The sequence below is a fragment of the Mirounga leonina genome, unplaced genomic scaffold (assembly GCF_011800145.1).
Source record: "Mirounga leonina isolate KUSES-001 unplaced genomic scaffold, KU_Mleo_1.0 Mir_128, whole genome shotgun sequence".
Lineage (NCBI taxonomy): Eukaryota > Metazoa > Chordata > Mammalia > Carnivora > Phocidae > Mirounga > Mirounga leonina.
The window spans coordinates 39,552,440-39,624,528 of NW_023270320.1; positions in this window are offsets into that span (position 1 = coordinate 39,552,440).

Here is a 72,089-nt window from a genome sequence, read left to right on the forward strand (position 1 = left end):
ATTAGTGAGTTTGGGCGCCATTTGGCCTTGCTGTGCAAAAGTCACAGAGTCCTCCCAGGTACCACACACCCCAACCTTGACTGTTTCACCTCTGCATCTCCAGATTTTCTCAGTGCTTATCCTTTTCCAGTATTAGCCATCCATCTGCTCTGATCTGCAGGGAAGCAGACACTCATCTCCTTCCATCCCCACACATTCTAGTCCATCATCCAAACGCCTGGTACCGTGTCCAGCGCACAACTCAGACACCGGCTTCTCACCCTGCATCCTGCCGCCTCTGAACCAGCCGTCGCATCCCCCACCGGGATGCACAAACACGTCTGGAAACGCTGTTCCCCACCCCAGTACTCTTCTCCTCGAGAACGTTCTGAAGGTCGCAGACGGTATGACTATTTAAAAGAAAGTAATGAAAGGAGTGTGCAATGATTCGTGCCCTTCATCTAAAATCAGTCAGTGACTCCCCATTAAACATGGAGCAATTTCACACCCCTTCCCCATGCCTAGTGCTAACATTAACTCTGTCCCTCCGCCGGGCACCCAAGAATGAGCCAGACCTCCATCCCGGCTCCTGCCATGCCTCTGCCCTCTAGAAAATCCTGTTTCCTCTGCCTACGGGTTCTTGATTACTCCTAACGTTACTCGTGTTGCTTTCTTGCTCATGTTTTCCTCTTCAGAGTGAACACATTATTTTTTTTTAATATTTTACTTCAATCCTATTTTGTTGACAATTCCAATATGACTTCAAAAATACCCCATATCTCTGCTTTTCCTTATCCTTTCCCTCCAGGTATGCAGGATTCCTCAACACTACCTTCCAGCCCCTCCCGTGAATATTCCCTCCAGCCACGGCATCTCCCATTTCCATGAGTTTGCTTGTATTCTCTGTTTGCTTTTTGCCCTTGGTTCTTGGTTCATGGATGTAGTACCTTCCCTTAATTCTCTGGGAAGAATTACAGTTCTTGGTGTCTTCGTTGTGTGTCCTCGGAGTTCCAGGTTTGGGGTTGTTTGCTAGTTAAGTCACTGTCTTTTGTGTCCCGAACGGCTGTCCACCCTCAGTGCTCTGTTCATTCCCATTATGACACACTGGCTCTGCAGACCCAGGTGAGCCCTCCTGGCTGCTGGGGCTCACTCTTCAGTAAGCCCGGCTCTCACCAGGGACGCCCCGTGTCCATGCTGTGTAGTGATTTCTCCCCATCACCACCCACTGCCTCCACAGAAGAATCTTGCCACATCTCTCCTGGGTGCCTGTGTCTCACTGAGGATATTCTGGTAGAGAGGTTCCAGGAGGGTTATTCCCACTGTGTGTTTGCAGACATCTGACCATCCCCCGTCCATCAGCCTCGGGACCCACTCCTCCCTCCACTGTGGCTGACCTTGAGAGTCCGTCTGCTTTAATCTTTCTCGGAAGACAAACTGCTGTCTCTTCCATGCGCTTCAGATGAAGAGGAACATGAGAGAGAGTCAGCTGGCCGTGTAAAATGGTGAGTGGTCGGGTTCTTACTTCTCGGGGCTAACCCTGGGGACCATCTGATGGCGTGATTAGGAGTCTGGGTCTGGCTACATCAGCTAACCACCCTCCATCTATTCTTGATCTTTTGGAAATGCACTTCCTTTGTCTGATGTTGGGCTTTTCCCATGCGGACAAAATCGATGCTGCAGTCTTGTGTCTGGGATCTTCAGGGAAGCAGGAGAAACTCAGGCAATATTTCTACTTTGTGTTCTGGAGGCAGAATTCCTTCTTCAGGAAACCTTGGGTTTTTGTTCTTAAGAACCTCAGCTGATTGGGTGAGGCCCACCCATATATGGAAGGTCATCTGCTTTACTCAACACCTCCTGCTTTAAATGTTAGCTGTTCTATTAAAAAAAAAAAAAAATCATCACAGCCACATCTAGACTAGCATTTGACCAAACCACTGGGTGTCAGAGGCTAGGCAATCTGACACACAAAATTGGCCATCACAGTTCTAAAAAGATTCTTGTATCTGCTCCCATGTGAGGTGATTTTTGTTGGGCTCTCCCTTCCTCTGGAAGATGCAGAATTTTACTTGTCATGACCCCATGGAGACTTAAATCAAATGAATTCTGCAATGTCTTCAAATCTCACACTTGTTAAGGGAAACATGCTCCAAATCATTTTGTAGCAAGGTAGAGTTCTTACTTTAATTTGATTCATGTGTCTACATTAGAGTAGATAAACTTATATTAAGTTATCAGTCTCTGAGGACACACAAAGAAAGAAACAATGAAGGATAAATCACATACTTAGATAACAAAAGAATGGGAGGGCTTCTGCTTCCAGGAGAACTTTTCTGGCTTAAAATCCCTACAGACAACCAAGCTTTTAGAGAGGTTTTGAAACTCACTTTCTGCATGGTCAGATCACATAATTTGTTCATCTCTCAGATCCCCAAGCATAGAAAATAGCTTTCTTTTCTTGCCGAACTCCCAAGAATACATAGAGAAATCCTCTAACAACTTCAAAGACCCTGGAGCAAGATAGAAAGGATAAAAATGAGATGGTAAGTCCTTTTGGAAATTCACATCTGAAATGCTGATTGTCATCATATACATAGAGGAAAGAATTATGTCCTTATTATGAAGCAGCTTATTTTATGGTTCCTTGTCCAGTGTAAAAGAATTATATCCTGACTTGTCTTTATATTGCCTATCAGTGAAATACATTAAAAAAAAAAAACTCTTTACTTAACCATATTTAGGAATGAATAGGATTTAGTTCCTTTGAAATTATATTTTGATTTTTAAAATTTATGTATCTTCATTTGCACATTTTAAAATGTTGCTCTTTCTGTTATATTTCATAGGTTGGTTGTTTCATGGTGGGAAAAGGATTATAGCTATCAGCCCTAAAAGGAAAAATATCCACTTGCATTATGTTTGAAGGGAATGCTATCGAGTTGAAATTTCTAGTTCATTTTATTAAAATAAATTGTTATTTATCATCTGAGATTTCAAATTTACATTAACAGTTCATATTATTTATGATACTTTGGGAAATCCATCTGGAGTGTGATACAGTGCATGCTTTTCACTAATATACTGGTAATTGCTTCTCCCTCAAAACCATATTTTGGTAAATTGATGGTTAATTTTTCATTTAGAAAATAAGTAGACTTCAAAGAAAAAAACGGCAGAAGAATATTTGTAGTTGTAGCCATTTTTGCCTTCAGTTTATCTCAACAACATTCTGTTCTTAAAAGATTAATAAATCATTTTAACACAGGTTTTGAAAAGACCTCACACATGGTATTTCAACAAAAAGATTGCCATTTCCTAATATTTATTTACATAATCTTATAGTAAAAATGTTGCTTTCTCCTAAATTTCATGGACATAAGATTTCATACTAAACATTTAAATATAAAAAACATGAATTATTCTGAGCATGTGACTTTTAATAGCAAGCACCATCTTCTATTTTTCTCATATGCAGAACAAAAAGCGTTCATGGCTACATGATGAGGTTTTATATTATATCAAATGAAAGTGAAGGCTCTGTTGTTAAAATACCGCAGGAAGGCTTCTTATAATTTGGTTGGAAGTCATGTTAAGATCTTCTCAGTGACCTCCACCACCACCACCGTCATTCAGACTAATGGAAGCTCCACCGTCTTATGACACCAGTCGGGCTCCATGTTCTCCCATCTTCTGCAATCGGGAAAAGAAGACAAAGAGTCCGGAAGCACCCATCAAATGCTTCAGCCCAGACGTGACTTGCCTGTTTCCACTCGCGTGATGGTGGCCATAACGAGTCATGAGGCCATGCCTACAGTCAAGGAAGTAGGAATCATACTTGCATCTAGAAGCAGAGAAGAACCGGATATTGTGAGTCTCAGCCCAACCATCCCCATCATACCATGTAGACGGGGCAGAGGCGGGATAAGGTGGCAGTTCAGTGCACACCTTCTAGGGGCAGGCAGTCAGGGTTGGAATCCTGACACTATCCTCTACTGGCTGTATGATCACAGGTGAAGTTACTCAAGCTCTCCCCCCCTCAGTTTCCTTGTCTGTAAAACTAAGATAATAAAAAATCTACTTCTGACGTTCTGGTGAGAATTGAGTTAGTAGATGTTAAGCACTTAGAACAGAGCCTGGGATCCATTAAGCACTAAACATTGGCTAGTGTTGCCGTGGGGGTCATGCAAGGCCCAATCTCAGCGTAGTGAGACCAAATTTCTTTTTTTTTTTTTTTTAAGATTTTATTTATTTATTTGAGAGAGAGAGAATGAAAGACAGAGAGCATGAGAGGGAGGAGGGTCAGAGGGAGAAGCAGACTCCCCGCTGAGCAGGGAGCCCGATGCGGGACTCGATCCCGGGACTCCAGGATCGTGACCTGAGCCGAAGGCAGTCGCTTAACCAACTGAGCCACCCAGGTGCCCCGAGACCAAATTTCTTAATTTCAAGTATAATATATAGGAAAGCCTACACCTATAAAGACTCTGGCCAAGCTTCTTCTGGGGTTTAGCCTCAAGTATAGGGTGTGAAGAAACCCCTGGCCACAATCCCCTCAGTCTCCTTTCTAAGGAAGAGCTAATGGAAATTCTTCTGGATGATGTCCCCAGACAGGCTCTGCTCAGAAGAGACACAGAAGCTGTTGGTTTTGCAGGAGAAATGTGTGCATACAAGAGATAGAAGTCTGCTGCAAATAATTCAGATTTTTGCACTGAAGAAATTAAGAAAAAAACAAAACATTATACGACTCTGGTACCAAGTAAAAGATCTCTTTTCCTTTTCTTCTTGGGATTTTACCCTTGTGTCTATAAAGGAAAATTATTTCGCTACTATCATGAGCATATGGTAGAGTTAGCAAATGCATATGTTGTTCAGTAATCTGTATTCATGGATACATGCATTAAAATATTGTATTTATTTCCATGCAGCTGATTTTAAAAAAAAAAAATGAATGACAAGGCTCTCCCTCAGTACTGCAAAAAGGGAAAAAAATTGCTCAAAACTTTTATACTTTGGTGTATAATTCACCTAGAGAAAATGTATTTATATGTAACCTGAATATTAAAAGATATAGTCATAGAAAACCCATCACTTTTTGTCAAAAGATAAATGAATTTTTAAGTATTATATCACTTATTATTTAAATAATATCACCATTAAATGATTTATATTCTGCCTTAAGTTATTTTCACAGTACACAAAGAATACATTAAGAGATAGTTAAAAATAAATGGAATCCTATTTAATATGAGTATGTATAGTTTCATAAGCGAACATTATCACTTCTATACAAAGTGATTTTTTAATAGAAAAAACAGCTGCCAAAATAGCTTATTAGTAGATATATTTTTCTGGTAAAAAAAAGTCTTAATCTATTTTTAATAATTTGACAAACCTAAAAAATGTTGTCCCTTCTAATTACTTGTTAGTAATGCACTGTTTAACTACTCTTTTGGTTATTTCCCTAGAAACTGCAGTATGCACCCTTCACTTATTAGAGTCCCACATAAATTATATTTAGTTCTATTACTCAATAAAGCTGGAAACTTAGAGCACCTTACCTCTCCCTACCCTCCCCATCTGCATTTTTGTAGTCATGCATTTTTATTCTACATATGATTTTAACTAGCATAAGAAATCATTATTATTGTTTTTCCAGTTGGTTTTCATTTAAACAGTTTAACCAACAAATTTCTTTTTCAATTGTCCTTCATTATTTTCTGAACGTTCATGTTCCATCTGGGATCATTTTCTTCCTTTTTTTATTGAATATATTTGACAGATAACACTGTGTAAATTGAAGGTGTACAACGTGCTACTTTGATATATTCCTTCAATGTAATATGATTCCCACTGTAGCGATATTTATCACATTACATAATTATAGTACAATATTGTGTCTATATTCATTATATTGTGCATTAGATCACTACGGCTTATTTACTACTCATTGGGAAGTTATGCCCTTATGCATCAATCTTATTTTCTTTATGCCAGAACTCTCTCTGGTAATTCTATAACTGCAGTTCTGCTGATGAATGTCTTTAGCTTTCTTTTTGTTTCCTTTTTTTTTTTTTTTTTTGCCTGAACACTCTTTGTTTTGCTTTCATTTCAGAGATTTCATGGGTATACAGAAGTCTATGTTAATATTTGTCTTCTTTCAACACTATGAAGCCGTCATTCTTATTGTTCTTGCTTCTGTCATCCCTGTTGAAAAGTTAGCTGGATATATTAATGTTCTTGTTTGTTTGTTGGCTTGTTTGTTTGGTGTTTTTCAAGGTCTGCCCCTTTTCCTCTGGCAGCATGGGAGGTTTTCTCTGTCTCTGAGTTTCGGCAATTTGATTGCAGTGTATCTCTAGGGACAGCCCTGTGCCTACCTGATGGGTTTGTAGAGTTTGTGCATTGCTCTGCATCAAAATCTGGAAATTTTTCTTAGTGGAAAATTGTCAGAACCTTAAGCTCAGTTTTCTTACCTTTCCTCCTCACCAGTTTCCAGCCCTTAGATCTTCAACTGTTAATTCTCCAACCCAGCAGGGGTGACAAAAATTCTTTGTGTTCCTCTGACCAGAGCAGACATACTGTGCAAGGTATTTTTCCTGGTCTCTCCAGACTTCGTCCCAAGATGAGAAGTAGCATCTTCCTGCATTGGCTGGCGTTTGGGGTTCCCCTTCTGTGAAACCTTGGCCACATAAGCCCTGTTTGCTCAGAAGTTCTCTGATGTCTTCAAACTTTTTTTTTATTATTATTTACCTTGCTTTGGGGCACCTGGGTGGCTCAGTTGGTTTAGCGTCTGCCTTCGGCTCAGGTCCTGATCTCAGGATCCTGGGATCAAGCCTCAAGTCCAGCTCCCTGCTCATCGGGGAGCCTGCTTCTCTCTCTGCCCCTCCCCACCACTTATGCTCACTCTCTCTCTCAAATAAATAAATAAAATCTTTTAAAAAATTTATCTTGCTTTTTAATTAGTCTCAGTAAGATTGTCGGTCTGCCTCAAACAATCCATCACAGCAAGAAGTGTAATTTCTAAATCACCTAATTGTAACAACCAAAAAAGTTTCACTTATTGTCTTTGCCTTTAAAATAATAAAATACAATATTGTGCTATTTTAATACCCTTATTTTAGCACCCGACACATGGGTTTAAATGTGAGGACTAATTCATACTGATCTGGAAAATCATGAAGAGAGATAACATTTATTAAACTACTTGAATGTGTTTACAAAGCTCCCTTCCTTTGAACATTTTCCATTTTTGCCAAAAAAGTAAATTAGGCTTTTAAATCATTGTTTCTTTTCCATATCATCATTCAAGGAAAAAGCCTTGCATGAACAAATAAAGTTCTCTATCCAAAATATAAAAGATATTTGCCATTATTCCTGAACTTCTAGTGGGATAAATACCATATTTTATAAGATTCACCTGTCTCTAAAAGTATCTATATAATAAAAGGCTGTGAAAAATTGAAGGCTAATCAAACACAGTCTATAAAGAAATACTTTCCAATTTACTCTAGTTATACATGATTATCAAAATTTATGTCTTGGGGGATTTGAAGTGATTCATCCTATCTATATTGAAAGAAGTCAGGCTGAAAATACCCCCAAATCCAATAAAGTATTGCAAAGGTAAAAGGCTATGGCCAAAGAAGAGAATAAATCTTGAAACTTCATCAGGTTATAGATTTCTTTTTAAATTAAAAAAATTTAGGAATTATAACTGCAAGTAAATAACACACACAATCACTAAAATAGTTTTTTTTTTTTTTTTTTAAAGATTATATTAAGGTTTGGCAAGAATTTGGAACAACCAGAATTTTCCACATTTATGGTGGGAATGACAAATAGTACAGCTACTTTGTTAAATAGTTTGGCAATATCTTACAAATGTATAAACATAAGACTTACCATACGGTCCAACAATTATGTGCCCAAGAGACCAGGAAGACTCATCTACAAGTATTTATAGTGGCATTGTTCATAATAGCCAAAAACTTGAAAATCTAAATATCCACCAACGGGAGACTATATACACAAATTATCATATATTTGTACAACAGAATATTATTCGGCAATAATAAAAGAATAAAGTAGGGAGACCTGAAGTGACATGAATGAATCAAAGAGGCATTTTGCTGAGGAAAGATGCTGGAGAAAAGGCCACATTCTGCACGACTGCCTTTGTAGGACACTTAGAAAAGGCAAACCTGATCAGTGGTTACCGGGAGTTGTTGGGTGAGGTCAGGTGTGGAAACACACAGGGGACCTGCTGAGGTGACAGGAATATTCTGTATCTTGATTATGGTGCTGGTAACACAATGGTCAACACTTGTCAAAACTACTCCCTTTAGAAAGTGCATCTTAATACATGAAAATTACACTTACTAAAAAAAAAGGACTAGAGCACTTTCATAAGCATTTGAATCATGGTTTTTGGAAGCATTTAAGAGTGTGTTGAGTAGACAAGACGAGAACTGAGCACAGGAAATTAAGTACAAAATAAAGGACGGTAAAATAAGTATCATAATAGAGAAAAGCAGACTAAATGTTACGGTAGGTTAGAAATGCAGCGCTTTTTTCTAGTGGGTGCTTTCCACAAGAGCACAAACTAAGAAATGATAACACAGATCTGTGACATAAAAGGAGGAGCCATTTCGGAAGTTTTGGAGAGCATGACGAAGAAGTAAAATGTGCCAGCACCAGGGAGGGGACAACCCAGTGGTTCCTGGCTGGGCAGCAAGGAGAAGGAGCATGGTGCGCAATAAGGGAGCACAAGGTTTCAAAGACACAACCATTTAGGGTGGCTGGATGGACAAGAAGAGGGTTAAGGTTAAGAACAAACCAGTCACAACTTGTAAGTGTCCCCTGGTAGAGCCAAGTGTCTAATACAGCAAGTGTGAAACAGAAAATGCAGGGAAGCGGATGAGGATGTAGTGAAATTCTCTGACGATGGTCCAAGTGAAAGGACTTAAGATGTGCAAGTGTGGGCTTTGGAAGCAACAGAAAATGGAGAAGAGAGTGTGTAAAGTTCGCTGCTATAAGAACGATATGCAAACGTCAGCAGCAAATCCAAATGCCCAGCACTTGTATACCACTTGCTATGTTCTAAGACCTTATACTTTCTTTTTTTAAAAAAAGATTTTATTTATTTATTTGACAGAGAGAACGAGAGAGCACAAGCAGGGGGATCAGTAGAAGGAGAGGGAGAAGCAGGCTCCCCACTGAGCAGGGAGCCCGATGTGGGGCTCAATCCCAGGACCCTGAGATCATGACCTGAGCCGAAGGTAGATGCTTAACCATCTGAGCCACCCAGGCACCCCTAAGACCTTATACTTTCACATTTAATCCTCCAAGCAACACTTTGAGTATGCAGGTGCTATTTTAACCACCATTTGTTTCATGATATAACTAAACCACAAAACAGCAAAGCGCAAATCAAAAGCTACTGGATCGCACTTAAACCCAGGCATTCTGAATGCAGAATCCGTGACCTGGACTTCTAAATGGTGCTTCCTGTATCAGGCAGGATACCAGGTAAATAGAGGATTGATCAAGAAAAAGTTCAGCCCTAAGGAGTTTATAGTTCATTAAGGGATGCCCATAATGCGCAAGAAACACAATGCAGAGGTGAAGACAAGCTGTGTAAGAGATCGCTGGAGACTTTCCAACACTGAACAGAGGCAGATCAGTAGCCCTGGACATGGATGAGGATGCACTTTTATCCTAGCCTGTAACGGGAGCAGGTGTTTGGTCCAGTGCTAAGAGGAAAGCTGCACAGAATATTTTCTGGACAATTAATACATTCGGATATTTGGTTTTCCTTGGCACTCACTAATAATAATTTTGCTTAAGGACTTTTTTTTCTCATTTGATCTACAAATATAAGAATCTGTTACCAATAAAGTTCTGTGTATGATGGCTAACTTTAACGTGTCAACATGGCCCCTGGCTAACTCAGGAAACATTACTTCTGTGCAGTCAGTGAGGGTGTCTCTGCCAGAGACTAGCATTTGAATGACTAGATTGCCCTCAGCGCTACAGGTGGCCTCTTCCAATCCCTTAAGGTCCGAAGAGAACAAAGAAGCAGAGGAAGGGCATGTTCTCTCTGCTTGAGCTGATCCACCCACCTACCCCTGCCCTCCATTCCCGTGGTTCCCAGACTTCAAGACTTGGACTGAGTCACACCACTGGCCTTCCTTGTTCTCCAGCCCCACACATCCTGGGACTTCTTCACCTATATAATCAATCACATGAGCCAATTCCTATAATAAATCTCCTCATGTCTATCAGTCTATCTATCATCTATCTATCTATCTATCTATCTATCTATCATCTATCTATCATCTATCTATCTATCATCTATCTCCTATTGGTTCTGTTTCTCTGGAGAACCCTAACTAAAAGTGTTGATCTTGGGGTTGTGAATTCAAGCCCCATGTTGGGTGTAGAGATTACTTTAAAGATAAATAAATAAAATGTTTTAAAAAAGGAAGAAAATCACCCCATATAGTCCAAACTTTTAAAAATAGCACTAGAATGTTATTTCTACATGATGAGTTAATGAGAAGATAGGATTTGGTGTCAAGAAAGTTATTTTTCAGATATTTAACCTTGCAAATTGATCCGTACCACTTGGTGGGATATGAGAGGCATGTTTATTTTTAAATTGTCATAACATACTCAATAAATCAGAAGATTTATGGAAAGCACAGTTATTATACACTTAGCACCAGAATATACCATATCATCTTATGCTGAAGCATTATTATAATAAGAACATGGCACTATGACGATTTTTTATCAGTACAAAATTGGATTATATTCAAACTTCTCCACATGTAATTTCGCATTAAGTTCCTTCTATTTCTTTGGATGGTTACGAATTCTAGCATTGGGTGGTCTAAATTTTACCCGGAAATTAGTGTAGGCAGGAGAATAAGATGTATTACTTTCCAGGAGCTATTAAATATTCTGTAGAGTTATTATTCTTTAAAGTAGCTAAATTTTGAGAATGATATAACAGCATATTTTATTCTGAATAGAAGAGAAGCTGTAACTGAAAATTAGACAATTATAAATTATACTGACAACAGACTTTGGAAATTTCATATAATTCCGGCAGCCTGGTTTCCTACTTATCAAGGTTCTTTGAAGAGATTTCTTATTTGAACCCCCCAAAATAACTCTGGGGGCATGTTTTCATGGACAGCTAAAGATTCTCTGTTTTGATGAAGACTTCTTTAAAAATTTAAGACCACAAATATCTCTTTCCCCCCTGAAATGATTCTTCTCAGGTAGGTAATCTTCCTTTGACCTCTTCTTGTGAATAATGAGAAACATTAATTGAGAAACAATTTACACTTAATACAATCTACCCATTTAAAGTGTACAATTGAATGTGTTTATATATTCATGGAGTTATTAATTCATCACCACAATCAGCTTTAAGACATTTCCATCACCCCCGTAGGAAGCCCTGTGCCCCTGAGCTTTCACTCCCCAATCTCTCCATCTCCCCAAGCCCTAGACAAGCATGAATTTACTTTCTGCCTCAATGGATTTGCCTATTCTGGATATTTGATATAAAAGGAAATCATACAAGATGCGGTCCTTTGTGACTGGTTTCTTCCACTTTGCATAATGTTTTCAAGGTTTATCCATATTGGAGCCTGTATTTCTTTTTATCACCAAATAATATTGCACTGCATGGATAGACAACATCTTTTTTTTTTTTTTTTTTTTTTTTATCTATTCAGCAGCTGATGAGTAGTTGGGTTGTTTCCACCGTTTGGATATTAGAAATAATGCTGTTTATCGACATTTATGTATGAGCTTTGTGTGGACATATAGTCTCACTCTTTCTGGCAATGTACTCAGGAATAATTCTTTTTTAACCATTTGTATTTTATTAAGAGCTGTACCATCCTACATTCCCACCAACAGTGGATGAGGGTTCCAGTTACTCCACATTCTTGTCAACACTTACTATTATCTTTTTTTTTTTTTCATTTTAGTGTTCTTAGTGGGTGGAAAGTGTTATCTCATTGTGGTTCTGATTTGCAATTTTCTGATGGCTGATGCTGTTGACCATCTTTCCATGTGCTCATTAGCCATTTGTATATCTTCTTTAAAGGAACGTCTATTCAGATCCCATTATAATCTTCTAAAATATAATTTTGATGCTTAAAACATATACAACATATATAAAGCATAACAGTTTAATGAATGCTGTAAAGAGCATCCACCTAACCAAAAATATATTACCAACAACAATTTGCATATACCTTTGTTGCCCAGCCCCCTTCTGTCTCCCACCCTCTTCCCTCTTCAAGATAACTACTCTCCAGAATTTCATATTTACCATTACATTACTTTTAAAAAATTACCTTCATCATATTTTATATATGCCTAAAATGTATTAATTTTACTGAGTATGAACTTTATAAGAACTGGATCATAATGTAAGACAATTTCCAGGGCTTGCTTTTCTTACTTGATGTTATTTTTCTAAGATTTATTCACATTTTGGTATTTTGTTATGTAGCATTTTTTCATTGCTGTATTCTATGAGTGCATTATAACTTATTTATCCATTTTTCCATTAACTGGCACTTGAGTTATTTCTGTATTTTTGGCTTTTTCCAATAGCAGCTTTACAACATAAAGTCTAATTATTTCCCAGAGTCGTTATAGAAATTACCCTCCTAACAGCAGGGCATATGATTTCTCATTGACCTAGCAAGGTTAGTAATGATATGTGATGGTTGTAGCATAAGACCATTTTTTAAAGATATGTGCTTCAGTTTTCTATCTATTCTGTCCTGGAAGATGTCACATTCTTTGTAAAGAGCATGAGTACACTATGAAGTGTGACTCATACACAGCTCTCTCCCTTCCTGTCTGCCCTAATGATGCATGTGGCTTGAAAGTCCATCTTGTATAAAATTAGTATAACTAGCCCAACTTTCTTTTGGTTAGTCCAACTTCTACTCATGTTATTATAATTCTATTCTATAAATGATTGCCTCACAATCTTTCCAAGATAAAATGTAAGCATAAAATTAAAAACATCTACTACACCACTCTAACAACAAAAGAATCTAAGAACACCTTAGCTTAGCTTGTCTACCTCCCTACTTAGATGCTTTGCTGTCCAACATATTATTTCATCATTTTTTGGCATAACCCATAAATTAGTCAAGATATTAGTATTATATTTTACAAAGCTTGGATTTCCACAGAGGATGGCCACTCTACTTGTTATTTTTCTTGAATCTCACTCAGAACTTCTGGAATCATTTTTCTTCTGTTTGTTAAAGTAGGTCCTTCAGAAATTCCTTGAAATCTCTTGGTTTTTATTTTTCTCCAAATATGCCAACCCTAGAATCCAGATGTGCTCTGCACATTTACCATGATGACATTTCACCCCTCTTGTCTGGCACTTCCCAGATCCCCAGCATTGGTCCAGATATCCAGATATACTTATTTATTCATTCTCTCTCTCTCTTTCAAAATTAGAATCCTTTGAAACCTCTCCTATTTGTCATAAAACCAGCAATTTCTCAGAGTGTTTTTTATCCAGAATTTAAGTGTTCTATCCCGGGAGTGCCCCCCCCCCCCGGGGTTCTTAACTCATTGAAATGAGGGATATACAAATCATTTTTTTGGCTCTTAGCCCCATCATTCCTTATTCTTGCTTTGTTACATTTCTATTTATATTTTGTGTATGTTTTATCTCCTTGAAGAAACAAAATCCTTGAAATTGAGCACTTTAACCTCTATTTCTTCCAGTCCTGTTTTTATATATATGGTAAGTGGTGAGGGGTACAAGAGATCTTTATTTTACTCTTATAACTTCCTGGGGGCAAGCATTGGATAGGTAGTTTGTAGATACTCACTTTATTGTATTCTCACACAAACATGAAAGTTAAGAAAAAAGAGGCATTGTGGTAAGTCTTTCATAACTTGTCAAGTTGTGTGACTAATAATCAACTGAGCTCAGGGGTTGAAGCAGAACTTATCTTTACTCTTTGCAATACTTCCCTTTAGGCTTACTGTATAGATTCTCTCTTTTTTCAACCTGCCCTTCTTCCCTCAGGGAAGGAACTTGAGAAGAATTCATACTTTTCCAGATCACCTTCTGGTAGCAAAGTGTCCAGTTCAAAATAATCTCAAAATTCCAATCTTTCATCCCAACTAAAAATGTCTGACCTCCCTCAAATCAGCCCAACCTTAGATCTTCCCATCATGTTTTTGCTCTACCTTTTCAACTTACTCACTGGAGGAAGGCACATCAAGGGGAAAAGAACATTACGAAGAAAATGTCTTGTCTCACTAGCACATTTGCACTATAGTTTTGGGGTCTTCTCCCATGGTGCGGGGGCATGGGTTTTTCGGAGGGCCTCCTGAGAAGGTCACGTGTAGGGGCCATGAGGTGAGTTTTGCATTCTTACCTGCCATATACAATGATACACTTGTAGCCTCTTTGTACTTACATCCTTCAACCCCAGTAGGAGGCTCTGTGAGGGAGAGTATTTCAAGAGGTTGCACTTGACATTGGGAAGGCAGCATGCATCCTTGTCCCCCTGCTGATGGCAGATGGTAGTGCTGCTGCCTCCCTCTCTAGACACCCCTCCTCATTCTGCTTCAGGAACTAGTTGGCTAGGGCCAAAAACATCTCCAGTCACAAATCTGAAGCAATCCCCAAATGCCAGAAGGAAGATGGTTTCTAAGAGATTCCGATGAAGTGTGCTCCATCTGGTAGAGGTGATGGGTCTTCCTCATTGAAAACTGACTACTTTCTCCAAATAAATACTAATTTTAGCCCCTTCAACTCCAGTCTCTTCTGTTCTCCCAAAACAGTGATGATGAGAGCACAAACGCAGTTTCATGCTATCTTAGCATGTGTCACTTCTGCTGTCTTATGATTACTGTATAAACTCTGCTTTTGAAAATCAGCTAAAATGCAATCACTACACTCTTTTCAATTTCATCCTACAGTTGGAAAAGCCAGCTTTCAAACTAAGCTTGCCTAACTCTGAATTCCCAGCTTCGGCCTCTAAATCCTGTGGAACACAGAAAACACAGGGAGTTAATTTCCAGGGATGAGAGAAAAAGTGCCAGAAGGCCAGAGGTGCAGATTCCATTCCTCTTTCTATAATGGCTCCTATGTGGTCTGGAATAAGTTACCAATCTCTTTTGCTCTTAATTCATCCTTTGCACCATAAACAAACTAGCATAAATAAACCCAAGGGATCCCAGAATAGATCATTTTAGGTGTAACATTCTACATTCCTGTGAAATATCTTCCCAGTTCGATCGCCAGAATTGTCAGCTGATGGCAATTGTTCCTTAGAAAGATCAAAAGATCCTGGCTGCTTTTAAGAATATGTCTGCACTTCCCTCATTATATGCAGAGACACAAAAAGAATTTTATTGATTCTCTCAAACTCTAACACACACGGAGTTATTTTTAAGAGAGCAAAAACTATCTAGTGGCCTAACACAGTGAATGATTGGTCATTATGTCATAGAACAACTATTAGAGGTGAAAACAAAATAAATCCATCTAGTTTAAAGAGTTTACTATCCATACGCTATTATATGTCCCTGGGTCACAGCACTCACTTCTAACTTCTTCAGAGTGTCATGTTCTTGTTGTTATGTGACACTCTATGATAAACACTTTTAGAACAAGGTAATGAGAATGTGATGATCTACTAATTACTCCTCTAAGTTCCCATTCTTTCCTTAACTGTTGTATGGAAAATTTGGTCTAAATGTCTGTCTCTCCAAACAGGAATGTGTATTTCTTGAGGGCAGGATTGCATTTCTCAGATTTGGATTCACAGATTCTCATGGATTTGTATCTGTGCTGTGTATTTCTACTGTGGCTCATAGGAGACACCCTGGAAATGTTGGTGGGATCTCTGCTTGTATGTGAAATGTGTTGCACAAACTATGCACGCATGCAGGAGAAATGAGACAGATTCGTTTGGTTGTGGAGATACAGAAATATATAAAAATCACTGAGAAATTTGGATTTCTCCTTTTTATTTTAGAAAGGTGTACTCACGGCAGCATCCGCTGGGATGCATGAAAATTATACCAGCATTTAAATTCAATCATCAAACCAGTTCTTCTCACAGCAGAGTCAAAGTTCAGCACATAATGGTCGAGCATTATAATGTTATCAAGAGGAGCAAGGTGGGCCCCTCCTAGGGATGTTGTCAGAATTAGCTAACTGATGACTGTAAAGGCTTTGGTGATGCGAAGCTCGGCATAACTGATAATTACCGTTATTATCACCTGGAGTAGGACGTTCTTCATCGCTCTTTGAACAAAGGGCCAAAAGATGAATTTGCTATCAGATATAATGTAGCTAACAAAGAGAGGTGTGAAAGTAAAGAATAATACATCTCCAGTAGCTGGATTTTGTTTAGAAAGTTGCTTCTACATTGTGCAGCTGATAATGGCATCAGAAGAGTCAAAATAATGGGCACTTTTGAGATCCAGAAAAGCATCACAAAAGACTGTTTATTTTCTTTATGTTAAAGATAGACAACTTTGCACACAGAGCAGGGTCTTCAATATTGTTGCAGACTGAGTGTTAGGCACTGGAAGTTTAGACAATGTAGGGATGTTTGAGAAGACGTATGTGACAAGACACAGAGAAAAATATCTATCCTATTTCAGAAGCACATTATCCAATGTATGTATTTTTTTTTCTGGATCCAAATTTAAAGAAAAATAAAAAGAGCAAACAGATAGATTGTTATCTTTAATAAATAGGGTGTCTTCCTTTCTGTTATCCTGCTGTAGAGAGAGGGTTGGTTTGTTTGTTTCTAGGTTGTAAGATGGGGAAAGGCAGGTAGGAGACTTAAGTCTGAATGTGTAGACTCCAATCTCCACTTGGGAGACTCCCCTTCCTAAATTGTATTCATTTGAATTTATATGCATTGATCACCATCCTCACTTACCTGTCGTGATTATCATTCTAACCTGCCAGGGAGAGACAAGCTAGAACATCTACCCCATGGGTTTCAGGTAATGTCAAGTTTGAGGCCAGAGGGAAGGGTGTTAAAGGGGATGAGGAGGGAGAGCGAAGTGGGGAGTCGGAGAAGCAGAATTAAAGACAGCAACAAGATGCTGGAGACCCAAGGAGCAGGAATGGGGGTCAGAGAGCTGAGCCAGAGCAGGGAGATAAATTTCTACATGGCTTTGTGTCCACAGGCTGAGCGCACCCCTGAGAAGCCTGACTGCCTCCATGTTGTGGTGACAGAGATGGGGTGCTGCCTCATGCCCTGACCCTTCTTCCCCTCCTAACATGAAGATAGCGTTTGCAAGATTTTCTCCTGCACTACTTTTGAGAATCCTTTCCATTTTTCACACACTAATAGGAATGAGGGTGGAAGGAGGGAAAGAGAATCCATGACAAGGCTCTCATTTAAATTCTCTAATTAAAGAGATTTTCAAGACTTTCAGAAATATTACTGTTTAGGGGGCAATGGCTGATTCTGAGAGTTCAGTCCGAAGCTCGTTCGATAGAAGCATTCACAACAAAAGTATTTATCTGATTTGTTGGAGAAAAGACAAATGAAAGAGCGAACAGTTCATTATTCCAACCATTAATTGTGAGGTTATTAGGGTAGCTTCCCACACTCCAAAAATGCTGGGCTTCTCTCTCTCTGCAGAGCCAATTAGCAGCCCTAATGACATCAGACTCAGACTGGGGGGCTACACAGCCCACCCACCAATGCATCCCACATGTGCCCAGCATTCCACTCATCAAGCACTTCTCAAGAACTTTGAAGGAAATCATAAAATGAATCAATCAAATGCATCTCATGCCCTTCCTCTACCTCTTTCATTTCTGGTTGGATGGTGAAGGCGCAGCAAAACAGCCAATGTCCCGCAGTCACACAGAATCAAGGAAGGCTTGTGGATAATGGCTGTGGATAATGGGCAAATGTGAGAGTCAGATTCTGAGTGATTAGTTAGGCTGCACTTACAGTCCCAGATAATGTACACCAGGATGGGGCTTCTCAAACTGCAATGTGGCCGTGCATGGCCTGGGGATCTTATGAAAATCTGGATTCTAAGTCAATCCATCTGGAGCTAGGGTGCCAGGCTGTGCACTTCTACGCTCTTTTGGCTACTACATGAACAGAAGGAAAATCCCATGAGAGCCCAGTCCATCTGTAGGCCCTCCATTTCTCAGAATCTCTGTGTAGTGGTACATCTGTGAACGGATCACTGGGACAGCAAATCACTATTAGAGCTGTACACAGCCTTCCCTGTGTCACCCAAACCCGAGTCTATGAAGAGGTCCATGAGGAGAAGGAGTGACTATCTGCCCGGTCGCTGCTGAGCTTGCAATGAGGTCCCCACCCAGCGTGATGGGTGCGCGCTGACACCTCTCTCCTAGAGACCCACTCACTCTATGCTTATGGAGAAGGTCACTCAGAATTCCCAAAATGGATCTGGATCCAAATGGGGCTTTTTGGTTTAACCTATTCCTAACTTGTACCCTGGGTTCATATTACCTCGGTGTATGTTCACTGGGATCTGGGGAACCCTACCTCATGTCCAACACAGTCTGAAAGGAATGAACACAGAGGCGGCCATGGGTGACCCTGAGCATCCTTGTGGTTTCATGGTCCAGAGAGATCAGCGCTCTCCAAAGGGCACCAAATACAGTAAAAATGATACTTGAGCTTTCAGGTGACAGTGGCTAGGAGGAACGCGAGATTATTCATAGTATTTGTATCTACTAGAGACTTAAACTCTATTCTTTTTATGTTTTTTTTTTCAGACCTGAACACTATCATAAACTATTTTAATAAGTTTCCTACTATAAAACATTATATTTAACCATATGTTTAAGATAATTTCAATAAGTGCCAAAGAGACATCTAATCAAAAATCGTTTCATATGCACAAAAATGGGAACCATTCTTAAAAATACACTTCAGCCATTTGAGGCTTTTATGGGTAGTATTTATGATGATCTGAAATCCAAGTTTTTATCTTTAATTTGGCCATTTTTATAAATTTACATCTATCACCAAAATAACACTTTTTCTATACCTAAAATCATATATAACAGAGTATATTAATCATGTTCTTACCAATATTCCAAGGCATAACAAGCCAAAGCTGATGCTCTATTATTTTCTTAAATGATTTCCAACTTTACTGAGGTTTGATTGACAAAAATTGTACATTTATTTTGGTTTAACGTCATGTATTGGTTTGTTTTTGTAATGTGTGCAACAAGATGATGATTTAATATACATATTCAACATGAAATGATCACCACAATCAAGTTAATTAACACATCTACCACCTGCCAGAGTCACGCTGTGTTTGTGTGGTGAGAACACCTATGTTTTTGAGATGTGTTATCTGCGTAGTCAATTACCGTGTGCTTCTGTGTGAAGGTGTGTCCCTAATGATCTCAAACTCTTTGACCAGCTGTTCTTTCATTTTTGCCACACGAGACACTTTGGAGGGAAGGAGGTTCCCAGCCCTGCCTGGATGTGTCCTGATACAAACACGTGCCCCAACGGCACCCAGACAAAGAGGCTGGGTCTGTCTGTCTGTCTTTCTGCAGATACACCATTCACACTGCCCTGAGCATCCCATCTTGACTGGCCAGCAAAGGTTGTTCAGGGATGCTGCAGTCCGTTCACTGCAACGTGTCCCAACCGGCAGACCAAACCTTCAGTGAGACAGCAGGTGCATCTGCCAGTGCGTATTCTAGAAAACAAAGCCCTCCATCCTCCCCCAGGACTCCAGTAAAGCTCTGTTTCCTGTCTGACCGCCTTCTTTTGTGTGCTCCCTATGGGAATATCTTTTCCAGAGCAGAGTCTGAACGTCTCAGACTTGCGGAGGCAACGCGGACCTGGCACAGTCCATTCCCACTGCTTCTGTGATTCTTGACCTTTGGATCATGAGCCTCAGACTGAAGACTGACATCTACTTCTGTGGCACCTCTAGCTGTATAATGACTGAAATCCCTTATATAACAGGGGTTTGAAAGCTAGTGAAATAAAGTCAGAATTACAAAAGCAATTAGCGGAGGGGGGAAAGATGGCAGAGGAGTAGGGGACCCTATTTCAACTGGTCCCCGGAATTGAGCTGGATATCTACCAGACCACTCTGAGCACCCACGAAACCAGCCTGAGATGTAAGAAGGTCTGGATCTCTACAAACAGAATATCGCAGGCAGTTGGTTTTGAGGTACGAAGTGGGGAGCCCTGATTCTGCGGACAGATATCGGAGGATAAACGGCAGCGGAGGGTGCCTGGCCGTGGGGATCCTACACCGCTGATGAGTGACAGCCTTGCGCGCTGCGGACGGGCACAGACTCGCAGACCAGTAGCGGCGGGGAAAGGACTTTTGGGCAGCCCCCGGGGCGGAAACCCAGACCGGCGGGTCACACGTGTGAACTGGGAGCGGCTGGCGGTTTTAGAAGCACAAAGGGCAGAGATGTGCCCCGACCTGGAGGCAGGACTGGGGGCGCTGCAGAGGGGCGCACAACCCAGGACGCTGCAGTTTATAGCAGCACGGACAGAAACAGAGATGGTGTGGCCTGGAGAGCTCATTGAAGAACAGACTGCGGTCTCTCTGCTCTGAGGCAGAGGGTTGGAAACGGTCTCTTCTGCTCTGACTCGCGGAAGAGACGCGGAAAGCCGCCAGGGAAAGGCGCCAGAGAGCAAAAGCCCCAAAGACTGATTCCCACTGAGCCCATCCCCCGCCACAGGGGTGCAGGGCAACTCCGCCCAAACAGGGTTGCCTGAGTAACAGCGCAGCAGGCCCCTCCCGCAGAAGACAGGCTGGGAAACAAGAGGCCAGCAACCCTAAGGTCCCAAGAAAACAGGTGCATCTTGCTTGGGTTCTGGTCAGTAATTTGGACTCTATACATTCCCTCAAACACCCATCAACAGAATGACTAGGAGGATAAGCCCCCAAAACAGAAAAGACTCAGAGATTATGACTTACGCTGCAGATTTACAAATGGATGCAGATATAACCAAGATGTCAGAGATGTAATTCAGGCTAGCAATTGTGAAGACAATGGCTAGAATGGAGAAATCAATTAATGGCAACATAGAGTCTCTAAGGGCAGAAATAAAAGGGGAATTGGCAGAACTTAAAAATGCTATCAATGAGATCCAATCCAATCTAGATAATCTAACAGCTAGTGTAACTGAGACAGAAGAGAGAATAAGCAATCTGGAAGACAGTATAATAGATAAAAAGGGAAAAGAGGAAGCCAGGGAAAAACAACTCAGAATCCATGAAAATAGAATCAGAGAAATAAGTGACACCATGAGGCATTCCAATGTCAGAATCATTGGAATCCCGGAGGGAGTGGAGAGAGAGGGCTAGAAGGTGTATTTGAGCAAATCGTAGCTGAGAACTTCCCTAATCTGGGGAATGAAACAAACATTCGAGTCCTAGAGGCAGAGAGGACCCCTCCTAAGATCAAGGAAAACAGGCCAACACCCCAGCATGTAATAGTAAAACTTGCAAATCTTAGAACCAAGGAAACCATCTTAAGGACAGTTAGGGGGAAGAGATTCCTTACGTACAGAGGGAGGAACATCAGAATAATGTCAGACCTATCCACAGAGACCTGGCAAGCCAGAAAGGCCTGGCAAGACATATTCAGGGTACTAAGTGAGAAGAACATGCAGCCAAGAATACTTTATCTGGCAAGGCTTTCATTTAGAATGGATGAAGAGATGCAGAGCTTCCACGACCGGCAGAAGTTGAAAGAATATGTGACCACTAAGCCGGCCCAGCAAGAAATATTAAGGGGGGTTCTATAAAAGGAGAAAGACCCTAAGAGTGATCTACAACAGAAATTTACAGGGACAATCTATAAAAACAACGTCTTCACAGGCAACATGATGACAATTAATTCCTATCTTTCAATAATCACTCTCAACATGAATGGCCTAAACGCTCCCATAAAACGGCACAGGGTTGCAGAATGGATAAAATGACAGGACCCATCCATATGCTGTCTACAAGAGACTCATTTTGAACCTAAAGATACATCCAGACTGAAAGTGAAGGGATGGAGATCTATCTTCCATGCCAGCAGACCTCAAAAGAAAGCTGGGGTAGCAATTCTTATATCAGACAAATTAGATTTTAAACTGAAGTCTATAATAAGAGACACAGAAGGACACTATATCATTCTTTTTTTTTTAAGATTTTATTTATTTATTTGAGACAGAGAGAATGAGAGAGAGAGAGAGCACATGAGAGGGGGGAGGGTCAGAGGGAGAAGCAGGCACCCCGCCGAGCAGGGAGCCTGATGCGGGACTCGATCCAGGGACTCCAGGATCATGACCTGAGCTGAAGGCAGTCACTTAACCAACTGAGCCACCCAGGTGCCCCACACTATATCATTCTTAAAGGGTCTATCCAACAAGAAGATCTAACAATTGTAAATATCTACGCCCCCAACATGGGAGCAGCCATCTACATAAGCCAACTGTTAACCAAAATAAAGAGTCATATTGATAACAATATGTTAATTGTAGGAGACCTCAATACTCCACTTTCAGCAATGGACAGATCATCTAAGCAGAAAATCAACAAGGAAACAAGAGCTTTGAATGATACATTGGACCAGATGGACCTCATAGATATTAACAGAACATTCCACCTTAAAACAACAGAATACTCATTCTTCTCGAGCGCACATGGAACTTTCTCCAGAATAGACCATATACTGGGTCACAAATCAGGTCTCAACCGATACCAAAAGATTGAGATTATTCCCTGCATATTCTCAGACCACAATGCTCTAAAACTGGAACTCAATCACAAGAAAAAATTTGGCAGAACTTCAAACACTTGGAAGCTAAAGACCACTCTGCTCAAGAATGTTTGGGTCAACCAGGAAATCAAAGAAGAACTTAAACAATTCATGGAAATCAATGAGAACGAAAACACATTGGTCCAAAACCTATGGGATACTGCAAAGGCGGTCCTAAGGGGGAAATACATAGCCATCCAAGCCTCACTCAAAAAAATAGAAAAATCCCGAATTCACCAACTAACTCTACACCTTAAAGAACCAGAGAAAAAGCAACAAACGATGCCTAAGCCATGCATTAGAAGAGAAATAATTAAAATTAGAGCAGAAATCAATGAATTAGAAACCAGAAACACGGGCACCTGGGTGGCTCAGTTGGTTAAGCGACTGCCTTCGGCTCAGGTCATGATCCTGGAGTCCCGGGATCGAGTCCCGCACTGGGCTCCCTGCTCGGCAGGGAGCCTGCTTCTCCCTCTGACCCTCCCCCCTCTCATGTGCTCTCTGTTTCTGTCATTCTCTCTGTCTCAAATAAATAAATAAAATCTTTAAAAAAAAAAAAAAGAAACCAGAAACACAGTAGATCATATCAATGAAACTAGAAGTTGGTTCTTTGAAAGAATTAATAAGATTGATAAACCACTGGCCAGACTTATCCAAAAGAAGACAGAAAGGACCCAAATTAATAAAATTATGAATGAAAGGGGAGAGATCATGACTAACACCAAGGAAATAGAAACAATTATTAGAAATTATTATCAACAACTATATGCCAATAAACTGAGTAGTCTGGATAAAATGGATGCCTTCCTGGAAACCTATAAGCTGCCAAGACTGAAACAGGAAGAAATTGACAACCTGAATTGGCCAATAACCAGTAACGAGATTGAAGCAGTGATCAAAAACCTCCCAAAAAACAAGAGTCCAGGGCCTGATGGACTCCCTGGGGAATTCTATCAAACATTCAAAGAAGAAATAATACCTATTCTACTGAAGCTGTTTCAAAAATAGAAACAGAAGGAAAACTTCCAAACTCATTCTATGAGGCCAGCATTACCTTAATCCCCAAACCAGGCAAAGACCCCATCAAAAAGGAGAATTTCAGACTGATATCCCTGATGAATATGGATTCCAAAATCCTCAACAAAATCCTAGCTAATAGGATCCAACAATACATTAAAAGGATCAACCCCCATGACCAAGTGGGATTTATCCCCGGGATGCAAGGGTGGTTCAACAGTCACAAATCAATCAATGTGATAGAACACAGTAATAAGAGGAGAGAGAAGAACCATATGGTCCTCTCAATTGATGCAGAGAAAGCATTTGACAAAATACAGCATCCTTTCCTGATTAAAACTCTCGAGAGTATAGGGATAGAGGGAACATTCCTCAAGCTCATAAAATCCATCTATGAAAAACCCACAGTGAATATCATCCTCAATGGGGAAAAGCTGAGAGCCTTTCCCTTAAGATCAGGAACACGTCAAGGGTGCCCACTCTCACCACTGTTGTTCAACATAGTACTAGAAGTCCTAGCAACAGCAATCAGACAACAAAAAGAAATAAAAGGTAATCAAATTGGCAAAGAAGAAGTCAAACTCTCTCTTTTTGCAGATGACATGGTACTTTATGTGGAAAACCCAAAAGACTCCACCCCCAAATTACTAGAACTCATACAGCAATTCAGTAATGTGCAGGATACAAAATCAATGCACAGAAATGTTGCTTTCTTATACACTAACAATGCAACTGTAGAAAGAGAAATTAAAAAAACGATTCCATTTACAATAGCACCAAAAACCATAAGATACCTCGGAATAAACCTAACCAAAGAGGTAAAGGATCTATACTCTAGGAACTACAAAACACTCATGAAAGAAATTGAAGAAGACACAAAAAGATGGAAAAATATTCCATGCTCATGGATGGGAAGAATAAATATTGTTAAAATGTCTATGCTACCCAGAGCAATCTATACCTTCAATGCCATCCCGATCAAAATTCCAATGCATTTTTCAAAGTGCTGGAACAAACAATCCTAAAATTTGTATGGAATCAGAAAAGACCCCGAATCGCCAAGGAAATGTTGAAAAAGAAAAACAAAGCTGGGGGCATCACGTTGCCCGATTTCAAGCTATATTACAAAGCAGTGATCACCAAGACAGCATGGGTACTGGCACAAAAACAGACATACAGACCAATGGAACAGAATAGAGAACCCAGATATGGACCTTCAACTCTATGGTCAAATAATCTTCGACAAAGCAGGAAAAAACATGCAATGGAAAAAAGACAGTCTCTTCAATAAATGGTGCTGGGAAAATTGGACAGCCACATGCAGAAGAATGAAACTCGACCATTCTCTAACACCACTCACAAAGATAAACTCAAAGTGGATGAAAGACCTCAATGTGAGACAGGAATCCATCAAAATCCTAGAGGAGAACATAGGCAGTAACCTCTTTGACATAGGCCACAGCAACTTCTTTCAAGATACATCTCCAAAAGCTAGTGAAACAAAAGCAAAAATGAACTTTTGGGACTTCATCAAGATAAAAAGCTCTGCACAGCAAAGGAAACAGTCAACAAAACAAAGAGGCAACCCACAGAACGGGAGAAGATATTTGCAAATGACACTACAGATAAAGGGCTGGTATCCAAAATATATAAAAAACTTCTCAAACTCAACACCCAAAAAACAAATAATCAAGTCAAAAAGTGGGCAGAAGAGATGAACAGACACTTCTCTGAAGAAGACATACAAATGGCTAACAGACACATGAAAAAATGTTCATCATCATTAGCCATCAGGGAAATCCAAATCAAAACCACACTGAGATACCAACTTACACCAGTTAGAATGGCAAAAATGGACAGGGAAAGAAACAACAAATGTTGGAGAGGTTGTGGAGAAAGGGGAACCTTCTTACACTGTTGGTGAGAATGCAAGTTGGTACAACCACTTTGGAAAACAGTGTGGAGTTTCCTCAAAAATTTAAAAATAGAGCTCCCCTATGACCCAGCAATTGCACTCCTGGGTATTTACCCCAAAGACATAGATATAGTGAAAAGAAGGGCCATATGCACCCCAATGTTCATAGCAGCAATGTCCGCAATAGCCAAACTGTGGAAAGAGCCAAGATGCCCTTCAACAGATGGATAAAGAAGATGTGGTCCATATAGACAATGGAATATTTCTCAGCCATCAGAAAGGATGAATACCCCAGTTTTACATCAACATGGATGGGACTGGAGGAGATTATGCTAAGTGAAATAAATCAAGCAGAGAAAGTCAATTATCATATGGTTTCACTTATTTGTGGAACATAAGGAATAACATGGAGGACATTAAGAGAAGGAAGGGAAAAATGGGCGGGGGGAATTGGAGGGAGAGATGAACCATGAGAGACTATGGACCTGAGAAACAAACAGGGTTTTAGAGGGGAGGGGGGAGGGGGGATTGGTTAGCCGGGTGATGGGTATTAAGGAGGGCACGTACTGCATGGAGCACTGGGTGTTATATGCAAACAATGAATAATGGAACACTACATCAAAAACTAATGATGTATTGTATGGTGACTAACATAACATAATAAAATTAAAAGAAAAACAAAAGCAATTTGCATTTGCTATGAAAGAAAGGATTTCTCCCTCCATCAATATCGTCACAGTGCCACCTAATGGAAACATGAAATAAATATATACTTGAAAATTAAGAAAACAGAGTTTAAGATAATGAGATATTCTATCAAGTTATCAGATGGCATTTTTTTCTCCATATTTGTGATTTTTTTCCCCACACAAATTATGGTGTATATATTCTTCTTTTAAATCACCATGAAAATAAAGATACTTGAAATTTTTATTTTTGCTCTCTTCCAAAATACATAAACATAGAACCTAAAATTTTCTTCATATTTTAAGACCAGAAATGGGACACTTGAGTGTTTTGAAAACTTTGCTTTAGGGAATATCACAATTTAATGTAGGGTAAAATAGCATTATCATACACAGTCTTAACTTTCATAAAAAGTAGATTTTCAAAGACATTGCAACAGATTTGGAATGAATTTAGGAAGATCCTTCTTTGTGGGTTTGTTATGTAGGTGACGTTTTTCAGATGAATGTTGCGAAGGTCATCTGTGCACATATTTTTATGAAGTCTGACATAACGCCTCTGCATTTTAATCTCTTCTGAACCTGCATGTGGTCTGCATGACTTCGAATAAAATATATAACATTCAGTTGTGTTATCTGTTATTTTATGTCATTTTCTTTTCAATTCCAAGGGACATTTCCTGATTGCTTTTGATGTTGAAGTAAGTGTGTTAATATAATTATTTGTTCCAATATTACTCTGTCACCCTTTCAGGACAAGGACTCTGTGTCGACTCTCTCTGTATGCCTCGATTTCTCACAAGAGTAAGACACTCTGTAAATCACTGGAATGGGGTTTCTCTACCAAATGCATGACACTCTGACATTCAGTTCATAAACAAGGCACATTTACAATGGACGTAAACACATAAACTCTGGACACAGCTGAATCCTAAGGTGAAATTCTATTATTCTTGCTGCTCTTTCATTAGAGTGTCCCAATATTACACTTTCTATTGCTATATTTAAAAAAAAAAAAAAAAAACCCAAATCCTACCTTGGTATCTAAACTTGGTCCTCATTAGCTCACTTGACAAATACATTCATCATTGTGATGTGCAGATAAAGCAAATAAGTTAATGTGTTTTCAAGGAGTTCAGAAGTGAATGGTAGAAACATTGAAACTGAGGAAGAAAAAAAGGTAATTATTTAAATTGTATCATTACAAAAAAACAAACAAACAAACAAAAACCTTTGTGTGACAACACATGTTAAGGCTTCCTAGACCAAGATAATCCGCCCAAATAGTGGGAAGATCATAGTGAACTGAAGGAATTAGTACTGCTGAGACATGTTGAAACTCGTCGTATTAGCTAAGTTCCTCAGATAATGTCAAAACTTAAAAATGAGATACTCAACTTTGGTGAGTGTTACTGGCCTCGCTACCTCTACCAGCCTTCAAGATGGTTTAAGTGTATCTTTAATCTTCTTGTGACATTAAGATCTTCCCATTTCATAAAAAAAAGTTGAGGAAGATCCTGAGGGCAAAATATAAAATTTGTTGACATACTATCACAAATAAGTAGTTACTAATACGTTTCTGTAGAATACACTGTTCATGTTCTGATAATGTGTCCTTGAATCTCAGTGAAGCTGGCTCTACCAGGAAGGAAAGATCATCTTAAGAATTTTAAAGAAACTGAGGAATTTGGGAAACCAAATAAAAACATGAACATTAAGCATAGGAAGAGTTTTGTGTCTAGGCAAAATGCAAGGGAGTTCTATGGTTTTTAGTAATATAGCAATGTTTTAAAATGTGCTTTGAGTTCCACATCTTAGAACGATCATTGTATTGAATAAACTGACAAGAAAGAGATTCTAAGGTTTATTTCATAGAAATAAAATTTTATTTTTTTAAAGATTTATTTATTTATTTTAGGGAGAGAGAGAGAGAGCAGGGGGAGAGAGAGAATCTCAAGCAGACTCCCTGCTGTGCATGGAGCCCAACACAGGGCTCAATCCCAGGACCCTGAGATCATGACCTGAGCCAAAACCAAGAGTCAAATGCTTAATGCTTAACCAACTAAGCCACCCAGGTGCTCCCATAGAAATAAAATTTTAAATCACAAAATTCAAAATAAAAGCTTCAAAAGAGATGTTAACTTTGGATGGGATGGTACATGGGTAGGAAGAGGAACATTTCCCATTGACCTTCCCAATGACCTTCTCAGTGACCCGGGACTTCAGAAACTTTTAAGAACATCTGGTCAGGTTAAACCTTACGATGCAATATTCTTCAAAGAACCAGAGAGGCCACCTCTAAACTAATTTCATAAGCTAAGTGTCTCCTTCTTGAAGAAGTCACTTGAAATTCTTATAAAATAGTCCTGATTTTCCAGGCAATGCTTTGGAAGAGAAGGTGGTGACTGACACCCCTGTGGTCCTTCAGGACACACCTATGGAAGATGGGCTCTAAAGAAAGCACGACATCCGATGGCACAAAGGATTAAAGTTACATATAGAAGAGGCTTATGGAAAATCTCTAGAAATTAATGTTTTGGTTTTTCAGAAATATTTCTAATAAAAATTTCCCAATTATATCACTTAATGTCACTAACATTTCTATTTTGTAATAATTGAGCATGTCAATCAATGCTTTACACCTCAGATCATTCAATTCTGTGTTTCCTTTAAAATGAAACCCAAGGGAGCACATTGAATGGAATTTGCATTCTGTCTGCTTAATACTTGCAGGCTGACTTCATTTGTTAAACTGCACAAGGAATATCTATTGATTTTTATCTTTCTTCTCAGCACTAATGTATCTCTTTTGTCAGATTCCTTACGAAATATAACTCAGTTCCACTCTAATCTCCTAAACCCAACACATGGTCCCATTACTCCTGGAGTAAAATGTGTTCCTTTCAATTTATTTCAAGTTACATTTTCATTAGATATGTTCTTGAGTTTTGGAAAAGCATCATTAACAATTGGGGTTTTCTTAACAATTTTTTAAGATCAGCACTATATATATACTTCAAATTCAATCCTAGGGTTAGTTTTATGTGGTCACATTTTTCAGATTCCCCAGAATTCATGTATGTTTTCACAGAAGAATTCAGAGATAGATCAGTGAACAGAAAACTTCATGCAAAAATGCTATGGACTCAGGAGTTGGGACAACATATCTGAGTTCTGATGGGTTGAGGGAACGCAATCACATGTCATGTTTGCATTGCCCAAGCTGGAAAGGCAGCTTCTGGCTAAGAGAAATGTCAAGTTCTCCTATCTCCTAATGTAGAAATCTCCCAGAAAACAGAACACTGGATTAGAAGATGCTGAGGGCAATGCCCCTTTCAGAATTATCCAAAGACAGGGACGCCTGGGTGGCTCAGTCAGTTAAGCGGCCAAGTCTAGGTTTCAGCTCAGGTCATCAACTCAGGGTTGTGAGATCGAGCCCCACATCAGGCTCTGTGCTCAGCAAGGAGTCTGCTTGAGATTCTCTCTCTCCCTCTCCCTCTGCCTCTCCCCCTGCTTGTGTGCTAGATTTCTCTCTCTCAAACAAATAAATATATCTTTAAAAATTGTCCAGTAAATTAAAGCAGAGAAAGCCTTCCCAACAATGGCCAACTCTCAAGTCAATAATTGGGTATGTTGCAAAAGGCCTGTGGAAACCAGAGCATTTGCACTCTTCTTAATAAAACTGGTCCTCTCCACCCTCCAGTGGAGATGTTCCTTGTGACCTGGCCACAAATGAATGTGCCAAAGCAGATCCAGAAGAGCTCACAGCAGGGTTTGTTTGTTTGTTTGTTTGTTTATTGTAGTAAAATATGCATAACATAAAATTTACATCTTAACCATTTCTAAGTGTCCCGTTCAGGGGCATTAAGCATGTTCACAGTGTTGTGAGACCATCACCACCACCTGTCACACACCTCTTCATCTTGCAAACCTGACACTCTGTACCCATTAAACACTAACCCTAATTCTCCTTCCCCAGCTCTAGCAATTTTACTTTCTGTCTCTGTGAATTTGACTAAACCAGGGACCTCATATAAATGGAATAAAGCGGTATTTATCCTTTGGTGACTGGCTTTTTTCACTCAGCATAATGTCCTCAAAGTTTGTCTGTAAGAAATCTCCCAGAGGTAGCAGGTGTCAAAATGTCCCTCCTTTTTAGGACTGAATAATGTTCTGCTATATAAGTTCTATTACATTTTGCTGATCTATTCATTCATCTGTTGATGGACACCTGGGTTGCTTCACATGTTAGCTACTGTGAATACTACTGCTTTGAATAAGCCAAGGTTTTTAAGATGATTGATATTTGGTCCATGTCTGCATACTAAGCAATCACTGTATGAACCTGAAAGCGTGAAGTCATGCACATATAAATACAGCCCAGAAACATTTTTAATCAAACCCACAATGTCCTAGGAATTCCAAAAGGAAAAAAGTAAAAGAAGATATACTCAAAACATAGTAACAGAGTAAAGCCACAGGAGCAATTAACCTACTTACAGGTATCCTCATTCAGAATCTTACATGAGAGGCACCTGGCTCCATACCAGCAAGGTGTGATAAGGGGAAGCTGGAAGGGTAAATTTTCCATAGCCTTGTTGGATGAACCTTGGTTGCAATGAGGATGTAAGATGAATTATATCTCTCACCTCAAGAGTGAACAATCTGTGCAGATCATGCTGGTTATGGTAACAGCATGCAAGCTGCTAGGGGGATGCTGAACCCAAGTGAGAAAGATTTCCTGGAGGTGCTGTGTTTGAGTTGAACTCTGAAGGATGAGGAGGAGTTGCCCAGAGGAAAAGAAAGGCAAATCTCATATGACACAAAAATGGAAGATGCAAAGATCTTACCATAAAACAGAGCAAAGTAAATTGAAGAAACCACCAGTTAAATGCAGCTAATACAGAATGTGCAAGGTGGAGAAAGATGACCTTGAAAAAGAAAGTGGAGCGGGGAGATGCTGCAGGGTACGGAGAGCCGTGAGCAGGAGACCCGCCTCCCATCTGCTGGGTGAAGGGCCCTGGAGGGTTTTATTTTTTTTTTTTTAAGATTTTATTTATTTATTTGACAGAGACACAGCGAGAGAGGGAACACAAGCAGGGGGAGTGGGAGAGGGAGAAGGAGAAGCAGGCTCCCCGCAGAGCAGGGAGCCCGATGCGGGACTCGATCCCAGGACCCTGGGATCATGACCTGAGCTGAAGGCAGTCACTTAACCAACTGAGCCACCCAGGCGCCCCCTGGAGGGTTTTAAGCACAGAAGGGTTACATTGAACTTGAAATTTAGAAATGCCATTCTGTCTATAATGAAGAGAATCACTTCAGGTTTGCAGAATTCTGAGCAGAACAGTGCTTAGGAGACCAGGAATGGAAGGAGGTCAGTGACAACAGAGGCCACACTGGCAGTGGAGAAAAAATACCGTGCATCTGGGAGTCTCATGAGGGTCCAGGTACTGGTGGTTGAGTGAATATGGCAAAGTGAGGGAGAGATGCTTCACGGATTCTTTGGGTCTGGAGAGAGAAACTGGTGGTGTCACTCAGAGAACAGAAGTTGGAAAGATGACACCTGCAGCAAGACTTTTCCATCTGCATGTCCTTGAAGGTAGATAGGTAGACAACAAGTCCTATGGGAGAGGGTTCACTGGGATTGTAGATCCTCAGATTTACTAGACAAGGGTCAGTTATCTACCAAGGAAACAGAGAATCGGTGTTTGAGAAAAGAGCTTTCATGTCTCAACACTAGAAATTCTTCCATTCCTGACCTGTGGAGATGGGTCCTCACACCCATGTTCTTCCATCAGTGCTTGGCTCCTCCATCAGTGCTTGGTGCTTCCATCAGTGCTTGTTTCCTCCAACGCTGCTTGGTTCCTCCATCAATGTTTGGTTCTTCTATCAGTGCTTGGTGCTTCCACCAGTGCTTGGTTCCTCCATCGCTGCTTGGCTCCTTCATTGGTGCTTGGTTCCTCCAATCAGAGCTTGGTTCCTCCATCAGTCCTTGGTTCTTCCATCAGTGTTTGGTTCCTCCATCAGAGCTTGGTTCCTCCCTTAGCACTTGGTTCTTCCATCAGGGCTTGATTCCTCCCTTGGTACTTGGTTCCTCCATTGGCACTTGGTGCCTCCATCAGAAATTAAGGTGAAGGCATCGTCTGATGCCATCTAAACTCACTTTACATCTATTTTCTCAATCCATGACATCCAGAGAAAAAAAGCTGTTGGCCTACCACATCCTCCTAAATGAGCTGACTTTTCTCATTATAGCTTTTAAAGTCATTCTTTCTAAAATGTTCTCATTAAAAAGTCCATAGTTAAAAATTAAATCTTCTTCCCCTCTAGTAGTTTTGTTGTTGTTGTCCAATGCCATTTTCAATTATTCCAAGAGTTGTTTTTAAAAGTATTTCTTATTAAGTTAAGAGGCAGATCCTTTAATTTGTCTACCTCCAGTTTATTAAACAAACCACAAAGGTACAGAATATATTTTTTTCCAGAGAGGTTTTGGGGTTTGAGGATACTAGTCATGAAATATGCATTGGAGAAGAGGTTTCAAAGCAGTGCCCAATCTGTATGCAAAAATCCCATGCTGAAAATTTTAACTGTCTCAATCAGACACAAAGTAATTCAGGGAAAAAAAAAAATAGGACATCGCAAACCACAGCGATCTTTCTTCAGGTGGCCTTCTGGGGCCCATAAATCAGTTCTAAAAATGTGCTCTCAGCTACAGCTTGGCGCTCTGAGTTGAAGATCCAAAGCATACTTTTTACCAAATGTGAAAGGATACAGCCCAAATTTTAAGTTAGAGAAGAAAAGAAAAAGGACTTACTGTTTTGAAATGCTTTTTGGTCCAGGTATAATTCAAAACCAGCCTCAATAGTTACACTTACTCTTTTGCTAGTATAGCTTGTAGCTCAATCTTCAGATCTTCATGTTTGTACTGAAGTCACACAAATGGCCAACACCTATTGCAAATACTTATACCAATTCATGTCCCTATGGATGATGTCTGCCTAGCTTTAAAACTAAACTTCATAGCAAATCACCTTTCATTAAGGTTAATGATGACTAACTTTCTTAGCTTGAAAGAGAATGTTTTCTTGATCTAATGAAAGCTTGCCCTGAATTTTGGCAATGCCAATCATAAAATTTCCTTGGGTATTCACTGTTGCATGTATTCTCAACCTCAAGAAACTTAATATCTACATTTGGTGGGCTCCACATCAAACCAATTGAACTCAAATTTCTAGGTGAGCAGCTGAATAGCCACATGTTCCAAAAATGCCTATTTCTATCATCTAATGAAGTTTGAAAGTTGCTATTCTAGTATGTGACTTTTTTATTGAAATTTAAGATAGAGTCAATATTTTGCTAAGAAATTTGAAGCAAACGAATAAAGTTGCAATAATATAGTGAAACTTTACATTTGTCCACTTGTTTAAATCCTTTTGATGTTCTCTTTCTCATTCTCTTTGAAAGAGCCTGCTCAGAACCTTTTACTGCCCTCTGGGCCTCCCACACCTGTAACCACACTATGTGTCCATACTGAGACCCCACCTTGCCCTCCTCTGCCGCAGGCTTAGTGTGCATACAGTTGCCCAAACACATCCATGCTGCCCCTCCTATGATGCCCTGTGCCTCTCTGTACTTTCTCATCCCTCCCTAGACAGGTCTAATCTCAAACCTCATTCAAAAGAAACAGTCAACAAAACTAAGAGGCAACCCACGGAATGGAAGAAGATATTAGCAAATGACATTATGGATAAAGGGCTGGTATCCAAAACCTATAAAGAACTTCTCAAACTCAACACCCAAAAAACAAATAATCCAGTCAATAAATGGGCAGAAGACATGAACAGACACTTCTCCAAAGACATACAAATGGCTAACAGACACATGAAAAAATGTTCAGCATCATTAGCCATCAGTGAAATTCAAATCAAAACCACACTGAGATACCACCTTAAACCAGTTAGAATGGCAAAAATCAACAAGTCAGGAAACAACAAATGTTGGCGAGGATACAGAGAAAGGGGAACCTTCTTACACTATTGGTGGGAATGCAAGCTGGTGCAGCCACTCTGGAAAACAGTATGGAGGTTCCTTAAGACATTAAAAATAGAGCTACCCTACTACCCAACAATTGCACTACTGGGTATTTACCCCAAAGACACAGATGTAGTGAAAAGAAGGGGCACCTGCACCCCGATGTTTATAGCAACAATGTCCACAATAGCCAAACTGTGGAAGGAGCCAAGATGCCCTTCAACAGATGAATGGATAAAGAAGATGTGGTCCATATATACAATGGAATATTACTGAGCCATCGGAAAGGATGAATACCCACCATTTGCATCAACATGGATGGAACTGGAGGGGATTATGCTAAGTGAAATAAGTCAATCAGAAAAAGACAATTATCATTTGGTTTCACTCATATGTATAACATAAGGAATAGTGCAGAGGACCACAGGGGAAGGGAGAAAAAGCTGAATGGGGAGAAATCAGAGAGGGAGACAAACCATGAGAGACTCTGGATTCTGGGAAACAAACTGAGGGTTACAGAAGGGGGGAGGGGTGGGAGGATGGGATAAGAAGTAGTATTAGGGAGGGCATGTGTTGTGATGAGCACTGGGTGTTATATGCAACTAATGAATCGTTGAACACTACATCAAAAACTAATGATGTATTATATGTTAGCTAATTGAACATAATAAAAAAAAGTTAGCTCCAGTCCTATCACCCCCTCCAAGTCTCGCCCTGAGAGCCAAGTCCTCCCCTTCTGTGAGCTTCTCCAGAACTGAGTCCCCTACCCCTCCAGAGGACTTACCTAAGACAAGGCAAGGTGGGTTTGCTTTTACTTTGGACATATCCATGGCTTATCTTGCAAGGGCAATTGCAAACTCTACAATAAGCATCTCCTTTGAATTCCCAGCAAAATGGGTTTTACTACTCTTTTAACAAGTGGAGAAAGGCATCTGATATACAGAGAGAATGGAAGAGATTATTCAAAACAGAACCTGATTAAGTCCCATGTCACTGGAAGTGCTAATGACTTGATTCCACCAAATTTCCAAGCTTCCTGAAAGAGCAGAATACATTCTGCCTCCTGGCACAGTGCTTGACACAAAGTGTTTAATAAATACATTTTGGACTTAATAGAAACAGTACTTCTTCACCATGTCTGAATTATTGGATTTAAAGTCTAAGGAAGCAAGTGCTTTCATTGCTTCCAAAGTACAGGGAATGTTACATAGACCCATCGAGGACACACCTTCTCCGTGCCCTCAATTTTTTGTGTATTATGTATAGACTACCCTCCTTCATCAGCTATGTTAATGTCTCCCAAATCTGGCTGGGAAGCAGATTTATCTTTAAACATTGTTTAAAATAAAATATATATCCTTGACCCCATTGCAGCCTGAATCACGATCTCTAGTGTTGCAATCTTAACAAAACATTTATTGAGATCCAGGCTTTAGGATCATTCCAGAAGATAGAAAAATGGGCAAGTATCAGTGGTCCTTTGTCTGAAAACCTTAGAAGTTAAATGGGGTGAGGGGGTGTTCATACAAATAAATAGGTCAATACAATCCCCTGTTGTTTCATCAGGACATAAGAGAAGCCTCCAATCCAGACTGGAGAGATGGGGAAATAGGTGGTCTTGGAAGGTTCCCTGGAGGAGGAGAGGTCTAGCTTGAACCTAATCTAGCCAGAGGTCATCTAAAAGGAAAAGATTGTTCCTAGAAAAAAAGGTGGAATATTCCAAGTGCAATAGTAAAAGAGAGCATGAAGATTCCAGGAAAAGAAATAAAAACAATCTAGAATGAATAGAGCATAGATTGCCAATGGTGGCTAAGAGGGCTGTCGAGAGAGGGACCTAGATGTGGGTCAGAAGGGCCAGGTAATCCACGCTCTGTGATTTGGGTTTCATGCTGACAACAGTATGGATCTCCACCCGGCTGTGAATCCAAGAAGAGACATGCTGAGATCTGAATTTAGAAATATTGCTCTGGTTACAAAACAGAGAGCAGGTTAAAACTGACATGCCCACATGCAGATAGAGGGATTCTTAAGACAATTTCTAGGTGCCTGATACGACAGGTGATGATGTCGGGGAAGAGCTTTTCAGCACAGAGGTAGGAATTCAAGCTACGGGTGGGGATGGCATTGGCCTGGTGGTATTCACTGTGATGGGACGAAGATCGGGGGAGGATTGGCAGGCACGCAAACTTAGTGAGTGGGCAGAGGAAGAAAACCACAGAAAGGGGTCTGAAGGTTAACCCTAGAGAGGCAGGTGGAAATGAACTGAAATCAGAGTCATAGAGTCTGAAAGACAGATGCCATTAACATGGGTATAAGCAAGTAAATCTGGACACGTGGATTTATTTTTTCCTATTGTACATGTTTATCACCATATATAAAAAGTTTTGAGAATTCAACAACTCTGGACACACAAATTTATTTTTCTCAATCATACATGTTTACCATCATAAATCTAGAGTTTTTTAAATAGGATTTTCAAAGAGGGATGTTAATTTGTCAGGAGGTGTGTGTTGAGCACATGCTTCACTGTGCCAGGCATTCAAGATGCTTAAGGATTTGTTCTCCACCTTCAGAGGAATCTTGGTGTGTGACTGGGACCTTCCAGGGATCCCCAGGGCTCAAAAGAACACATTCTACAAAGAGGCGGTCTACACATACTCAAAAGTCAGTTCTGCAATTGTGTCCCCAGTGGGAAATGAAGACCAGAGGCTCAGGGAAGCCAAGACTGGATCTGAGGCTCCTAGCATGGACCCGATTCATGGAGAGAGACTGAGAGAGCTCGTTCCACTGAAGTCATGTGACACACTCCATGGAGCAAGTGTGGACACCGGCCCTGAGTCTCTAAATTACAGGTGAGCAGCCAGAAGGTGCCAGAAGAATAACCGTCTCCCATGAGCAAACATGGGCACAGGTTCTCTCTGGACGCTTGCTATTGCCCCTGTAAAGGTAAACTGAGGCACATTAAGCTTGGAAGAGTTTAAATGCCAAAACTGAAGGTGGTTGGGGATGCTCTCCTGGTGGGGTCTGGGGCAGAGGTTTTTATAGAGAAGACACAGAAGCAAAGCAAAGAAATTGGTTAATTGGCTAGAGCTTCCACGGTTGCCTTATTCAGGAAAGGCTCATTGGCTCCTTATGATTAGTTGCTCCCCAGGTTCGTTTTCTTAGACAGGGTATGCTGCCTGTGCCTGAAGTCTGAGTTGCTCACACGGGATGCCAAAGGCACTAAGCCATCCCAGTTCCCTTGCTTCACTGTTTTGACACCTTCGCTGCCCTGTGGTGCCCTCCGATGCTGAGGGCTCACCTCCCTGAGCCCACATCTGAGGGCAGGGTCAAGAGCCCCATGTTCTGCTGCTTCTGTAGCTTTGAAGAGATGGGAAACAAGAGCAGCAAACATTTCTCTTCTCAGTGAACCCAGGACATAGTGTGTAGGACCTGAGGCAGGGTCGCATGTGAAAGACACACTTCAGTGAGGGCAAGAAACCCAGAAGCTGTATTTACAGATACCTGAACTCTGGCAGCCTACTGAAAGATGGTCATCCTCCCAGTCATTGCATGAAAGTTCTGGTTAAAACACACCTGAAAAATAACAGTGATCTTCCCAACAAACATGTGTGTAAAAGAAGAAGAGAAATCTGACATTCCCGTGACATCTGGATCAAGCATTTTGTAAAAGATGCCAAAAGCTTCGATAACACCATTCCAGGTAAGGTGATCTGGGAACCCGGGCTGGGAAGCTAAGAACCGAACCCTCTGTCATCAAGCCTGAAGGAACACCAAGCTGGACCAGGCAGGGGTAATCAAACTGCAAAGCCATTGCACAAGAGGCAATAATTCGGGGTGCACATGCTGATCTAGTAGAGCAAACACTGCCAGAACCTATTCATTTGTGATTTAAATGCGGCTACATGAGTCCTCATTAACGTCATGCAACAAAGACGGTAAAATGGGAGGTCACCTCCAAGCTGCAGGAAGCAGCAGAACTGCTCCCGCCTCAAGGAGCTGGTGCCCAGCACAGGACCACACACATGCTAATCAACCTGAGGCTCCACTGTGCAAGCTTCTTTCAGTAGGTGATTTTGTTTCATAAGCTCCATGCTGTTGTGTGTGCATGGATCTTGCAGGAGAGGCTGGTGCCTGGATGGCATGCCCGGGGTGACCACAGGCAAGCCCACGAGAGTGCCCCCTCGCTGCGCCTTCACACATATCTCTGACCATGCGGGGACTTCTGTTTAAGGGACCTCCTGCCTTAAAGATGTTACAGTTTTGGAAGAGAAGATAAATCCATTGCATTCTATGAGTAAAGGCAAAATCGGCCTTCTCATCTGCGGTCCTAAACGTTTGAGATCTCATCACATAGGAATTGTGATGCATATGTCAACACACAAAATGCTGGAGAGAAGAACCTGTTTTGATCTCCTCCAAAGCACTCTGGCAAATACTCTTTGGTCCAGGAATTATATCAGGAGGAAAATTTCCTGTGGATGATGATGGTCTTCAACATCTCCTCCTTTTAACTTCTGATGATTCTCTTTCCACAGAGAACAAGCACAGGAGGTGACAGCCAGTAGCGGAACCACCCAGGAGAGACGCCCAGATGAAATTTTTAAAAAGATTTTCTTTATTTATTTGAGAGAGAGAGAGAGAGAGTACATAAGTGGCGGAAGGGGTAGAAAGAAAGAATCTCAAGCAGACTCTCTGCTGAGCGCGCAGCCCAATGTGGGGCTTGATCTCATGACCCTGAGATCAGGACCTGAGCCGAAACCAAGAGTCAGCCGCTTAACCAACTGAGCCACCCAGGCGTCCCCGCCCAGATGAATTTAAAATGGGTCACTGAACCCGTTCATGGGGTGCTACCCATAAGTGTTCTAGAGTCAGTCTGAAACCAGGCTTTGAAGATGAATTGACCATTGTGATTTTTCCGTCTTCTGCCAGGAAGGCTGCTCCAGCCTCCGAGCTCCTGGTCTTACATCTGGCTTCAATCTAGAGGTCCATACCCCATGGGGTCTGTGCACTTCTACAAAACAGCTGACAAACGCACAAAGCCGTGTAGATGTTTGGGTGCTTTGTCCTGTTTGCTCGCCTCATGGTGGAGAACATGGGCTTGCATTTCAGAGTGGTCGGCGCTCAGCGTGAGGAACAAGGAAGGCCGTTGCTTTCCTTGAGTGTGTCTGCACAAGCTGGGTTGAGGAGCCGCCGGCTTCACATGACTTTCCTGGGGGGAGGGAGGGACGGACAGACAGACAGAGGGATGGGAAGGGGAGACAAAGCAGAGGAAGCCCACAGCCATGAACATCCTGTAACAGGAAGCCTTGGTGAGCATTGCACATGCAGGGCAGTGCCTCTGCAGGGAAGGAAACTGAATATCTCACCTCAGAATATGTGTCTTGACACAAAATTTATTTTGGGCTAAAGGCACTTGAAAAAGCAGCAGGGACTGAGAGTTCCTCTGACCCTCTCTTTTTTCTTCCCAGAAGCAGAGATACAACCCCCGGTGGAAGATGTCCTCCATGTCTGAGAAGGAAGGATGGGGAGGGGCCGACGGTGGGGCACAGACAGACCTGGTCAGAGGGGCACTCGCCCTCCTCCAGCCTGTGCTTAGGGCTCATCCACAGTCCCCTCCTTGTCCACTCAAGCACTGAGGTTTGGCCACTTCTTTGAGTCTTCACTTCTTTATGAGGCTCCTTCTGTTAAATAAATCCATGTGCTTTGCTCCTTGTGTTCTGTCTTATATCGATCAAATCCTCAGGTCCAGGAGGGTACAGGTGACTGTCACCTGCCCCCCAGCAGAAATGGAGCCCTCTGGACCCTCCTTGACACCAGGCTCTCCGGCACGGGGAGAGGGGCCCTGAACGTGAGACACACACACTGCAAACAAGAGATCAGAGCCCCAGACCCTGGAACTCAGCCTTGCCCTTGGTGTGTTTTCTCTCTTCCTTTGTCTTATATTAATCCCTCTCAAGGTCACTCCGGAAGCTCAGGCTGGAGCAAGGCAGCGCTTTCTTCCCTGCTAGGCAATATATTCAGTGGGTTCTCCATCAGCGGCATGCTCACCTCCAAGATCACCATGTGAAAAACCTAGCGAGCCTCCAATTCCCAAAGTTCCTGGCCAACAGAAACCCTGCCTTCCTTTCTGGGGTCCCCACCGTAGTCTCAAGGGTCACTCTGAGGGGACGGGCAATAGACTCGTCTCTAGCTGAACCCATCCTAGTGTTTGCTATCTTGGGCCTGGGTCATAAGCTGGACCTCCAAACCCATGGTTGGAGCCCTGTCCAGGCCAGAGAGAGCCAGACTGAGGAACGGGTGGGTCCCCCAAGTCCTAAATGGGGAAAAGATGGGGGTGGTTGCTGGAGAAAGAAGCCTAGACACTTCCAGAACTGAGAGAAGGTCCTTGTAGGTGTCACTTGAAGTGACATGAGCAAATGGTCAAGTGAGCCTGCAGAGGTCTGGCGGAGACAGGGGAGGGCAGTGAGGATGGCCAACCTGTCACAGACTGGGTTCTTTCTGACTTCTCTCTGCTACAATAACCAAGGTCAAGATCATTGACTAAAATGCACTGGTTGACGTTCATGTAGTCATTTCATTCCTTGCAAGGAAGCTGTTTTCTGCCATAGGTTGTAGATCCATATTCTACTTTTCTTGACATAAATTTAGCAGCCAAATCTGTCACATCTGTGTGGAGCTGCACGTGTCCCTGCTGGCACTCAGGTGTGGTGCATTGGGTAGAAAAGAAGGTGCAAGACCACTAGCAGTGAGAGTTAACAGTGGGGAAGCTGGGGGTGTCTTCCTCTTCAGGGCCCCAAATTATTCTTTCACCTACAGACTGATGCTTAATTAATCTTTTAAAACCAGCAAGCAAGTTTTACTCTACAATTAATAGTGCTAATACATGCCTCCTATCCAAAATAAATCACCTGCATGTACAATCTCCACTGAAGGTAGTTAAATGTACCTAGATTTTCCTAGATATTTTGTTTTGTTTTACAAACCTTCTGCAGTCTACCTTTATTTCATGTATCCTAAGAAAATATTTGAGCCTTCCCCCAGTGGGTACCAGCGAGCTCCCTTTCTAGGGAAAGAAATCACAAAGCAGAGCCCCTCTGGCTGGTTTATTAACATACAACAGAAATACTGTAAGATTATCTACTTGTGTGTGTGTAATTACATACATAACTATTTTGTATTACGTTTAAAGTATACAGACCACATACTCTCTTTTTCCTTTCAGGAGACTGTGAGAGTTACTTTATCAAAACTGAGCACAGTCTTGGGACACAGGGTTTAGACCAGTCTTGGAGTCTATGGGTTTAGATAAATCTCGTGATAAGATAAAAATCCATGGGGCATATAAAAAACACTTTCTCCTAGTTGCTTTGGAAATATATCTGGATTCACACTTTGTTTAAGAAATGAGGTTTTAAGGGCACCTCTGGCTCAGTCGGTTAAGCATCTGCCTTCGGCTCAGATCATGATCCCAGGGTCCTGGGATCAAGCCCCACGTCAGGCTCCCTGCTCAGCGGGGAGTCTGCTTCTCCCTCTGCCCCTTCTCCTGCTTGTGTTCTCTCACTCTCTGTCAAATAAATAAATAAAATCTTAAAGAAAAAAGAGAAAGAAAGTTTTGTCACCATACCGGTTAAGAGTTTTTCTTTTGAACAGAGAAATAGTTGAGTATTTTAACAACTGTTACAGATCTGTGGAGTGCAGTTTTGAATTAAAAAGTTTGTTAGGAGGTCCTTCAGGATAAATTATTAATAGAGTTGCTTATATCTTCAGCAATTCTGTTAATACATCCTACATAATATCATATACCTTATATATCTGTAACTCTTACATGTAAAATATAATGTGATAACTTACACCTTAAGCAAACTCTATTAAAAACAAACTGTATAATATGTATATTTGAAATCCATATTAGCTGCCCAGGCGTGAAGAGTCTCTGCTGGAGATTTAGTCAATCCCTCGCTCTGGAGTCAGTATTTATAAAGCCCCTTCCGTGCACCAGAGGGCTGACTACATAAGGAAAGGGAACAACACATGGCTCTACTTTCCTGCCTTTCACGAGACCATCCCAGGATTTGGCACACATTTGGAATGGCCGTCGTATGCAGTGCTGTGACCAGATGGTGCAAAGAGCCAGCGCCAGACCACGTCTCCTGGCTTAACTCTCACACACGCCGCCCATCAGGGCTGTGGCTTTCAACTTTCTCGGGGAGATCCAGACACTGTCACGGGCCTTGCACTTGGGCAGCTCTCCTGAAGGGATCCGATCACATGCACGGCCAGCCCACCTTTGTTCCTGTCGCCCTTCACAACCAGGTCGTGCCTTGAGAACCATTAGTGATTCTCCTGGCTGCTCTCATTTGAACGCTAGAGTCCAAATTCTTCGTGTTTGCAAATGAGCAGTATTCTTGGGTGCTGCTTGGCTGGCAGCCTGGGTGTCCCTTCGACCTCCCTGAAGCTGGTGCCCCCCGCTCTGCCCGGAATGGGGACCTACTCAGCTCCCTGTCCGTCAGACTGACTCCTCTAAGCCCGAGTATCCTCAGTTTGTTCAAAAATAAACTCTGCCTATAGATGAGATCCAACAGCCATGCTGGGAGGGCTTTGAAAAATACCACCTGAGAACCTCGAGCATCAAAGAAAGTATGGAATGGACAAGTGAGTGAGGCTTCGCTGAGCCGGCTCTGGGCTCAGAGGCAGTGTGACCTTGGGTTACTTTTCCAACGTCCCTAAGCCCGGGATGCTGAACGTATCTACCTCAGGAGGTTGTGCAATGAGTAAAGAAGGCAATGTACATGAACAGCTAACAGAGTATCAGGCAATTCATAATGATGAAAAAGTGACACCACTGATTTATTTTGTTTACTTTATTGCCTACTTTCTGGTTAATGGCAAAAACCCCAGAGGTCCACACTAATATTTAGGATCATCTGAATATACTCACAGAGTGGAAATAGTTAATACATCCTCACATTCAACGGTTTTCCCACCCCGTGGGAATTGGGAGGAAATCCTCTAAGGTCCTAAGCTCAAACAGCTTTTTCCAGAATTTACAATTTGTTTTTAATCTGGATTCAGAGGGGGTTTTTTTGGGGGGGGGTTGTTTTGTTTTGTTTTTTACCCACCCATCCGGGGAAACTTTAAGGAAAAAAAATAATAATAATGTACCATGAACAACTGCAAAGGGCAGCTCAGGAATACCGAGGATAATTGAATAGCTTTGTGGAAATTCAATGCCTGTTTCTAAGTGCCATGCATATTCATGGTGCTTATTTATGTCCTGAAAATGCATAGCCAGTGGCATTTGCTGTGAGGGCCCATCTGCAGCCTCGCGTTCGTCCCGCACGGAAGGGCGGCTCATGACCAAGAAGCGCCTGGTGCGTTTCTCTTCGCCACAGCTAGCACCAGGGCCTTTGACGGCTCTTGACCACTTTCACTGAAATTACAAACTCAATTACCTTGTGGTTTTAATGAGTGCAAAAACTAACCTATTCTGTTAACAAGAAAGAAATCAATTTCACAACAAAATCAGTCGGGTACATTTGGAAAACGAGCACAATGAGGTAACTGTGAAGAAATATTACCCTGCCTGGCACCAGGCCCATGAGAGGCTTAATAAACATTATCTGATGCTTGTGTTATCTGATAAGAGGAAAACTTTATAAGGCAGAGAAAACAATATTGAGCCAGTGTCGTCATCTGACTTCCTGAGGGATATCCATGATCTTTCTGCCTTCCTAGACATTCAACATTGAGCTGAGGCACGTAGGGTACCAATGATAATAACAGATCTCACAGACTGAGCCGGATCTGTTGCGTAAGTTTTCGGAGACTATGGCAAAAAGGATCACAGATCTGGATTCCACTACTGAACTCATGCATAGAACCCCATGCAACCCCCTAGAACCCCGACAAAGGATGTCAGAGGTAGTTGCTAGACAGATCTGTGCCTGCAGCAAATGATCTGCAGACAGACCCCAGAAGCACATGTTGTCCATACTACAAACAAAGAAGCCAGAACGAGGCACAGCCCTTTAATCTGGATATATCCTAAAGTTTATCTTTAGGCTGGACGTTAGTACTGCAGAAAATGCTATCACACCTGCTGTGAATTTTGTAGCAATTGGATACAAGCAAAAGTCACTCTATTAATCACAAAATACTTTTCTTATTAAGGTCTGAAAGTGTGTGTGTGTGTGTGTGTGTGTGTGGTTTTTGTTCACTGTAATCTTTCCCATTGTATCCAGAAGTCATCAGTAACCATGCACATCCTCCCCACTTTGTCCATACAGAAACACAAGCCATCACAGGGGGTTTGTCATGGAGAAGACCAGCAGGGAGGTGGAGGTTTGCCAGCAGAGGTCATCTCTGGGAAGGAGAATGCTGAATGTCCATTTATATAGCCAGCTGATGTGCTGGTTGGTGTTATAAAAGAAGAGAGGATGATTAGAAATTTCAAACTGACTCTCACATACCTATGACCACAATTAATACATAGACTGCCCTTTATTTAGGATGAATCATAGAAATGATTAAGCAAAATACTAGCCCCCTAACTACTCTAGAAATGCTAATTGACTTCACAATATTTTGGCCTTGAACAATTGTTTATAAACTGAGTTACTGGCTTTTCTAAAAACTTAGAAATACACCACATCCTTTTGAGGGTTGTTTACATACAGATGAGTGTGGTAGAAAGAGTAAACCAGCTCAGAAGACAGTGATGTATGAATCTTGGAACACTCCATCAAAAACTATTGATGTACTGTATTATGACTAACGTAACATAATAAAAAGAAGAAGAAGAAGATGATGGTGATGTGCCTAACTACCATACCACTTACCCATGGTGCCTGATGAGCCCTCTCATTACAGAAAGGGGACTGTATTCATTCTGACTTTATGCAACATAGTGTGTGGGGCTTAAACTGTACAAGGACAGATACATAGAGACTGTCTCAGAGATGTTACCCACACAGCTGGGTAAGCTGCTCTGGGTATGAATCCCAAAGGGCCAGGCTCTAGGCCTAATTAGCTCATCTATATTATTCCAAAGTTTATCTTAGTTCCTGATATACAGATGAAAAACACACTGAATTAAACTAATGTTGCTGACCTAGAATTCAATGCCATCCAAGAGGCTGTAAGTAGCAGGTGTTTGTTGAGCTGCTGATAAAGAATTTCCCTCTAAAGATAAGCAAGTGTGAGACATTTCTTACCCAGGCTATCCCAGGAGATACAGGAAAAGATCAAATCAAGGAGGGCCTCCACTCTGCAGGGTCCCTCAGCTCTTATGCCCCGGACTTGACTGTGAGTAGCCCCACTGATTCATGGCTATGAATTAAGGGCACTTTACTCTTCTTTGGCAATATTTTACAAAAGCAGGAGCACATTTCTAAATAATCAGTTCTTTTCCAAACTGCATGAAGGCCAGAAGAATGAAAAGCATGAAGAATGCTGAGACAAGCAGACTCACCTGACTGCGGTTGGTGGCTGTGTCCTTCCTCAGGGGCCAGACTGGCCTCCCTATCAAGTGAGACAAAGGGTCAAGCGCTAAGAACTTGATTTTTATTGTGATCACCAGAGGACAGGCTGAATCACATCATTAGTATAAGATACCCGCACCTTTACTATTTGATTTGGGAAATGACCCAGAATGAGTCTAGCTTTGCGCTATCTTCTTCATCAAATTTTCTCAACAAAGTTGTCTTAACAGGTAACAATGTCTGCAAGGATTGGAAACCACCAAATATTTCCTCTAAAAGTTCTGGACAAAAAGTCTTTTAGAAATGCTTAATGAAAGTGTGTTGGCCTAAGTTCTTGATGTAAAGGCTGGTGTGAGGGCCCATGAGCAAGAAGAGGTCAGGAAAGAAGGGGGATATGTCCTTGGGATATTCCTCGGCTCATTCCCTAGGGGAATACAAGGGGAAGTTTCACAATTGGAGCAACTCCTACCTAAGGGAATGAAGGAGAGGAAAGTGAAGGAGTGGGGAAGGGGAAAGAAAAATTGATTGAAGCCTGAGAAATGGAAACACATTTGGGAGCATTTTTCCGCATAGAATTTAGTTAGTCAAAAATACGTTTAAAACAAACATTCAATCAGTAGGTATCAGGCCTTGTATCAAGCACTTTCCCCCATCTGATGACACAAATCCTCCTTACAACCTTCTGAGGCAGAATTCAGTGTGACTGTTCTATAGGTACCCCAGAAAGGTCAAGTCCAAAGTCACAGATCCAGTTAGTAACATGCCTATCATTTCATTCCTGGCATTCTACCTCAAACATTAGGCAATATTAATTATTTGCCAATAGTAATATTGGAGGCAGATAATCGATTGACTTCCAGGGAGGATGGCAGAGTAGAAGGACCCTAAGCTTACCACATCCCACAGATATAACTAGATAGCCCACATCAATGTAAGTAATCTGAAAAATGACTGGCAGAACAGACTCTCTACAGCTAAATGTAGAGAAGAGGCATATCAAAGAAGGTAGGAAGGGCAGAGATGTAGTCAGAAACCAAATGGACCAATGGGACTGTCTGGAGGAGGGAGGGACACTGCAGGCCCAGAGAAGGGAGAAACAGACCCTCACACCAAGCACCCCAGGCACAGGGAACCTGCATGGGATAGATGATTACCCATAATATTTGGCTTTGAAAACCATAGGGGCCTAATTTTATAAATTCTTACAGTCAGTGGGGCTTAACAACTGGAACTTTAAAATTCAACAGGCTTAGCTCTGGGACTGCCAGGAGGAGCCAAAGAGTATAGAAGCTGTGGTTTGAAAAACATCCAGGGGATACTGGAAGGAGATTTATTTGCTAAACTCAGAGTGTGTGCTGGAAAGCCAGGTATCTTTAGGAGACTTCTCCAGGAACAAAGGAGCTGCCTTGCACCATGTTCTTCCCCTGCCTCACAGCCTCGATGCACAGATATCTGCCAGAATCCACACTTAACCTACTAACCGTGTGTTCCACTGCTGTATTCTCCTGCAGAACATGCCGACTCCAGACAGGCCTCAGCTCTAGGTCTTCTCCTGCAGCAGACCCACACAAACCTAGGGAATACCACGACCCAACCCCACCCCAAGATCTCCTGTAGACGTGCCTCCTCCAATGTGCCCTTGGCCAGAGCCCATCCAACTCAGTGCCACAAGCCTGGCAGGGTACAAGCAGCCCCAACATGGGCCAGCACCACTTCAAAGCAACTCCTGCCCTAGGGAGAGGAGAAGATGACCACACACACCGTCCAACTGTGGCCCCACTAGTGGGCTGGAGCAGATATCTGGTTTGACTGAAGGCCCCACCCACCAATGAAAGCTACACAGGAGTCAACACAAGGAAAGTGTGCTGCGATTTGGAGCTACTGCATCTCTGCAAAAGCCTGATCTGACTCAGTGTAAGCCCAAGGCAGCCCCAGAGTGGCCACTAACACCACAGGGACCAAACCTGCCCACCACAGGCAAAGAGACCAATGTAGACATTGGACTGAAAGCAAAAATGGCTTGGACACAAAAATAAGGCAAAAGTAACATGCATAGGAGATACCCCTGAAGCACCAGGTCCTGGTGAACAGGAGACTGCACTGCAGGGCACCCCAAGACTCTTCTTCATAAGGCCACTACTATCAAGAACAGGAAATGTAGCTGACTTTCTTAACACAGAGAAACAGACACTGAGAGTTAGACAAAATGAGGAGACAGAGGAATATGTCACAAATTAAAGAAGAGGACAAAATTGCAGCAATAGAGCTAAAAAAAATGGAGATAAGTAATATGCCTGATAGAGAATTCAAGGTAATGGTCATAAAGATACTCACTGGACTGGAGAAAAGAGTGGAGGACCTCAGTGAGACCCTCAATAAACAGACGGAAAACATAAAAAAGAACGAATCAAAGATGAAGAACTCAGTAACTGAAATTAAAAATATACTAAAGGTGAAAAAACAGTAGACTAGAAGAAGCAGAAGAACAGATAATTGACCTGGAGGACAGAGTAATGGAAAGCAATCAAGCTGAATAGGAAAGACAAAAGAATAATAAAATAATGAAGGGAAATCTGTGACACCATAAGCCATAATAACATTTGCATTATAGGGATGCAAGAAGGAGAAGAGAGAGAAAAGGGGACAGAAAATCTATCTGAAGAAATAATAACTGAAAACTTCCCAAATGCAGGGATGAAACAGAAATCCAGATCCAGGAGGCACAGAGAGCAACCAAAAAGATCAACTCAAGGAGGTCCACAGCAAGACACATAGTAATTAAAATGGTAAAGAGTAGTGATAAAGAGAATTTTTAAAGCATCAAGAGAAAAAGAAAGCAGTTACATACAAGGAAAACCCCATAAGGCTATCAGCATATTTTTCAACAGAAACCTTCCAAGCCAGAAGAGAGTGGCATGATATTTTTAAAGCATTGAAAGAGAAAAATCTACAGCCAAGAATACTCTATCCAACAAGGCTATCATTCAGAATAGAAGGAGAGATAAAGAGCATCCCAGACAAACAAAAACTAAAGGAGTTCATGACAACGAAATCAGCCTTGCAAGAAATATTGAAGGGGACAGTTTGAATGGAAAGGAGAGAAAAAGGAGCAAGAAAAGTAGAAAGCAGAAAAGCAGTTAAATTAAGTATATCTATAAAAATCAATCAAGGGATTCACAAAATAAAAGGATATAGAATATGACACTATACACCTAAAACGTGGGGAGGAGATGGGTAAAGAATGGGTTCAAACTTAAGCGACGATCAATACAGACTGCCATATGCAGGTGTTGTATATAAACCTAATAGTAACCACAAATGAAAAATCAGTAATACATATGAAAAAATAAAGACAAAGAAACCTAAGTATATCATTAAAGAAAGCCAGAAAACCATGAGAGAAAAGAGTTAGAGAAGAAAGGAACACACAAGAACTACAAAAACCACCATAAAACAAGTTACAAAATGGCAATAAGTACATACCTAGCATTAATTACTTTCAATGTAAATAGTCTAAACACTCCAATCAAAAGACATAGGGTGACACAATGAATAAAAAAGCAAGACTGCACGTATTGAATGGAGCACTGGGTGTTATACGCAAACAATGAATCATGGAGCACTACATCAAAAACTAATGATGTAATGTATGGTGATTAACATAACATAAAATAAAATTTAAAAAAAAATGAAAAAGCAAGACCCACTACATGCTGCCTACAAGAAACTCATTTCAGACCTAAAGACACCAGCAGATTGAAAGTGAAGGGATGGAAAAACATTTATCATGCAAATGGAAGTGAAAAGATAGCTGGGTAATAATACTTATATCAGACAAAATAGACTTTAAAACAAAGACTTTAACAAGAGACAAAGAAGAACACTATATAATTATAAAGGGAACAATCAAACAAGATGTAAAAATTATAAATATTTATGCATCCAACATAGAAGTACCTAAATACATAAAGCAACTACTAATGAACAAAGGATTTAATTGATAGTAATACAATAATAGTAGGGAACTCTAACACCCCACTTACATCAATGGATAGATCATCTAAACAGAAAATCAACAAGGAAACAATGGCTTTGAATGACACACTGAACCAAACGGATTTAACAGATATATTCAGAACATTCCATCCAAAAGCAGCAAAATACACATTATTTTCAAGTGCACATGGAACATTCCCCAGAGCATATCATATGTTAGACCACAAAACAGGGCACAACAAATCCAAAGGATTGAAGTCATATCATGCATCTTTTCTGAGCCACAGTGCTATGAAACTAGAAATCAAACACAAGAAAAGATCTGGAAAGAGCACAAACACATGGAGGTTAAATAGCGTGCTACTAAACAAAGCATGAGTCAACTAAGAAATCAGAGGAAATCAAAAAATAAATGAAGACAAATGAAAATGAAAACAAAAGGTCCAAAATCTTTGGGATGCAACAAGAGCAGTTCCAAGAGGGAAGCTTATAGCAATATAGGCCTACCTCAGAAACAAGAAAAATGTCAAATAAATAACCTAACCTTACAACTAAAAGAGCTAGAAAAAATATAATAACAACAAAAACCCAAAACCAGTAGAAGGAAGGAAATTGCAAAGATTACAATAGAAACAAACAAACAAAACAAAACAAACAAACAAAAAGACTAGATCAATGAAACCAAGAGCTGATTCTTTGAAAAGATTAACAAAATTGGTAAACCTTAAGCCAGTGTCATCAAAAAAAAAGGGGGGGGGGACTTAAACAAAATCAGAAATGAAAGAAGAGAAATAACAATTGACAACACCACAGAAACACAAAGGATTGTAGGAGAATATTATGAAAAATTATATGCCAACCCAACTGGATAACCTGGAAGAAATGAATACATTCCTAGAAACATAAAATGTCCCAGTACTGAATCAGGAAGACATGCAAAATTTAAACAGACTGATTATCAGCAATGAAATTGAATAGGTAGTGAAAAAACTCCCTGCAAACAAAAGTCCAGGACCCCATGGCTTCACAGGTGAATGCTGCCAAACATATAAAGAAAAATTAATACCTATTCTTATCTAACTATTCCAAAAAATAGGAGGAGGAAAGAAACTTACGCATTTATTCTATGAGGACAGCATTACCCTGATACAAAAACTAGACAAAGACACTATAAAAAAAGAAAAAAGAAAGAAAAGAAAACCTAAAGGCCAATATCTCTGATAAACATAGATGAAAAAATCCTCAACCAAATATTGGCAAACCAAATCCAACAATACATTTTAAAAAAATAATAATTTGCTATGATCCAATGGGATTTATTCCTGGGATAAAAGAGTGGTCAATATTTACAAATAAGTCAGTGTGCTACAGCACCTCAACAGAAGAAAAGATAAAAACCATAATCATTTCAATAGATGCAGAAAAAAGCATTTGACAAAATAAAACAACCACTCATGATAAAAACCCCCAACAGAATACATTTAGAGGGAACAAACCTCCACATAATAAAGGCCATCTATGAAAAACCCACAGCTAACATCCTCAATGTTAAAAAACTGAGAGCTTTTCCACTAAGGTCAGGAACAAGACAAGGATGTCTACTCTTACCATTTTTAATCAACATAGTAATGGAAGTCCTAGCCATAGCAATCAAACAAGAAAAAGAAATAAAAAGCATCAAAATTGGAGAGGAAGAAGTCAAACTCTCACTATTTGCAAATGATGTGATACTGTATATAGAAAACCTGAATGACTCCATCCAAAAAATTGTTATAACTGATAAATGAATTCAGTAAAGTTACAGGATACAAAATCCATTGCATTTCTATATACCAATAATGAAGTAGCAGAAAGAGAAATTAAGAACAATCCCATCTACCATCACACCATAAAGTATAAAATATCTAGAAATAAAGTTAACCAAGGATAGAAACCTGTACTCTGAAAACTATAAAACACTGATGAAAGAAATCGAAGATGACACAACAAAATGGAAAAACATTCCATGCTCATAGATTGAAAGAACAAATATTGTTAAAATATCTATACTAGCCAAAGAAATCTATACATTTAATTCAATCCTTATCAAATATCAACAGCATTTTTCAAAAAACTGGAGCAAACAATCCTGAAATTTGTATGGAACCACAAAAGACCCTGAATAGCCAAAGCAATCTTGAGAAGAAAGTAAAATGCTAGAATTATCACAATCCCAGATTTCAAGTTGTGACTACAGAGCTGTAGTGATCACAACACTATTGTACTGGCACAAAATTAGACACACAGAACAAAGGAAGAAAATACAAATCCCAGAAATAAACTCACAATTATACGGTCAATTAATCTTCAACAAGGAGACGAAAATATGCAATGGGTAAAAGATAATCTTTTCAACAAATGGTGTTGGGAAAACTGGACAGCAATATACAAAAGAATGAAACTGCATCACTTTCTTACACCACACACAAAAATAAATCCCAAGTAGATGAAGGGCCAAAATGTGAGATCTGAAACCATTAAAATGCTAGAAGAAAACAGAAGCAGAAATTTCTCTGACATCAGTCATAACAGATATGTCTCCTGAGGCAAGGGAAACTAAAGCAAAAATAAACTATTGGGATTGCATTGAAATAAAAAGCTTCTGCAGAGCAAAGGAAACAATAAAACTAAAAGACAACCTACTGAATAAGAGAGGATATTTGCAAAGAAATATCTGATAAAGGGTTAATATCCAAAATATATAAAGAACTTACAGAAGTCAACACACACACAAAAAAATAATAATAATAATCCAATTAAAAATGGGCAGAAGACATGAACAGACATTTCTCCAAAGAAGACATGCAGATGACTAACAGACACATGAAAAAATGCTCAACATCACTCATCATCAAGGAAATACAAATCAAAACCACAATGAGATATCATCTCACACCTGTCAGAATGGCTAAATCAAAAACACAAGAAAAAACAAGTGTTGATGAGGATGTGGATAAAAATGAATCCACATGCACTGTTGGTGGGAATGCAGACTGGTACAGCCAATGTGGAAAATAGTATGGATGTTCCTCAAAAAATTAAAAATAGAATTACTATATGATCTAGTAATTCTATTACTGGGTATTTACCCAAAGAATACAACAACAGTAATTTAAAAAGATATATGTACCCCTATGTTTATGGCAGCATCATTTACAATGGCCAAGATATGGAAGCAACCCAAGTTGCCTCCTGTGGCAGCAGATTAGTCACTGCAACTTGGGAGCCTTTTTTGGAGAGGCGGGAAGCTCACCCACGGAGCTTATTGTTTGTGGTGGTCTCCTGTGAACATAGCGAGCACTCATCACAGAGGTTCAGGTTCATGTCCTCAAGTCACTTCCTTGTGGTCTGGATGATTGCACTCACCTAAAATCCATTTCTTCTGCTCCCCATGACAAAGAGTTCAATCAGCTAAACCAAGCTAAAGGAACAGGGCGTTGCCATTGCAAAGCAGCAAGCCTATGTCCCCTGGAAGCCAGTTCTCATCACAGGAGCTGTCGGAAAGCTTGTCCAGCTGCGTCCGGCAGGGTAGTTCATTACCGTCCCGGTGCCATAGCCTGCCCTCGAGCATGCAGAGCCATGGGCTCCCTGAAGGCTGCTCTGAGCAACTGCGGGGCTGCCACCCCCATGTTTTGTGGGAATTCCTGTGCTAAATGTGTCTGCTTACTTTTACTTGGTTAAAATTATTACCATGCCAATAATTTGCTTTGTTTTGGGTGTTTCTTACTGGAAGCATGCTTTGTATTTCAAATGAAGTAGTATTGTTTGAAGTACAACTTTTTTTTTAATATTTAAGTTCAGAAAATATTTTCCCTAGGAAGAGGTAAAGAGTAACTCCTGTTATCCAATCAGCCATTCAACATATACACAAACACACACATATACATAAAACAAAGGTTCCACACCAATATGTTGATAGAGGTTAACATCTCAGTTTGGAGATGAAGTACAATTGTAGCGTGGGATTGTCATTGTTTGCATTTTCCAAATATCTACAGGAAATACGAAAATGGTGTTTTCCTACGAAGTTCATTGCAGAAAAAATAAAAATGAACAAATAAGCAAAAAATATTAAATGATAATAATCATTTGTAACCATCCTCTAGATATTCATTTTTTCAGGTTCTAATATGACTGTACCATGTATATTTTACCTACTTCCCTTACTTTGGCATTGTGTTAAACATATATGCACTTTTATGTGTAAGGATTCACAACATTCTTTTTTTTTTTTAATCTTTTTTTTTTTTTTTTTAGATTTTTATTTATTTATTCATGAGAGACAGAGAGAGAGAGAGAGAGGCAGAGGGAGAAGCAGGCTCCCAAGGAGCAGGGAGCCCGATGCGGGACTCGATCCCAGGACCCTGGGATCATGACCTGAGCCGAAGGCAGACGCTTAACCATCTGAGCCACCCAGGCGCCCAGGATTCACAACATTCTTTTTAAATTCTTGCATAGGATTCCACTATATAGATGTATAGTAATAGATTTAGTAAATCCCTCTGTTTCAATATTATAAGCAACACTGCCCCAATAGCCGTGAATATAGATTTGGTTTTCCCTTTCATTTTTTTTTTTTATTTGAGTATAGTTGACACACGATGTTATGTTAGTTTCAGGTACACAACATACTGATTTGACAATGCATTACTCTATGCCTACCACAAGTAGAGCTGCCGTCTGTCCCCAGGCACCGCTCTTACGATACCATTCACTATATTCCTTTATTCCCATGACTCATTCCTTCCGCAACTGGAAGCCTGTACCTCCTGCTCCCCCTCTCCCATTTTTCCCAACCCCCCATTCCCTCCCCTCTAGCAACCGTCAATTTGTTATCTATATTTATAAGTCTGACTCTGCTTTTTGTTTATTTGGTTTTTTTCCCCTACATTCCACTAATGAGTGGAATCATACGGTATTTGTCTTTCCCGGTCTGACTGATACCCTCCAGGTCCATCCGTGCTGGCTCAGACAACACAAGCTCATCCTTTTAATGGCTGCGCAATATTCTATTGTGTGGAATCTCTGCCTTATCCATTCATCTATTGATTAACACTTAGGTTGCTTCCATGCCTTGTTTATTGTAAATAATGCTGCAGTAAACATCGGGGTGCAAGTATCTTCAGATTAGCATTTTCATTTTCTTTCGGTAAACACCCAAAAGTAGAATTATTGGATCATTTGGTATCTCTATTTTTTTTAAGATTTTATTTTCTTAAGAAATCTCTGCACCCAACATGTGGCTCGAAATTACAACCCTGAGATAAAGTCTCATGCTCCTCCAACTGAGCTAACCAGGCTCCCCTGGTATTTCTGTTTTTAATTTTTTGAGGAACCTCCATACTTATTTCCACAATGTCTACATTAATTTATATTCCCACCAACAGTGTAATTAGGTTTCTTTTTCTCCATATCATCATCAACACTTGTTATTTCTTGTCTTTTTTTATTTTAGCCATTCTAACAGGTATAAAGTGGTATCTTGTGGTTTTGATTTACTTCTCCCTGATAATGAATGACGTTGAGCATCTTCTTTGTATCTCTTCTTTGGAAAAATGCCTATTCAGGTCCTCTGCCCATTTTTTTTAATTTGATTGTTTGTTTATTTGGTTTGGTGTTGAGTTGTATAAGCTCTTTATATATTTTAGATATTAACCCCTTATTAGATATGTCATTTGGAAATATCTCCCCCCATTCAGTAGGCTGTCTTTTTGTTTTGTTGATCACTTCCCTTGCTATGCAAATACTTTATATTTTGATGTAGTCCCAATAGTTTATTTTTGCTTTTGTTTCCTTTGCCTTAAGAGACAGATCTAGAAGAATGTCACTTTGGCTAATGTCAGAGAAATCACTGCCTGTGTTTTCTTCTACGATTTTTATGGTTTCAGGTCTCACATTTAGGTCTTTAATCCATTCAGAATTTATTTTTGCTCATGGTGTAAGACAGTAGTCCACTTTCATTCTTTTACACAGAGCTGCGCAGCTTTCCCAGCATCATTTATTGAAGGAACTATCTTTTCCCCCATCATATAGTCTTGTCTCTTTTGCTGAAGATTACTTGACCATGTAAGAGTTTTTATGAAGAATGGATGTTGAATTTTGTCAAATGTTTTTTCTACATCTATTGAAATGATCATATGATTTTTATCCTTTGTTTTGTTGATGTGGTATATGACATTGTTTGATTTGCAAATATTGAACCATCCATGCATCCCCAGAATAAATCCCATTTGATGAGAGTGAATAGTCTTTTTAATGTGTTTTTATAGGCATTTTTATAATATTTTGTTGAGGATTTTGCATCTGTTTTAATCAGGGATATTGATCTGTGGGGTTTTTTGTTGTTTTTTTTTTTTTTTTCTTTCCTTGTGGTGTCTTTATCTAGTTTTGGTATCAGGGTAATAGAGGGCCTCATAGAATGTATCTGGTAGCTTTCCTCCCTCTTCTGTTTTTTGGAATTGTTTGAGAATAGGTATTGATACTTCCTTAAATGTTGGGTAGAATTCACCTGTGAATCCATCTGATGTGGAATTTTATTTTTTGGTTGTCTTTTGATTACTGATTCATTTTGTTATTTGTAATTAGTCTGCTCAGATTTTCTATTTCTTTCTGGTTCAGTTTTGGAAGATTGTATGTTTCTAGGAATTTATACATTTCTTCTAGATATGTACATTTGTACATATTTGTTGGTACATATCTTCTGCAGCAGTCTCTTATAATTCAGTGTATTTCTGTGGTGTCTATTGTTACTTCTCTCTCATTTCTGATTTTATCTATTAGCATCTTTTCTCTTTTTTTCTGGACTAGTGCTCATCACAAGTGCACTCCTTCATCCCCATCACCTATTTAACCCGTCCCCCCCACCCACATCTCTTCTGATAACCATCAGTTTGTTCTCTGTAGTGAAGAGTCTGTTTCTTGGTTTGCCTCTCTCTCTTTTTATTTCCCTATGCTTGTTTTGTTTCTTAAATTCCACATATAAGTGAAGTCATATGGTATTTGTCTTTCTCTGGCTGACTTATTTCACTTAGCATTTTACTTCCTAGCTCCATCCATGTTATTGTAAATGGCAAGATTTCATTCATTTTTATGGGTGACTAATATTCCACTATATATACATCACTTCTTCTTTATCTATTCATCAGTCAGTGGACATTTGGGCTGTTTCCATAATTTGGCTATGGTAGATAATGTTGCTATAAACACTGGGGTGCATCCCTTCACTTTCAGTTTGTATGTGTCCTTAGGTTTGAGTTGATTTTCTTGTAGGCAGCATGTTTATGGGTCTTGTCTCTGCCTCCATTCTGACTTCTGTTCGTGTCTTTGTTTGAAGCTTTTAGGACATTCACACTTAAAATAATTATTGACTGGTATGTACTTATTGCAGTTTTGTTATTTTCTAGTTTTCATAGTTCTTCCTTACTTTCTTCTTCTCTTTCTTTCCTTGTGATTGATGAGTTTCTATAGTGTTATGTTTGGCTTTCTTTCTATTTTTTGTGTATCTCTCAGAGGGTTTCTCAGGGTTTTATATATATATATATATGAGGTTAATATATAACATCCTAAGTAAATAGCAATCTATATTAATTTGCTGGTTATTTAAGTTCAAACACATTCCTTAAAAAAAAATTCTTTCCTTTTCTTAACCCCCTTCTCTTCTTTTTCCTTTTTACCTCCTCCTCCACTTTTTATGTATATGTTGTCATATTTTACTTCTTTTTGTTCATAATTTTCTTATGTCTACTTATGGTCATTTCTTTTCCACTTAAAGAAATTCCTTTAAGGGCTCCTGGGTGGCTCAGTTGGTTAAGCGACTGCCTTCGGCTCAGGTCATGATCCTGGAGTCCCAGGATCAAGTCCCACATCGGGCTCCCTGCTTGGCAGGGAGTCTGCCTCTTCCTCTGACCCTCCCCCCTCTCATGCTCTCTCTCTCATTCTCTCTCTCAAATAAATAATAGGAAATCTTAAAAAAAAAAAAAAAGAAATCCCTTTAACATTTCTTGTAAGGTTGGTTTAGTGGTCATAAACTCCCTTATCTTTTTTCTGGGAAACTCTTTATCTCTCCTTCAAATTTGAATAATAACCTTGCCAGGTAGGGTCTTGGTTGTAGGTTTTTTCCCTTTCAGGACTGTGAATACATTGTGCCACTCTCTTCTGGCCTGCAAAGTTTCTGTTGAGAAATCAGCTGATAGCTTTATAGATTTTTCCCTTGTAGGTAATTTTATGTTTTCTTTCTTACTGCTTTTAAGATTCTTTCCTTGTCTTTAATCTTTGACGTTTTAATTATCATGTGTCATGATGTGGACCTCTTTGGGTTCATCTTGTTTAGAACTCTGTGCTTCTCAGACTTAGACATGTAGTTCCCTCCCTAGGTTAGGGATGTTTTCAGTTATTATTTCTTCAAATAAGTTTTCTACAACTTTCACTCTCTCTCTCCTTCTCCTGGGACCCCTATAATGTGAATGTTTATTCACTTCATGATTTTTAAAGAGATCTCTTAATCTATTATTTTTTAAAATTGTTTTCTCTTTTCACTGTTCAGTTTGTGTGCCTTCCATTACCCCATCTTCTAGATCACTGATCTGTTTTTCTGCATCCTCTCATCTACTGCTGATTCCCTCTAGCATGTTTTTATTTCAGTTACTGTATTCAACTCTTGTTTGTTTTGTTTTATGTTTCCTATCTCTTTTTTGAAGGTCTCACTGAGTATTTCCACTCAGCCCAGTGGGTATCTATGATCATTATTTAAATTCTTTATCAGGCATATTGCTTATCTCCACTTTATATAGTTCTTTTCTGAGGATTTTCCTTCTTCTTTCTTTTGGAGAATATTCCTCTCTCTCCCCATTTTGCTTGGCTTTCTGTGTTTCTTTCTATGGATTAGGCAAAACTGCTACTTCTAAACTTGAAGGAATGGTCTTGTATATGGTTATCCCCTGTTAGACTGTGTGTGCTTGGTGACTTTTGCTGGATGGCTAGAGCTGTAGCTCTATTTTTTAGTTGTTCTTTTAAGCTACAGTTTTTTACAGAAAGAAAAGAATAATAATAATAAAATATAAAAGAGAAAGAAGAGGAGCACCTGGGTGGCTCATTTGGTTAAGCCTCTGCCTTCAGCTCAGATCATGATCTCAGGGTCCTGGGATCAAGCCCTGCCTTAGGCTTCCTGCTGAATGGGGAGTCTGCTTCTCCCGCTCCCTCTGCCACTCCCCCCCACTTGCACTCTCTCTCTGTGTCAAATAAATAAATATTTTTTTTAGAAAAAGAGAGGTAGAGAAAGAAGAAAACGAAGAAGGAGAAGAAAAAAGAACAAAAAGAAAAAAGGAACAAAACAAAATCAAAAAGAACAAAATTAAAAAATAAAAACAAAAACAAAAAACCGCTTGTCTTCTATGCTCCAGCACAACTGGGGCTGGTGTGGGCTTGTGGACCCTGAGTTCAGTGAGGTCGCATGCTCACTGTGATGACGGGACCTGCCAGCTATGGCATCTGGACCCTTTTCCAATCTTTTTTTTTTTTTTAAGATTTTATTTATATATTTGAGAGAGAGAATGAGAGAGAGAGAGCACATGAGAGGGGGGAGGGTCAGAGGGAGAAGCAGACCCCCTGCCGAGCAAGGAGCCCGATATGGGACTCGATCCCGGGACTCCAGGATCATGACCTGAGCCGAAGGCAGTCGCTTAACCAACTGAGCCACCCAGGCGCCCCCTTTTCCAATCTTTTAAGGTGGAGGGGGAGAGAGTGTCCCCACAGCCCCTTGGCCCTTTTAAACTGCAGCTTTTTTTCTGTTCACCAGCATGACTAGGGCTGATGTGGGCTTATGGACCCTGGGCTCACTTAGGTCACAGGCTCACTCTTGGTTACAAACTTGCTGTGATGATCAGGTTGTGGCATTTGGACCCTGCTCTGATCTGCACTTTCAGTGGGGAGTGGGAGCGTAAACCATCCTGCTCTCTAGTCCCTCTGACTGAGAGTTCCAGAAGTTCTTCTGCCATTTGGTGGAGTTCTAGGGCTGGCTCTTTTCTATGCTGGTTGCTCTTTTAAAAGTCAGCTTTTTTTTTCTGTGCCCAAGAAAGAGGGATCTGGTGCCAGCCCTCAGTATTGTCCCTCCCCACTGCAATTCAGGGGGTGGACATCCCTTTCATTGCCATGTCTCTGTCTCTCCTGCTGTTTTCTTTTGCTGTTCTCCACATCTTTCATTGTTGAGAAGCTGTTCAGTCAACCCTCAGTTCTCCTTCAGGAGGAATTGTTTTATTAATAGGTGTAATTTGGTGTGTTCTGTGGAGATGAGTTCAGGGTCTTCCTACAGTGCCATCTTGGACCAGAACTCCTGAATATACATCCTAACACACTTGTGAACCTAACTCCTTCAACAAATTCTTTGGAGAGGCGTTAAGGGATATATATATATGTATATACACAATATTCCAACTAATAAACATATATATACATACTCATATATACCCCCACATACCCCCACACAGACACACTTTAGGATTTTGATTTATATTATCAGATCATAAAAATAATAAATTTAAAATAAGTATGAATGGTGATTTAATCTTCATTTCTTTAATTATAAATAAAATTGGACATTTTTTATATCCATCTTACAATTTATTTCTTCTGTAAGTTGTTTGTGTTTTGTACCTCTTGTACTTACTCAGGTTGGAGTATTAATCATTTCACCCAGACATATAAAATGTTAACACTGTCATATGCACTGCCCATGTTTCATTATCCTGTCCTTCCCAGAGGGGCAAGCCCACACTTGAGGTCCCTCCCACAGCCACAGCTGTGTCACCCACTGTGGGAGGGTCAGGAAGCAGGACAAGCCACCCCGCACTGGCCCAGGGCTCACTTGGCCTGAGTCGTAAAAGCAGCTGGGGCAGAACTGAAAGGAGGGCAGGGCTCACCTGTTTTATCTGAGCTTGAACTTCCTTCCTCTGCCCATATCTCTGTCATGGCCCATACCACATAAAGGGTCCAACTGTCACAAGGATGTGTGCACTCATGTTGGACCAGCCTCCTGTCCCAGTGCCAGATTCGGTGAGTGCTTTTTGGAAGTGTGCAGATTTCTCTTGATATACTCTAAAGCTATTTTGGGCTTGTGACTCTTACTATATTTAAAAAGCCTAAACACTGGTGAAATTTTATGAAGAAATATCCTAATGGAGTGAGAAGTGAGTATTTTAACTTTTGTTTTCTTATATTGAATCAAAGTAGTCAATAAAGAAGTAGAATTTTCTGCCTGCTCTTTTAGATACTCATATATTAAAGCCAATGAACAAAAAGAGGTCACTCTAGGTCAAAGGAAAGAGATCTATTCATTTTGGAAACATTCATGACAAATAAGTCTAGATGCTGACAAAAATATGAGAAGGCCAGAAAGAATGTAAGTTTGGGATAGTTCACTTAAAATGTCTCAGATAATTAAACTGTCACAAATAAAAATACACATAACATTAAGAATGTAACTCTCAACAGTAATAATTCCCTATTGTTAACTTTTTTTAAACTCTATATAGTTTTGTTGACTATTTGGAAAAGTTCCTGTATCCAGAATATCTGGACTTGAATTATGATTGATCACACTCAGCACTTTGACGTTAGACCCTTTATCTTATTTTAAAATATCTGACAAGATAATCGCAACAGTCCCTGGCTCCTGCTAAGCACTTAATATTAATATTAAGCACTGTCTTATTTAAATCCTCACAGTAATTCTAAGGAATAAATAAGCTTATGATGTCCATTCTGTGGACATACCAGGTGAGTCACCCCCTCCCTCAGTCAATGACAGGCCTGTGCCCTCACTGGGAGCAAGACCCTGAATCCAGGCCCCCGCCATCAGTCTGGTCCAAGCACCCTAACCCCACAGGCAGTACTGCACCTCATCCCATGCACCCTTGCTCTGCCCACCTGTCCTTCCTCTACTTGCTGGTGATACTTGCTTTTCCCCAAGGAGACCATGCAGCCTTGTATTCTGGGCTTCGGCTCACACTGTTCGTCTACTCTGAACTCCTTGTTACCGTATACCTTCTACCTGATAATCCATCCGCCTGATGCTTCATCTGACAATTCTTCATGACTACTGCTTCAGTTCCCTTATCTTATAGCAGGGGTAACACCCCTCATGCTATGGTACAGAAGAGTAGATAGAATATGGCTTGCTCTTGGGGCAGAGTGGCACTCACTATGTGGTATTTAAATTAAATCATTTGATCATTTAAATATTTAATGATTTAAATTATATTATTTGAATGGTATATTCTAGAAAACTATTAGGTAGTTTAAGAAAAATCAGTATATATACAATGGAATATTATTCAGCCATGAGACACCTCCCTGGGCAAACACACACCTCCAGCCAGATGAGGCCAGCAGACACAGTGGTTAACAACTCCTGAGGACATGTTAACTAGGAGATTATTTAGTGCTGACAATGAGTAGCCGGGGCATTAGGGGTACTTAACACATTCTAATATAAGGTCACGCTGATGTAGGGAAATGTTGGGGTTCAGAGACGACGGCTCAGAAAGAATTCTTGAGATGTCTTTGGTGCAAGAAGTGGTTTTATTAAAGCATGAGGATAGGGCCTGTGGGCAGAAAGAGCTGCGATGGGGTTGTGACAAGTGACTGATTATACACTTTCAAGTTGGGACGGGGTTAGGGACAGCGAAAGCCTCTAAGGAATTTGGAAATAACGTTCCCAGGACCTTGAGGGGCTGGCTATTGTTAGGAAAAGGTCATTTACTACTACCTAGTAAATCAGTCATGAGACTGTTCAGATGTATATCGGTGGGCCATATGCTTGGGGGATGACTGCCAATGTGTATCCTGGGAGGTAGAAATAAAGGAATTTGTATATGTTAAAGTAGACTTACAGGATCCTGGGGGTCAGGCTCAGATTGCCTCTTGCCCTTAGCAAAGTATCAAAATCCATGCAGTTGAGCTCCCAGAGGAAGTTTGCTCTGCCTGTTTCAAGGACTTGTCAATGGGCTGTAGGCAGTAAGGAAATTTAATTTTTTCTTTTGCCTTTGTTTCCCACGTCAACGCTGCATGGCACTGTAACCCGAGGAGGCCTGGAGCAGAATGCAGGGAGAGGAAGGAGAGAGATCTCCACAGGAAAAGTTGCTTATAAAATTCAAGTGAGTATCAGCAGAAATACTGCATTCATAAGCCTTGGAAATGGGGGGTTTTGTACCATTGCCCTAGGAAGCTTACATTGAACAAAGTACAAAATGGCCAACAGATCTAGGTCTAACTAAACAGTGTTAAAACTTGAACACAAGTTAGCATGACAAATGTTCTCCATTTTCCCTTTAAGACATGATCCTTCGCACTGACTGGATAAGCTAGTTGGTCTCCCCTTGCACATGGACGCAGCTGTTTCTATGGCACAAGCAGGATGCTTTGGAAGAGTTCACTCCTTTTTACCAGGAGATCTGTTGAACAGGCACAGGATGTTATAGAAAAGATGCTTGATTCTGGTACAATTCCAGGAGGGTGGGTTCCCACCCTGATGAGGAAGCAGAAGGCAAGCTGAGGACAAAGCACAAGGGGACAGCCCGCAGGTGGGGATGTGTGGGACATTCCTCAGGCACTCCTGGTTGAGCTAAAACTAAGGGAAGGAAAAACAAATGGTTACAGTCCTGCAGGACAGGAGTCTCCTTCAGTTTACAAATGTCTTAGTGATTTACAAGAAAAAAACATTCTTATCAAGAGCCTAACTTGCAGAGACTGATAGACTCAATTTCCTAGAGCCCTAGTATCACCCACCCATCCATAGTGATTTGGGAAACAAAGGTAGAGGGGAATGTAAATAAAATAAAATATCCTTTTAACTTAGAACCCATTGACAAGTCCTTCAAACAGGCAGAGTGACATTCCCCTAGGGACTTAACTGCCTAGATTCGGACACTTTGCTAAGGGCAAGAGGCAATTTTAGCCTGACCCCCAGGATCCTGTAAGTCTACTTTAACATATACAAATTCCTTTGGAAACTTCCTCTAGCTCTATCCCCCCACACCCCAAGATACATATTGGCAATCATCCCCCAAGTACATGACTCACCGATATATATCTGAAAGATCTCATTGAGTAAGGGACAAACTGGGCTAGGTAGGGAGAGATAGGTAGGGAGCTAAGGGATCAGGCTCACAGAAATCCCAAAAATGCAGTCTCTGGACTGCAGAGATAAAGGAAACCAGAGATAAAGGAACAAACCAGACCACCGTGCCCTGAGTGTCAGAGATGGGGTTTATTTATGGCAGTCACCTTGTGACCAACAAAGAATGACCAGATGCTAAAAAGGAAGTAAGCCATTAAAGATGTTATCACCAGTCCTTACTCAAACCAAGACATTAGAAGAATGCTAAGGCCACAAGCTCCCTGGTCAGTTCTAAATAAAAGACTGTCAGTGGAGGCCCATGTTGGCAGCCCTGTCTGGACCTGTCTCACTCCTGAGAGCTTTTTCTGTATCCTTGCTTAATAAAACTCTTATCGCTTTGCTCACTCTCCTTTGTCCACAAAATTCATTCTTTGACTCCATGAGACAAGAACCTCACTCTCCTGCTTCACCCACACCAACAAGCAACTCTGCAACACCAGCTAGGTGTCCTACAGTTCAACTCAATTCTGACACTGTCTACCCGGAGACACATGAAATCCCACAGGTTAGCGGCTCCATCCATCCCACAACACTGTCCAGCCCCTCTCAGACGGCCATTGCAAGTCCAGGTTGTCACATGCGCTTCTGACTGACCTGCTATAGATCAGAGGTGCCCACAACTCTCTCCTTGGGTTGATTAATATGCTAGAGCAGCACAGAGAACTCCGTAACATTTTACTGACTGGATTACCAGTTTATTATGAGATGATGGAAGCCAGAAACAGCCCCATGGAAGAGATGCATAGGGCAGGGAATGGGGAAAGGACATGGAGCTTCTGCATCCTGTCTGGGTGCACCACTCTGTCTGAATTTCCATGTGTTCACTAACACAGAAGCTCTCCAAACCTTGTTCTTTTGGGGTTTTTATGGAGGCTTCATCACATAGACGTGATTGATTAAATCACTGGCCATCAGTGATTGACTTAACCTCCAGCCCCTCTCCGTACCCCAAGTGGACCAAAAGCTCCAATCCACCAACACCCCTGCCCCCCCCCAACAGGTTGGTTCCCCTAGTAACCAGCTGCATACAAAGGTCAGCTAATTAACATCACAAAAGACACCTTTTTCCATTCTCATTGTTTAGGAAATTCCAAGGGAATTTCTAGCACACAGCTAGAAACAGGGACAAAGACCAGATACATATTTCTTATTATTAATCACAATATCACAGACTCATGTGTGGATTGTTTTTGGTTGGAGTGTCTAGATATTTAATCGTAATCTCGAAATGGTCCCTATAGACCAAAATCATCTATAGTAGTGGTTCCCAAAGTTAGATCTTCCCACCAGGGCACCCTCAAAACCTGCTAGCTTCTCAGAAATAAAAACAAATGGCCCCACCCAGCCCTCTGAATTAGGAACTCTAGGGAAAGTCCCCTGGACAGGGGATAGCTCTCCAGGTGATCAAAATGCATGCTAAAAGTCACAATCTACAGCATTCCTGTGCATCCTCAATGACTTTTCACTGATGTGATTTGATACAAGTTTTAGAAAAATATATTTATTTTGTCTTTAGTGACGAGAGCAATTTTAAATATAACTGTTAGGTCTTTGGAAACAGAGGAAGAACAGTTCATTCTCTTCTTCCACAGAGGTGACCTTTTTTTGAATGAGTCAAATTTGTGATGGTTCTCCCATTAGGGAAACAGAGAAATTGTCAGCACCTTTTGAGAATGTCTGTTAACCAAATGGATAAGATGTGTGAGCTGACTCGAATGTTTCATCAGTTTGAAGGGACATAATTCCCAGGTTGGAAGCCCACACATGGAAAGTCAAAAGCTCTAAATGACCTTTTGCTAGTTTTCTGGCAAACAAAGGGCAAACCCCAAAGCCACGCTACCAAAGATGTCAGCCCATGTGACAGGGAAACACATATGCTTTATTTGTTTTTATAACTACGTGGAAACACTGTAGACACATTTTCTTAATCTGTATTCTTTCCAGAATTTCACTGCATCTGACAATGGAGGGGGCGTCAGAAGGACATGGGGATGGAGCAACATTCCTCCCGGTTTATCTAAGACAAGTTGAAGTCCGCATGTGTTTGTTCCTCCCTTTAAGCCAACTTACACATAATTGTTTAGTCCTTGCAATCACACAAAATGGTTTGAAGGGAAACGAGGGAGGGAAAAGAAAGAAAAATCAAGGCAGAACCAGAGAAGACGGGAATGCAGACCCGACACGTCCATCTGCACTCAGCATCTGGGCACACAACAAATACCACTTCTGGAGTGACCACTGCATGCAGGCACGTGGCTGACACTTGGGTGTTTTATCTCCATATTTGTTCTCGTTTAATCTTCAAATCATTTATGTATATATAAATGCATGTATATACACATGCACAGAGACTTAGTCACATAGGTACATGTATACACCTGTGCATATACATACATCTGTGTGCATGCAAATACATACACAGTTGACCTTGGACAACACAGGGGTTAGAGGCACCAAACTCCCTCACCCTATAGAGCCAAAAATCCCCATATAACTTTTGTCTACCCAAACCTTAACTACTAATAGCATACTGCTGACCAGAAGACTTACCAGTAACATAAATAATGGATGGACACATATTTTATGTCCTATGTATTATATGCCATATTCTTACAATAAAGTTAAGATGGAAAAAAAAGTTATTAAGAAAATCATAAGGAAGGGAAAATACATTTACAGTATGTACCATGTTTATCAAAAAATCCACATATAGGGCGCCTGGGTGGCTCAGTTGGTTAAGCGACTGCCTTCGGCTCAGGTCGTGATCCTGGAGTCCCGGGATCGAGTCCCGCATCGGGCTCCCTGCTCGGCGGGGAGTCTGCTTCTCCCTCTGACCCTCCCCCCTCTCATGTGCTCTCTCTCTCTCATTCTCTCTCTCAAATAAATAAATAAAATCTTTAAAAAATAAAATAAAATAAAATAAATCCACATATAAGTGGATCCACGCAGTTCACATCTGAGCTGTTCAAAAGCTAACTGTATGTACAGAAGTACATGTATAAATACAGAGATTTGATAAATATCACTTACATTGTCTCCCATTACATTAATCTTCAAAGCACCCCTGAAAGTTGGTATGTTCCCCACCAAACGTTAAAGGTAATATTTAAGCAGTACAAGGAATGACCTGGACCAAAACTATCTAAATGCCAAAGCCCATATTATTTCTACTACACTGTGCTACCTCCTTCAGATATCCATGAAATACTTTAAATTCTTATTCTTTACTATTTCAGGGTTAATTGTAATTGTTAGGCACATTGGAGGCTACATGAAGGGGAAACGGTTTTGCGTAGGTAAAAGCTTAAACCCAGAAATGCTCTCCCACCTGGAGGAGGGTATTGTACGCTGGCCCGCTCACTGAGCAAGAGGAATAAACTCTACCAACCAGTTCAGCTGGTTAGAGAAGGCATCACAGAGCAAGAATCGGGGAAAAGTGGAGGACACGTGTCCTCCACCAGTGGAGTGGGACAGACACAGGAAGGAGCACGAGGGGGTCTGTGCAGTGGGAGGCAATGTCGTCTTAAACTGGAATAAAACTGGGGGGAAGGGCAGGTACTTGGACTCAACAGAATACCTTGATGATGGGGACTCATCACAGGAAATCAGATCAAGGTCCCATTTCAGTGGAGTTTTGTGGTCAGACACACAGTGTCAGGGAAGAACAATTCTCTAAGGCCATTGGGTTTCCTAATAGACTCCCCCAGCCCTGCTGCACTACTCATTTATTCTCCTCTCTACTTCTCACATTTCACCACTACTTTTTTACAAGCAGAATAGGGTTTTATTCTGCAGGTGACAAATGCATCAGTTATATTTTTTCATGTGTTTGCATTTTCAGAGACCAAAGTACACAAGAGCAGGCAGGAAAGCCTGAGAGTGACATTTACAATACCATGAATATATTCCTAGATCTCACTATCATGAAGAGTATGACATCACAATCTTAGAGCATCACATGTAACAAAATTCTTACCACTGGAAATGTGAAGCCAACACACAGCATGTGCTCCTTACTTCGGACCCATGGGTCTTTCTCTGGAGAAGAAAAAAAATGTTAGTTTGCAAAGGCAGTAAATTCACCCAAATCTGTATTTGCTTCCTCCCCAAATCTACACTTTATAGCACCCTTCAAAGTTGTTGGTAGAGATGACGGCAAAGTAGGTACACATAATTTAGGAGACCTTGGTGAAGCCATGTGCCCTGGAGAAGTTCCTCTGTGGCTTAGAGCAGAGGAAGAAAATTGAATTGGTGTCTCTGTCAATCAACATCACCCTTTATAGAATTTAAGATATTCCCTCTAATACAAAGGAACTGGCAGCTTCACCCGCCAATCAACATAAAATTTAACGAAACCACAGACTTGCTCAGAAACACAGGTTGACACCATTGATGAATTCCAATCCCGTTAGAAATTGCAAGTCTGAAAAAAAAAAAAATTGCAAGTCTGTTATCTAAGAAATGGTGAAACATGTATGTGCCAAGGAAATCTCTGACCACAGGAGGTTTGGACATCTGGGCTCAGATCAAGCGTTCTGAAATGTTTGCATCCTATGCTTTGGGGTCATGCTATTCAGAGATAATGACCCAGCGTTGTTTTGGGCTCCTTGTTTTCTGCACTGGAATGTACAGACTGATAACAGAAATGGGAGCTCACACTTATTGAACGCTTATGCTCTGCTAAGCCCTGTAGGAGATTCAACTGTAAAATCCTTACAATCACCCTATGAGCAAGTTCCATTATTATCCCAATCTTATGGAAAAGTAAAGTTAGTTTTAATAGTCTTTTCCTCCCCAAAGTTACACAGTGAGTAAGTAACAGAGCTCTGAGTTAACTCCTGACATCCCAGATGATACTTTCCTGCTCCATGGCCAACGGAGAAGGTCCAAGAATCTCGAAACAATCCAGCCCTCCCCCAGAAGGACGAACCAGAAATGCTTCACGGTCTTGAACCATCAACATTTGAAGAAGTTTACCAAGAGTTGAAAAGGAAAAGATCTTTCTAAAAAAATACTTATTTTAGAGAAAATAATTTGTAAGAACAGTTGGACAAGCAGGAGCTCATTCACAAAGCCTTACCTGGAGAACATCTTTGGCTGTATGAATCAATATGCCTTCCAACTTGACACCCTGCAGTCACTGTTCAGCTTGATGCTTAAACAAACAAATAAACAAACATATAAATTCTTTTAGTGAAAATGCAACTCTGAAGCAGAAGCTCGGACACAGAGACAGCTTTACTTTTCAATCGGAAGGTGGGTTTCTGAGGCTGGAATTTGCCTTTGATTGCAATTTGAATTCTTCAGACACATTGAATAAAAAAGCAAAATTCTCCTGGAGGTTTTTTTTTTTTTTTTTTTTCAGAACAAACAACCTTGAAATAGAAATCTAGATATGTGTTATTTTCTTGCTAACTTAGATGAGATAAAGACGCAGCCCTTGCCATGCCAGGGCTCTGGGACTCAAGAGGAAGGGAATAAGGCTGCAATGAAATGCAATAGGAGAGTCTCTTAGAATTCTGGAATTTATTGACAAAACTTGACTGAGGAAAAAAAACAACTGTGGATACTCTAATTCTGCTGCCAACTATGGGAAAGCTGTGTTTTCAGCATTAGTTACCGTCAAAACAAAATGTGAAAAAGATCTAGATGTGAAACGTCATGCATGCTCAATGCCCGATACTTCCTCTCAATCCTGGAATCCACTGTTGAGCAAGACTGAAGTTTCCTTTTAGTTGTATTTGAACAACCTCATTTTATTTCAAGTTTCTAAGAAATGGTTACTAATCTGTTTTCTGAAAAGCGAGAGACACTTTTGTAAATTTTGCATCCAGATTTTTTTATATATATATATATATATATAGCAATGGTGACAATGTAAGACAAATACTTAGAGACAAAGTTAGATGTTTTATATTTACATTACACCAGATTCCTAAAGTGGTCACAATGTGGAAAAATTAAGGACAGATGCTCTGTTAGGGCTTCAGTACTAAATACCAGGATTATATACAGGAGACAGGCAAAGGAAGAAAATTTGTGCTAAAAAGTCCCATTAGCAAGAATTGTCTACTCCTTTTCAAGTACTTCTGGCTACTTCAAGCTTTTCAGGGGCTGATCAGCAGGAGTGCCTTAGCAGCTTGAGAGTGGGACACAGCATGATTTCAATGTCATTTTTTTTTTTGGTGTAGTGTTCCATGATTCATTGTTTGCATATAACACCCAGTGCTCCATGCAATACATGCCCTCCTTAATACCCATCACTGGGCTAACCCATCCTCCCACCCCCCTCCCCTCTAGAACCCTCAGTTTGTTTGTCAGAGTCCATAGTCTCTCAGGGTTCATCTCCCCCTCCAATTTCCCCCCCTTCATTTTTCCCTTCCTGCTATCTTCTTTTTTTTTTAACAAGAAACCAACACGGGTGAGAAGTAGTCTACCTGGACTTTTCATATTTAGCTTAATTCTCAGAAATACATATACAACATGAGCCCTGCAAACTACTTATGTGGCAGCATTTAAAATGTCTAGTTGCTCCCTATGTGTGGCTCAGATAAATGCCAACAATAGAGTCTAGTCCTAGACGTTCTTTCTTGGAACATAGGACACTCTTGCTGGTATGACTCCTCCCTCATTTCCCCCTACCATGCACGCTTAGCTCGAGCTGCTATCCCCTCCCACTCCAATTCTCTTTCCCAGGAAAGGTATTACATTCTGTAACTCAACCATTCCTGCTAACTTGGAGACCATGAAGCTAAGGTAAAACTAACCTTCCCAGACTAGAGACAAACAGAATAAGACAAACATCATTCTTTGCAGACGATGATGTATCGTATTAAATTACAATGCATAATTGGTCTGTTCTTTGTTATTTCTCATTGAGAAATGAGGACTTTAATCTTCTCAAGGGTTAAGCAATTCAGGCAGCTAGATAGTAGAATGTCCATTCTCCCACAATGATCTCCCTCCCCTTCTCTCCTTCTCTCTCCACAGCCCACCCCAGATCCCTTCCTACCCAAGGTGGTCGCATCATAAGTGGGCCTATAAATAGATCTACTTACCTATCTACCATATCTATCTATCTATCTATCTATCTATCTATCTATCATCTATCATATCTAGCTAGCTTCCTATCTATGATCTCTCTCTACATCTAGATCTACACATAAAGAGAAGAATGGCTGAAGTCTAGAAACAGTATCTCTCTTCTTTTGGTTATCTAAATAAATGATGCTTTTAGAAAAATGAATAACGGTATTTTGTTACGCTTGCTTAGTTTGCTTGAAGTTTACTGATTCAGCCTGTTGAATTTCAAAAGGAACAGAAGGGACATGATAAATGAAAACCCCCAAGGTTAAATTATTTTATAGTGGAAAATGTAGTGGGGAGATTTTACTCAAAGTATCCTTTATAAAAATGATGGCTCATCTATCATTTTATTCATGTAATACAAAAAATGAGTTTATAATCATGCCAATTTTTTTTAGTGGATAAATTAACATCCACATGTTCTTAACATGTGGGCACAGAACGTTCAGGATGACTAATCTTGTAAAGCATACTTTCATCTTCTGATAGTTTGCATGTGACAGACATGATTTATTTTAGGATAGCACAAAAGTCCTGGGGGATACAGCAGGTGCAGTGCACTAACCCGCCAGCAGGTACAGCAATGGGTGGCACTTAGAAGAACCCAGAATATATTTGATAACAAATGAGTCACCAATTAGCATAAAGCCTCAGGGCAGAGGTTCTCAGACTTCCAGATTTAGACACACAGAACTCAGCCTGTACCTCTGATTCAAATCTGCTTCTTTTGCTACAAAACTCCTGCTTGTCCATTATGGCCCTTAGGTTCTGTACCATCCAGGGAGCCTTCTCTGTCCCTCCAGGCAGACTTCTCATTTCTCCTCTGCAAACCTATCTCATTGCTTCTGCCCCCTTTGGGGCA